This window comes from Capsicum annuum, chromosome 1 (genome assembly GCF_002878395.1).
Source record: "Capsicum annuum cultivar UCD-10X-F1 chromosome 1, UCD10Xv1.1, whole genome shotgun sequence".
NCBI lineage: Eukaryota > Viridiplantae > Streptophyta > Magnoliopsida > Solanales > Solanaceae > Capsicum > Capsicum annuum.
In genome coordinates this window covers 19,435,835-19,507,923 of record NC_061111.1, presented here as the reverse complement: position 1 = coordinate 19,507,923, position 72,089 = coordinate 19,435,835, and the positions used below count along the sequence as shown (strand labels likewise).

The 72,089-nt window shown below is 36.0% G+C and overlaps 3 protein-coding genes across 22 annotated transcripts; 2 read left to right on the top strand and 1 right to left on the bottom strand.

Annotated features, from left to right (window-relative positions):
- The first annotated feature begins 36,075 nt into the window (after window positions 1–36,075).
- On the top strand, window positions 36,076–41,430 carry LOC107870982 (probable inactive shikimate kinase like 2, chloroplastic). Its single transcript, XM_016717721.2, has 8 exons — window positions 36,076–36,434; window positions 38,553–38,740; window positions 38,816–39,010; window positions 39,492–39,553; window positions 39,811–39,877; window positions 39,958–40,076; window positions 40,636–40,812; window positions 40,955–41,430. The coding sequence occupies exons 1-8, from the start codon at window positions 36,204–36,206 to the stop codon at window positions 41,062–41,064; spliced, it is 1,149 nt and encodes a 382-aa protein (XP_016573207.1). The 5' UTR covers window positions 36,076–36,203; the 3' UTR covers window positions 41,065–41,430.
- A 762-nt stretch (window positions 41,431–42,192) lies between these two features.
- Window positions 42,193–50,828, bottom strand: LOC107870989 (inactive poly [ADP-ribose] polymerase RCD1). 10 transcript variants are annotated; one of them, XM_047394898.1, is made up of 8 exons: window positions 50,693–50,828; window positions 48,214–48,332; window positions 46,616–47,853; window positions 46,090–46,331; window positions 44,718–44,815; window positions 43,477–43,656; window positions 43,294–43,389; window positions 42,193–42,847 (listed from the first exon to the last, which is right to left on the bottom strand). In XM_047394898.1, exons 3-8 carry the CDS (start codon window positions 47,728–47,730, stop codon window positions 42,806–42,808), a joined length of 1,773 nt encoding a protein of 590 aa, XP_047250854.1. In that variant the 5' UTR covers window positions 47,731–47,853; window positions 48,214–48,332; window positions 50,693–50,828; the 3' UTR covers window positions 42,193–42,805. The 10 variants fall into 10 exon arrangements, with proteins under 10 accessions (XP_047250854.1, XP_047250863.1, XP_047250843.1 ...); XM_047394907.1 differs by having other exon boundaries at window positions 42,193–42,540; window positions 50,693–50,821; XM_047394887.1 differs by having other exon boundaries at window positions 42,193–42,477; window positions 50,693–50,820.
- Window positions 50,829–56,021: 5,193 nt separating this feature from the next.
- Window positions 56,022–66,023, top strand: LOC107871018. 11 transcript variants are annotated; one of them, XR_001674577.2, is made up of 5 exons: window positions 56,022–56,411; window positions 62,806–62,888; window positions 62,998–63,593; window positions 64,878–64,991; window positions 65,768–66,023. XR_001674577.2 is itself a non-coding variant. In XM_016717787.2 (5 exons), exons 3-5 carry the CDS (start codon window positions 63,515–63,517, stop codon window positions 65,802–65,804), a joined length of 225 nt encoding a protein of 74 aa, XP_016573273.1. In that variant the 5' UTR covers window positions 56,043–56,411; window positions 62,806–62,888; window positions 62,998–63,514; the 3' UTR covers window positions 65,805–66,023. The 11 variants fall into 11 exon arrangements, 2 of the variants coding, with proteins under 2 accessions (XP_016573273.1, XP_016573280.1); XR_007043662.1 differs by having other exon boundaries at window positions 56,025–56,418; window positions 63,004–63,593; window positions 64,883–64,991; XR_007043659.1 differs by having other exon boundaries at window positions 56,028–56,411; window positions 63,004–63,593; window positions 64,883–64,991.
- Window positions 66,024–72,089: the final 6,066 nt, after the last annotated feature.

The following is a 72,089-nucleotide window of genomic DNA, read 5'->3' as shown; positions in this document are numbered from 1 at the left end:
AGGAAAACCCTACGTACCTTAGATTACTTAATTATAGAGTAGAACTTGAATTCTTGATTTGTTCCTTGAAAATCTTGGACTTAAAGATTGATTTCTTGCTTTTTTGTTCTTGAAAGAAACCCTAGTTTGATCTTGATTTTGATAGTGAAGAAGGAAGTTTTAGATGATAAAATTGATGTAAATCGATTAATAACGTGTTAGGGTGTAAATAAATCCATTGGGGAGGTTTTCTGAAGTGGAAAAGTACCAAAATAACCCATTACAAAAATCATGTTTTTTAGCTTTGAGATTGCCAACGGATGGCCCGACGGATCGTCACAGGCCTGATGAACCATCCGTAGAACCGTCGCTACATATCTAGTGACTGAACCACTATTTTTGGGGCAACGGGCCCCATGATGGACCGTCAAGGGCCTAACGGACAGTCAGCCCGGCCATCGCTCCTTTGGCAGCCTATTACCTTACTGTAAAATAGGAATAACTTTTTATCCCAATATCATATTAAGAAGAAACTAGTGGCTTTGGAAAGTGGATTCAAAGAACTTCTATTTGATACATAGTAGGCCCTCTAATTCGTTATATACAAAAGGTTATAGTCGATTTAAGTTGACCCAAGTTTAAACGCTCACCAAAACTCAATCGATAGGAAGACTTTAAACTCATCCTTGAGTTAAGGGACCTTTATGATCTCAATTTATGTTCAACTAGATTCCTACTGTTAAAGTGCATGCCCTACTAATTTTAATATTTTACTCTACTGTTTTCCTATCTGTGGAACAAGTAAGCTAACGTGGTTCACAGAAGTAAAATTTGAACACAGTATTTTTTCGTGGAAAACATCCAGCTCAAGAAAGGTGTAAAAACCACGACCTACACCTCTACAAGATTTAACCCCAACTTTACTATAACTCTTGAACCTCAATAATCAACAAATTACAAAATTTCTTATACAAAAGGAATTAAAACTTCTAACTCCTACTTCTACAAAACACTAATCTTCCCAATATAAGTGTTTCCAAGTCTTCGAGTTCCCCAACTTGAAGACGTTAATCCTAAATCAGTTTATAATACACTGATACTAGAGATTACAACTCAACGTGACTCAATGACCAACCTATTACATATAGTTTATGACTCATAGTAAAGTACCAGGTTGCTCCAATAGCTTCTTCAAGTTGTAGAACTGATTTGAGGATTGTTGACTATCTTTTTAGTGCATGAGTGAAACACTTGAATGTCGTTTATTGTATTTAAGCCAACTCCTGATGGATTACTTTAGTTGATGTACTCTTCTATCTTTAATAGGACTCCCAAGTAATTTCACTCCCTCTTTGCTATCGTCTCTCTCTCATTGATTGAATAGGGCACTTCTCTTTTATCTCTTAGTCTTGCATGACTCCTTGATTAACTCAACTTCTAGATATTTATCCTCTTCTTTGCATCTACCCAGCAAATATGATAAGTGTTGAGAGCATATTACTTATCCACTCATGTTTTAACGCAGTGTTATCTTATCAGAAGTCTTGTCTATGACTTTTCTTTCTTCACTTGTGTGGAACAGCTTGCACAAAATGTTTCATTCATATGTCCATCATCAAAATTTCATATTTCCTAACAAATTTCACCTTTTTGATGATGAAAAACTTAGCAACACAGCATCCATTTGTTTAAAATCCTGACATACTCAATAAAGGATTAAAATAGAAGATCACAGAATGAAACAGGTTAGTCATTGAGTTATAAGCATTGTATAATATATTCTTCCCACTTTAGACATCATAGAAAAGTTGATCCATCAAGTGAAAATAATTTAATAATTCATAGCCACTGGGTATATTACTAAAACAATCAAAATTCAGAGCAAGAGAACAATTATACGTTAAATAAAACAGAAGCAGATCACATTAAGAATGAAGGTCTATTTCATTCATAAAATAGGATACAATTATCATTACCTAGAACCAGCAAAAATAGTAACAACATGGACCCAGAAAAATAGGGAAACTTTTCTTAAGGTACTAAGAGGGGGCTTAAGTGGATGAGAAAGAGGGGATAAGAGAGGTCAGCTTCCTAACAACATCAGCATTCTCAGCTCTTTCTTTTTATAAAGTGGTTGTGAGGGAAGCAAATTGAGTTTGAAGGACCCTTTTATCATCCTCATGAGCAACCTCTAATTCAGCCTAAATAACCTCTACCTCAGCCTGTTTTGCAGCAAGTGCATTCCTCAATCTTTGCACTGGGTTGTTATCACTCCTCATAACAGCAGGTAACATTGTATAGTTCACAGACCCTATAACATCCTTTGTGGTCTGCAGAGACCATACTTTAACTGGTATATGAAAATCCTCAAAAACAGATGCAAGCCAGAATTCATATGGCAAAGTATAACTATTTGTATCTTAGACTGAGACCCTTTGCATGTGCTTAATCATGAGTCGTGGAAGATATATTAGAATTTCAGCATCTAACAGTCCCATCAGAGTAAGATCAAGGAAATTGACAATTGTTCTTCTCTCTTGTCTTAGAAGGATTATTTTGTGAACCACATCAAAATAAAATTGATAAATAGGTGTCATCTCACATTTTAAGACCCTACGATTAGTGACAAGATGAGGATTTCTAGAGAACTTTCTGGATATTGCAAGTGCAGAAGAAAGATTATCGAGAGGAGGCCAGGTTACCTTGTCATAATAACCCCAGCCCCCAAAAAAAATGCTCAAGATTCAAGCAAGGTCAGCAGTATAGAGATTAATGGTAACCCCATGAACAGTAGTTGAGAACATCTCCCTAATGCAACTCTATTTTTGTAAAACTCATATACTTTATCCCTTCCAAACTTATGTTGATGTTCACCTTGAAGAAACAAGTGTGACCACCCCTGAGCTCTCAATTTAGAACCCAATGTATCCATTTTAGGGCCCCCAAAACTAGTGACAACTCAACCCCTAGCCAACTTATATTTTTTAAAGTGAAGAATATGGGCTAACTGAGAAGCCTTATCAGCAGGAGTATCAACATCAAGATCAAAATCAATCTCAGTAGAAGATGCAGGGGGTATCAGGGAGAAACTCAGAGTCTGAGTTAGACGAGTTAGAAGGAACAGGTTTGTTTACCTATTTTTTTGGACAAGAATTGGATTTTAGAGGAGAAACTTTGAAGAATGGGGAGGCTTTGACAGTAGGGGTGGATTTAGAAGAAGAGGAAGCCTTTGAAGTAGGTTGATATGATGATTTACAAAAAAAAAGAGGATTTTAGGACTTTAGCAATGATTGTCTTCTTCTTTCTTTTTGATCGAAGAAGAATATCAGGAGAGGAATCATGATGAGGTAGAGAAGAAAAAGTAGCTACACATTTCCTTTTACTGGCTTTAAGTACCTCTTCCAAGGAAGCATCTTTTCGTTGCTTTTTACCCCGAGTATGAGGAGTACGAGGAGTAGGAAAAACAGGAAAAGATTTCACTAGAGCATTGTCATCAACATCGATAGTGATGGAAGAGGGTTTTTATTTAGGCTTAGATATGACCCTTCTAAGGATAAGGTCAGCAATAGGAATGTCATATCGATCAAGAATCTGAAGAGAAATTGGAGGTGGTAGTGAGGGTTCAGATGATAGTGATGGATTTGAAGAAAATTTGGCAAAGGGGTTTTGTAAGTTCTTAAACATTCCAAAATTGGATAGTTTAATGGTAATTGGGGGTGAAATAAGTAGGGGCAAGGAAATGTTTGGATGAAGTATAATGATTGTGGAGGGACTGGTAGCAGATTCTGAAAAGGAAGAGAATAAGGAAGATGTCATTGAATAAAAAGATTTTTTTAAGATTGTGCAGAGGTTGAAGAAAGAATGAAGAGTAAGGAAAGGGAAGAAACGTATTTAAGAAGGAAAGAAAAAAGATAAAATGTGAATGAAGTGTATGTGGTGGAAGAAACGTAATGATTAAGGGGTTCCTTTCTGATGGAAAAGGTTTGGAAGCCTTTTTGAAGGAGTACTTTTGGGTTTTGACAGTTTAAGTGTAACGGAAAGAAATATGTAGATAACCTATTTCTCTTTATGCTATTATGGGCAAGCAATAATCATACCTGAGTTCTGAATAATCAATGGACAAAATTGTCTTGATGTTCCAGCCTTTCTACAAAATCAACACATAGCTGAGTCAATTTACCCTAAAATCTTGAAATTAGGATACACAACTAAATGTGTAAGACTGGATTAATCAACAATCACTTAAGAGCAGCTTATTCTAGTCAATTATTGAGGAAGATTTATACAATTTTAATCATCTCCAAGGCTAAACTATTTTTTCAAAGTGTTCTCTACTCAAAGCCTTAGTGAATATGTCGGCAATTTATTCCTCAGTACAACAAAACATAATTGATAGATGACCTTTTTCAACATTATCTCTAAGAAAGTGATGCCTGATATCAATATGCTTAGTTTTTTTATGTTGAACAGGATTTTTGGATATGTTGATGGCACTTGTATTATCACAAAAATAGGAACACATCCAACATCTATACCAAAATCAATAAGTTGTTGCTTAATCCATAATAATTGAGCACAACAAGATCCTGAAGCAACATATTCAGCTTTAGCAGTAGACAAGGCTACTGAATTTTACTTCTTAGTGGACCAGGTAATTAAACATGATCCAAGGAAGTGTACCATGCCTGTAGTTCTCTTCTTTTCAACCAAATATCCTGCATAGTCAACATCAGAATATCCAACCAAGTTGAAATTACTACCTTTTGGGGACTATAAACTAAGATCACTGGTTCCTTTGAGATATCTAAAGATCCTTTTTACAGATTTTAGATAAGACTCCTTAGGATTTGCTTTAAATCTAGCACATAAGATTACACTAAACACAATATCAGGCCTGCTTACTGTAAGATATAGTAATGATCCTATCATCCCTCTGTACATCTTTTGCTCTATATCAAGACCTGTTTCATCCAAATCAAGCTTTGTAGCAGTGGTAATTAAAATGCTGATTTGCCTCTTCCAAGGAGAATCTCTTGAGAAATTCTTTAACATACTTCTGCGGATGAATTATTGTTCCATATGTTGTTTGTTTTATTTTCAATCCCAAGAAGTAGTTTATCCCCCCCATCATTCTCATCTCAAATTCACAACTCATGAGTTTGGCAAAATCATGAGTCATGTTCATATTTGTAGAGCCAAAGATAATGTCATCTACATACACCTACACAACCAACAAATCTTTTCCATTCGTTTTTAAGAAAAGGGTGTTGTCAATTTTACCTCTAGTATATCCACGCTCTAGTAGAAACTTTAACAATCTCTCATACTAAGCTCTTGGAGCTTGTTTCAATCCATACAAGGCCTTATTCATTCTATACACGTGATCAGCAAAATCCTTACTTTCAAACCCTAGAGGTTGTTTAAGATAGAACTCCTCTTTGAGAATGCTATTTAAGAATACACTCTTAATATCTATTTTATATAGAATGAACTCCATGTAGGCAGTAAATGAAACAAGTAATCTAATAGCTTCAATTCTGGCTACAGGAGCAAAGGTATCATCAAAATCTATGCCTTCTTCTTGATTGTATCCTTGGACCACCAATATTGCCTTGTTCCTTGTAACTTTTCCATGCTCATCAACTTTATTTTTGTACACCCACTTAGTCCCAATTACTATTCTATCTTTTGGAAGAGGAACTAAGTGTCATACTTTGCTTCTCTCAAACTGATTTAGTTCTTCCTACATGGCTATGATCCAATCAGCATCAAGCAATACCTCAGTTACCTTCTTTGGCTCAATATCCAATAGGAATGTCTTGAAGTCACACATACTTCTTAATCCAGACTTTTTAGTGATCCCAGAAGTGAGATCAGTAAGAAAATTCTTAATAGGATGTGATCGTTGATACTTGTAACCTTTTGGAACCAAGCCTAGTGACCTACTAGGATCACTGCTGATGTTCTGAGCTAGAGTAGTTGGTGGCTCAGTTCCCCCTGTCACTGTGCCTCCAGACTCAGTTCCTCCTGTTGAGGTGCCTCCATGTTTGGTAGCTCTACTCGATGAACTGGGCTATGTAACCCGGTCCTCAGAGTCACTTCCTTCCTATAGGTTAGTCTTAACATAGTATTCATCAAAAACTACATGCATGCTTTCTTCAAAATAATTTGTTCTGATGTTTAGAACCCTATAAGCCTTACTATGTAGTGAATATCCAAAGAAGATTCCCTCATCACTTTTAGCATCAAATTTTCCCAAATTATCCTTTCCATTATTATTGCGTGTGTTCAGGAGACCAAGTGGGTAGGGTCTAAGGCTAGGGATGTGGATGGTTACAAGCTGTGGTACTCTGGGAGTGAGAGGCGTAGGAATGGAGTTGGCATCTTAGTGGATAAAGAGCTTAGAGATTGATTAGTAGAGGTGAAGAGGATCAACGATAGGTTGATGACTATTAAGTTGGTCATTCGGGGGTTTACCCTGAACGTATGTAGTGCCTATGCGCCACAAGTGGGATCGGAGGGGGAGGAGAAGATGTGATTTTGGGAGGCTTTGGAGGAGGTGGTGAGAGGCGTGCCTAGCTCAGAGAAGATTGTTGTAGCAGGAGATTTCAATGGGCACATCGGGGCGCTATCGGGAGGCTTTGGTGATGTGCATGGTGGTTTTGGTTTTGGGGAGAGAAATGAAGAGGGGGCTACCCTATTGGAGTTTGCGAGGTCCTTTGGGCTGGTGGTGGTGAACTCGGGCTTCCCGAAGAAGGACGAGCACCTGATCACCTTTCGAAGCGCGATAGCCAAGACCCAGATTGACTTTTTGTTGCTTAGGAAAGGGGATAGGGCGTGGTGTAAGGACTGTAAGGTCATCCCGAGTGAGAATCTTTCGACCCAACATAGGCTCTTGGTTATGGATTTGGGTATAAAGAAGAATAGAAAGAGGAGGAGTAGGGAGTGTAGACCTAGAATTAAGTAGGGCGGCTTGATGCCAGTGAATGCGTGGGAGATAGGGGAGAAGTTGGTGGGAATGGGGGTGTGGGAGTGTAGGGGAGACGTGGATAGTATGTGGGATAGGGAGCTAGGTGTATCAGGGAGAAGGCAAGTGAGGTGTTGGGGGTTTCTAGGGGCCGGGCCGGGCACCATCAGGGGGATAGGTAGTGGAATGAAGAGGTGGAGAAGAAAGTGGGGACCAAGAAAGGAGCGTATACCAAGTTGGTAGAGAGTAAGGACGAAGAGGAGAAGCGGGTAAACAGGAAAGAGTACAAGCTAGCGAGGAAGGAGGCTAAGTCAGCAGTCACGGCAGCTAAGACGGCCGCCTTTGAGAGCTTGTATGCAGGGTTATAGGGGAAGGGAGGGGAGAAAAAGTTGTTTAGACTCTCTAAGGCTAGGGAGAGGAAGGGTCGTGACCTCGATCAGGTGAGGTGCATTAAGGGAGAGGACGGTAGAGTGTTGGTGGAGGACGGCCACATTAAGAATAGATGGCATTCGTACTTTCATAGGCTCTTGAATGACGAAGGGGATAGAGCTATTGTGTTAGGGGAACTGGAGCACTCAAAGGAGTGTCAGGATTTTAGCTATTGTAGATGTTTTAAGGTAGAAGAGGTTAGACAGGCTGTTCGCAGAATGCGAAGGGGTAAGGCGACGGGGCCGGATGAGATACCGGTGGAGTTTTGGAAGTTCGTTGGAGAGGCTGGTGTTAGGTGTTTGACTGGATTGTTTAATGAAATCTTCAAGACGGCAAAGATGCCCGAGGCTTGGAGGTAGAGCACCATGATACCTCTCTATAAGAATAAGGGGGACATCCAGAGTTGCAATAACTATAGGGGAATTAAGTTATTGAGTCACTCTATGAAGATCTGGGAGAGAGTGGTTGAGATGAGGCTGAGACGGATAGTGTCTATTTCAGAAAACCAGTTTGGATTTATGCCTGGCCGCTCGACAACGGAGGCAATTCACCTGGTACGGAGGTTGGTGGAATAGTATAGGGAGAGGAAGAAGGACCTGCACATGGTGTTTATCGACCTGGAGAAGGCCTACGACAAAGTCCCCAGGGAGGTGCTTTGGAGATGCTTGGAGGTGAGAGGAGTACCGCTGGCATATATCAGAGCAATCAAGGATATGTATGATGGAGCGAAAACTAAGGTGAGGACAGCGGGAGGAGACTCAGAGCATTTCACGGTCCGGACAGGGTTGCATCAGGGATCTACTCTTAGTCCCTTTTTGTTTGCATTGGTGATGGATGTGTTGACGCGGCGTATTCAAGGGGAGGTGCCGTGGTGTATGCTTTTTGCAGATGATGTAGTTCTGATAGATGAGACTCGAGGGGGTGTGAGTGACAAATTAGAGGAGTGGAGGCAAACCCTTGAGTCTAAAGGGTTCAGGGTGAGTAGAAGCAAGACAGAGTATGTGGAATGCAAGTTTAATGGCGTGAGACGGGAGAATGAGGTAGTAGTGAAGCTGGAATCATAGGAGGTAGGTAAGAGGGAGAGTTTCAAGTATCTCGGGTCCGTGATCCAGAGTAACGGTGAGATTGACGAGGATGTCTCGCACCGTATTGGGGCGGGATAGATGAAGTGGAAGCTCGCGTCGGGGGTGCTGTGTGATAAGAAGGTGCCGCCTAAGCTTGAAGGCAAATTCTACAGGGCGGTAGTCCGTCCGGCCATGTTGTATGGAGCGGAGTGTTGACCAGTTAAGAACTCCCACATCCAAAAGATGAGGGTGGCAGAAATGCGGATGTTGCACTGGATGTGTGGGTTGACTAGAGGGGATAGAGTTCAGAATGAGACCATCCGGGAGAAGGTTGGTGTGACCCCAGTGGAGTGCAAGATGCGGGAAGCCCGATTGAGATGGTTCGGACACGTGAAGAGGAGGGGCATGGATGCCCCGGTCCGTAGGTATGAGAGGCTAGCGTTGGATGGTTTTAGGCGGGGTAGGGGTAGGCCGAAGAAGTACTGTGGTGAGGTGATTAGGCGAGACATGGAGCAGTTACAGTTCACCGAGGACATGACCCTAGATAGGAAGGTCTGGAGGACGCGAATTAGGGTAGAGGACTAGGGCCAGTTTGAGTCGCTAGTGTAGGAAGTTACTTGGTGGGGGTTTTTTTCCTGTTAGGAGTCCGTGTTCCATGTTGTATTATGAATCTGTGTGCTTTCCTCTGTTTTATATTACTTATGGGCGTCGTATTTATGCTATGTAATCTTGTAACCTTGTGTTGTGCTTTACTATGTGTTTGTGTGGTATCTCGTGTCTTGAGCCGAGGGTCTATCGAAAACAGCCTTTCTACTTCGTCAGAGATAGAGGTATGGACTGCGTACATCTTACCCCCCCCAGACCCCACTAGGTGGGAATACACTGGGTTTGTTGTTGTTGTTGTATCCTTTCCATTATTGTGTATGAAACATTTGCAACCAAAGGTTCTAAAATGAGAAATGTTTGGCTTTTTTCCATTCAGTAATTCATAGGGAGTCTTCTCTAACATAGGTTTGATCATGCACCTATTTATGATATATGTTGCAATACTGATTGCCTCAGCACAAAGGTTTTTAGCAATATTTGTTGCAAGCATCATTGTTCTAGCCATATCTTCCAAGGTTCTATTCTTTCTTTCCACCACTTTATTTTGTTGTGGTGTTCTAGGAGCATAGAAGTTATGATCTATACCATTTGCTGAAGAAAATTCTAAGAACTTGACATTCTCAAATTTTGTACCATGGTCATATCTTATGGAAACTAAGGAATGCCCAGTTTCTTTTCAATTTTCTTGATAAAAATTGTAAAGACATCAAAGGCATCTTCTTTAGAGGCTAGAAACAAAGTCTAAGTGAACCTGGAATTATCATCAACAATTACAAAAACATACCTTTTTCCATCTCTTCTTTGAAGTCTCATTGGTACACACAAATCCATATGAACCAGGTCAAAGCACTTGGTAGTGCTAACATAGTTCTTTGACTTAAAAGATGATCTTACTTGCTTTCCCCTTATACAATCATTACATAAATTTTCCTCTTTAAACCTGATCTTGGGTAATCCCAATACCATATCTTTGGAGGAAAGTATGTTTAGTTATTTCAGACTTGTATGTCCAAGTCTCTTGTGCCAAAGGAGGGGATCATTTTCTATTGCACTTAGACAAGTCAACTCTGGCTCAGGTATTGCCATTATGTCAGCTTAGTATATATTTTTGTATCTTCTAGTAGTGAGCACAATCTTCTTGGTGTCCATTCTCCTAACTTTGACACCTACAAAAGTGAAAATAACTTTATTACTTTTATCACACAGTTGTGAAATGCTCAGCAGGTTGTTCTTCAATCATTCTACAAGATAGACATCTTCCAATGTTCTTGACTCAGATGAGCCAATTTTTCCAACTACAGTAATGATTCTCTTTTTTCCATCACCAAAAAAAACTCCTCCTCTATTGATTTTTGAGAGTGAAAGGAACTTTTCTTATCATCAGTCATGTGTCTTGAACAAACACCGTCCAAGTACCAATGCCTTTTGCTTCCTTTCACTTTCTCCTGCAAAATAAATCAATGGTTAGACTTAGGAACCCATACAAGCTTGGGTCCTGTTTTATGAGTAAAAGGATAAATCAAATTTCTTCTAGTCCATGTTGGCAACATGTAGTGCAACTTTTTTCTCTGACCCGAACCAGTTCTTTTCTTTTTGGTATGAGAGAATTTATTTGTTAGTTTTTGACTGTTTGATTTACTTTTAGTAGCTACAGGACATCCAGTGGTTGGATGTCCAAGGTTGCTACAAATATAACACAAATCTTTAGGATCAACACTATATTTGTGGAATCCCAATCTTGCCTTTTCATTGTGAATTCTTTCACTCAATTTGTGAACAATTCTTGATGAATTTGTCCACCTATTAGCTCTTTCAAGATCAAGTTTCAGTTTAGAGACTTCTTGACTCAATTTGTTTATCATGTTAGTTGCATTACTATACTCTAGTTTGCACTTGTCTAATTCAAGTTCAGCACTTTCTTGTTCTTTACTCATGGCCTTTTTCCCATTTTAAGTGAGAGTCAATTTAAGGATTTCATACTTAAGATCATTATTAGAAGAATCAAGTTCTGCAACTTGTTTCTTAAGAGTGCAGTTTTCCTTGTCAACTATAACTTTACAATCCTTTAATTTAATGAGATCAAATTTAAGACTAGCAAAACTGTTGAACAACTCATTCCTATCAGAAGTTAATTTTTGGAAATCATCAATTAGTGCACTCATCAAGGAAACAAGTTTTGATTTAGAAAACAAATGCAATTTTTCTTTAAGTTCAAGTATGCTTACCTCAGTAGTATTATCTTCTTCATCTAAGTCTGAATCTCCAAGTACTATGAATGCAGTTTCATCAGCTTCATCATCATCTGAGTCAGACCCCCAAGCTGTTATCATTGCATGTTCCTCCTTTCTTTTTGGCTTTTCTTTCAGTTATTTTTCAGCCCTATTCTTTTTCCACTCTATTTTCCAGACTGGAAAGTCACTAATCTGATGATCAGTCTTACCATACTTCTAGCATCCATTTGGATTGTCATTTGAATGCTTCTTGCTACTTGTTCCCTTCCTTTTTTTAAAGAATTTGTTGAAGTTCTTGGTTATGAAAGCAACTTGTTCCTTATCAATTTCAAATTCATCATCACTGTCAGAAGCCTTCAATGCTTAGATTTTCTCAAGAACTGCTTGTTCTTTGGTTCCATCAACTTCCATTTCATAAGTTCTCAAGTTTCCAACTAGTTCATCCAGGGTCATACCTTTAGGATCCTTATTAGCCTTCCTAATTGCAATTACCTAACATTCCATTTTGATTTTGGCAGTACCCTTAGTACCTTTTCAACTTGTTCCTCCGCAGTGATGACTTTTCCCAAAGAAGTTAGCTCATTTGTTAAGGCAGTAAGCCTTGTCATCATCTCATGCAAGAATTTATTTTCCTTCATCTTAAATGCCTCATACTCAGTGAAAAGAAGTGAAATTCTGAATTTTCTTACCTGAGAGATACCATCATGTGCATTTACCAATGCATCCCAAATTTGCTTAGCAGTGGTGCAAGTTGACACCCTATTGTATTCATCGAGTCCTAATCCACAGACTAGGATGTTCTTAGCTTTTACATTTTTCCTTAATGCCACCAAGTCATCAGCAGTAAATTCACTCCTTATCTTTTTGACTTGTTCACCATTAACCATCTTCATTGGAATGGTAGGACCATCAGTAATACTATCCCAAAATTCATAGTCTTCACCTTGGATGAACATCTCCATCCTTTCTTTCCACCAGATAAAGTGAAAACCATCAAAGAGTGAAGGTCTAGTGGTTGACTAACCTTCACTATGACTAGTAGGAGGTGCGGAATTATCATTGTGATTTTTTCTTAGGTGCTAGACTTATTTAAGACAACCTCTCTCTGATACCACTTATTAAAGTGTGTGCCCTACTAATTTTAATATTTTAGTGTACTGGTTGCCTATCTACGGAACAAGTAAGCTAAAGTGGTTCATAGAAGTAAAACTTGAACACAGTATTTTTATGTGGAAAACACCCAGCTCAAGAAAGGTGTAAAAAACCACGACCTATACCTCTACAGTATTTAACCCCAACTTCACTATAACTCTTGAGCCTCAACAATCAATAATCTTCCCAAGATAAGTATTCTCATATCTTCGAGTTCCCCAACTTGAAGACGTTAATCCTAACTCAGTTTATACTTCACTGAGACTAGAGATTACAACTCAAAATTACTCAACGTCCAACCTATTACATCTAGTCTATGAATCTAAGTAAAGGACCAGGTTGTTCCAATAGCTTCTTCAAGTTGTAGAACTGATTTGCTAATTGTTGACTATCTTTTTAGTGCATGAGTGAAACACTTGAATGTCATTTTTTGTATTTAATCCAACTCCTAATGGAGTCCTTTAGTTGATGTACTCTTCTATCTTCAATAGGACTCCCAGGTAGTTTCACTCCTTTTTTGCTGCCATCTCTCTCTCCTTGATTGAATAGGACTCTTCTCTCCTATCTCTTAGTCTTGCAGGACTCCTTGATCAACTCAACTTCTAGATACTTATCCTCTCCTTTGCATCTACCCAGCTGATGTGATAAGTGTTAAAAGTATGTTACTTATCTACTCCTATTTTTATGCAGTGTTTCTTATCAGAAGTCTTGCCTATGACTTTTTTTTCTTCACTTGTGTGGAACAGCTTACACAACATATTTCATTTATATGTCCATCATCAAAACTTCACATTCCCTAACACCCACACTATATAATTGATTAACACAGTAAATTCACATTGGATCTATGGCTTTTGGAACCTTTACGTGTAAAAGTAACGGTTTATGTTCTAGCCCGAAATGCAGGGTGTTACATTATCCCCCCTTAGGATCATTCGTCCCCGAATGATGATTTGGGATACATCAAGTATGATTTTCAAGAGCTATATAAAATAAAAGGAGTAGTATGGGATTTGTACCTTCTAAATCATCATCCATGGTCTCAAAAAGAGTTGGGTACCTCACACGCATATCTTTTTTTGACTACCAATAGCCTCCTCGGCTTTTCGATTTCTCCATATCACCTTGACGAAAGCTATTTTCTTACTCCTAAACTTTAAAACTTAGTGATTCAAGATTGCAATGGGTTCTTCCTCGTATGACATGGAGTCTTTCACATTGATTTCCTCTATAGGCAACACTATGTAATGATCTCCAATGCACTTCTTCAATATGGACACATGAAATACGGGAAGAATGGAAGCCAAACTCATGGGAAAATCCAATTCCTAGGCCACCCCACCTATTCTTCTTAAAATCCAGTATGGTCCTATATAACGGGGACTACGCTTACCTTTCCTCCCAAATCGCATGACCCCCTTCATAGGAGAGACCTTTAGGAACACCAAATCGTCCACCTCAAATTCTAAATCTCTTCTCCAAACGTCGGTATAGGATTTTTGACAGCTTTGGGTGGTGTTAAATCATTCTCTAATAATATTCACTTTTTTCATTACTTGAATAACAAGGTCAGTACTAAACAACCGGGTTTCACCTACTTCATACCACCCAATTGGTGATCTACATCTCCTCCCATAAAGTATTTCAAAATGAGCCATTTGAATATTGGCATGGTAGCTATTATTGTAGGCGAACTCTATCAATGGCAAATGATCTACCCAACTACCTTTAAAGTCAATTACACAAGCCCTCAACATATCCTCAAGGGTATGAATGGTGCGTTCAGCTTGCCCATCCGTCAGGGGGTGGAAGGCAGTACTCAGGTTCACTTGGGTACCTAAACCCCTCTAAAAAGACTGCCGAAACTATGAAGAGAACTATGTACCTCAATCGGATATAATGGATATCGCTGCCCCATGCAAACGAACTATTTACTTCATGTACAACTTGGTATAATCGTCTCCCGAGTAGTTAGTCCTCATAGGCAAAAAGTGAGCTAACTTGCTCATTCGGTCTATGATCACCCACAAGGAATCATATTGGTTTCGGGACCTTGGAAGCCCCGTGATGAAATCTATATTGATCATCTCCCACTTCCACTTAGGCAAGGCTATCATTTGAGAAGTACCACTTGGCCTCAAGTGTTCCACTTTAACTTGTTGACAATTAAGACACTTAGAAACAAAATCAGCAACATTACGCTTCATATTACTCCACCAATAAATTGCCTTAAGGTCATGATACATTTTAGTAGAGCCTGGATGAACAACATACCTCAAAGTGTGAGCCTCATTAAGAATTCTTTCCCGCAATCCATCCACATTTGGCACACACAGCTTACCCTGCTATCGTAAAATCCCATCACCTTCAATTTTAAAAGCCATCACCTTCTGTTGACCAACATCTTTCCTGATCTGTATCAATATGGGGTCTTCGACCTATTTTTCCTTAACTTCAGTACATAGGGAAGATTTAGCCATCTCATGAACAATTACCCTTCCATCTTCGAAATCTAGAAGTCGAACCCTTAGATTTGTAAGCCGGTGAATGTCTTTCACCATCTCTCTTTTTCCTTCCTCAACATGAGAAAGACTGCCCATAGATAATCTACTGAGGGCTTTGGTCACCATATTTGCCTTGCATAGATGATAGTGTAGGCTCATATCACAATCCTTCAATAGTTCTAACCAACGCCTTTGCCTGAGATTCAGTTTTTTCTATGAGAAAACATTCTGTAAAATTTTGTGGTGAGTGAAAATATCAACTTACACCCCATAAAGAAAATACTGCCAAATTTTAAGATCAAACACTATAGCTGCTAACTCCAACTCATGGGTGGGGTAATTTCATTCGTGCACCTTTAACTGCCTAGATGCATAAGATACCACCTTGCCGTGCAGCATAAGTACACACTCAACTCACACCCGAGACACATCACAGTACACAACAAAACCCTTTGTACCTTTGAGAAGGGTCAAAACAAGTGCAATAGTCAACTTGTCTTTCAACTTCTCAAAACTATTCTCACAGAAGTCAGACCACACGAATTTCAATTTTTTCTGTGTCAACCTGGTAAGTGGAGCAGCTATGGAAGAAAAGCTTTCTACGAACCTTCTATAACACCCTACCAAACCTAAGAAGCTCTGAATATCAATTGCAGTCGTGGGTCTAGGCAATTTTTTCACTGCCTCAATCTTTTGGCGATCAACCTTAATTCCCTCACTAGACACAATATGCCCCAAGAAAGTAATAGCGCTAAGCCAGAATTAACACTTTGAAAATTTTGCGTACAATTTATGATCCTTGAGGGTTTGAAGGAGATTCGAAGGTGGCTTCCATAATCTTCCTCATTCTTGGAGTAAACTAAGATGTCATCGATAAAAACTATGATGAAGAGGTCTAAAAACTGATGGAACACCCTATTCATAAGGTCCATGAAGGCAGCAGGGGAATTAGTCAGTCCGAAGGACATAACTAAGAACTTATAATGGCCATAGCAGTTTCAAAAAGCTATTTTGGGAAAATCAGCCTCCCTAACCTTCAACTGATGATACCCCAAATGAAGATCTATCTTAGAGAAATATTTTGCACCTTGGAGTTGATCAAACAAATCATTGATTCTGGGAAAAGGGTATTTATTTTTAACAGTGACCTTATTTAGCTGACAGTAGTCTATACACATACGGAGGTAACCATATTTCTTACGCACAAAGAGTACAAGTGTATGCTAGGGAGAAACATTAGGATGGATAAAGCCCTTCTCAAGAAGATCTTTTAACTATTCTTTCAGCTTTTTCAATTCTGTGGGAGCCATTCTATAGGGCGGGATAGAAATAGGATGAGTGTCTGGCAACAAATCAATGCCAAAATCTATCTCTCTATTAGTTGGTGTCCCTAGGAGATCATCAGGAAAAACTTTTGAAAATTCATTAACCATGGGGACAGACTGGAGAGAAGGACTTTCAGTATTAGAATCTTTTACCCGACTCAGATGATAAAAATAGCCCTTAGATATAAGTTTATTGCTCTAAGATAAGAGATAAATTTCCCCTTAGGTGCTAAAGAATACCCCTCCCACTCTACCACTGGTTCATTCAAAATGCAGAAAGTGACTTTTTGGGTTCTAAAATCAAGTGTGGCATAGCACGAATGGAGCCAATCCATCCCTAAAATAGCATCAAAATCAACCATATCAATCTCTACAAGGTCTACCATAGTATTACGATTATAGATAGACACAACACAATTTTTGTACACCCTCTGATACCAAACGGTATCTACAATAGCAGAAAATAGTATACAAACTCACACAACAGTTCATACATACAAGACATCAAACAGAAACATCAAACACACAAACTTGAAAGATAAGGAGATAGATAACATGACACAAAGAGAATATAAAATATAGAATCTAAAGAGTGTATCAAACTCTAAAACATCTACAAATAACATTAACAAGCACCAAGTTCTTACGGGAACACAAGAGGAACTCCTTTCACTCAATCACTCTCGATTCTAGCCATCTCACAATACAAGTGGAACCATTCACTGGTGAAGCTTAAAATGTTTGGTGGTCTACTCTCTTCTTGAGAGAAAATATGGTGTTCAATGTTACAAAGTGATTTTAAAATGAGCTATCTAAGGAGAACAATACTAAAGAAATACCTTAAATAGTCTTTACAAAAAAGGATGGTAAAAAAACCCTTTTGCCCTTAATGAAGGGGTGGCGGGTGTGGAGTGTTTGGGAAATCCTTGGGGTGTATTTTTGGCCCCTAAGGTCAGCCACAATATGTAAAGATGTACACCCCTTTGGGAAAGTTCGCAACAAGCTCAACCGCATCCATTTTCATAAACGCGCCTTAAAGCCTTTGTAGTTCCCGAGCTTGACTTCTAGTAAATGGTCTCAAGCCCCTGACACCCGTATCATTCTCTCCATCTTGAGAGGAGTTTGACCTCAAACTCATGGATTATTCATCTTCAATGGTATCAACCCATGAGAGATCACACACGTTGAACATGTTATGCACTTGGTATTCCGGTGGCAAGTCGATCTTGTAAGCATTATCGTTAATTCTTTCAAGAACTTGGAATGGACCATCACCTCTTGGCAGAAACTTTCCCTTTATTTGGATGGGAAACCGGTCCTTATGTAGGTGTACCCACACCCAATCTCCCGGCTCAAGTACAAAACGTCTTCTCCCTTTGTTGACTCATTTCGCCACATTCTTTTTCTTATTCTCAAGCCGCATCCTCACCTTTTCATGCAATATTTTCATGGATTCGGCCCTCTTGTTTCCATCAAAGATAATAACAACATCACTTGGAAAAGGAGTTAGATCCAAGAGGGTTAGGGGATTGAAGTCGTAGACACATGGGTGTAATGCCCGTACTCGAATGGATCACCCAATTGTAAGCAAATTCTATGAAAGGTAGGTGATCTTACTAAGATGTGAACTTAACTTTAACCATGGAACGTATCATGGAACCCAAGGTTAGATTTACTACTTTCATTTCGCCATCAGTTTGTGGGTGGCAAGATGTAGAAAACAATAATTTAGTGTCGAGCCTACCCCACATTGACTTCCAAAAGTGACTAAGAAACTTAGAATCCCTATCACTTACAATGGTTCTTGGGATTCCATGTAACTTAACAATGTTTTCAATAAACAAAGAAGCTACACTAGCCGCATCTTCACTATTTTTGCAAGGAATAAAGTGTGTCATTTTAGAGAAACAAACAACGACAACAAAAATGCTATCGCGACCCCTTTGAGTCTGTGGCATCCCCAACACAACATCCATAGAAATATCAAACCATGGGCGTGATGGAGTGGGAAGTAGGGTGTATAACCTGTGAGAAAGAAGCCTCGACTTAGCACTCCTACAATCCATGTATTGGTCGTAAATTTTGACAACATCTTTGCGCATCCTTGGCCAATAGAATTGCTCCTCCAATATTCCGAGGGTATTATCAATTCCAAAGCGACCCATGAGACCGCCGTCGTGTGCCTCCCTCACAAACAACTCTCTCTAAGAGCAAGAAGGTACACACAATTATCTCTCCCGAAATAAGAACCCATCAAATACGGCATAAGGATTAGAATCTGAGGGCCTCTTTTCCCTAGCCATGGCTTCATCTTCCCTAAATATAGGAGAAAAGTAAGGGTCCTCAGGATACAAAGACTTGAGGTTCTCAAACCCCATTAACTTGGAAGACAAAATGGACATAAGAACATACTTCTTAGACAATGCATCGGCTACCACATTATCCTTCCCCTTTTTGAATTGAATCGCATAGGGAAAGGTTTCAAGAAATTCAATCCATTTGTTAAGCCGTTTGTTAAGTTTATCTTGAGCCCGAAGGTGCTTTAAGGATTCATGATCCATTCGGATTACAAACTCCTTGGACCAAAGATAGTGTTACTAATTTCCTAGCGCTCTAACCAAGGTATACAACTCCAAATCATACGTAGAGTAGTTTAGAGTTGCTCCTTTGAGTTTTTCACTAAAATAAGCAATGGGCTTTAAATGTTGCATCAAAACAACCCCAATGCATACCTTAATAGCATCGCATTCAACTTCAAACATCTTATCAAAGTTAGGCAATTGCAACAATGGTACCGAAATAAGCATATCTTTCAAGGTCTTAAAGGCCTTAGATTGCTCTTCACCCTACTAGAAAGGTTGGTCCTTTCGGTAAATTTTGGTCAAAGGGGAGGAAATGGTACTAAATCCTTTGACGAACCTCCTATAAAAACTTGCCAACCCATGGAAGCTCTGAACTTTACCCACGGTTTTTGGGGTTGGCCAATCTTTAATAGCGGTTATCTTGGATTCCTCTACCTCCGCTCCCTTCGAGCTCACAACAAATCCCAAAAATACAACATTATCCACACCAAAGAAGCATTTTTCAATATTAGCATACAACGTTTCTTTCCTAAGAACATCAAACACACTCCTTAGATGCAAGACATGTTCATTATGAGACTTACTGTAAACTAAAACATCATCAAAGTACATTACCACAAATTTTCCTATAAACGGCCTCATTACATGATTCATTAGCCACATAAAGGTACTAGGAGTGTTGGTAAGACCAAATGTCATGACCATCTACTCATATAGACCAAATTTGGTCTTGAATGCGGTCTTTCATTCATCACCTGGTTGCATATGGATTTGATGATATCCGCTCCTAAGATCAACCTTAGAAAACACACAAGAGCTATTTAGTTCATCAACTATATCATCTAGAATAGGAATAGGGTGATGATACTTTATCGTAATTTTATTTATGGCTCGGCAGTCCATGCACATTCACCATGTGCCATCCTTCTTTGGCACAAGCAACACTGGGACCGCACACGGACTCATGCTTTCCTTAATGTATCCTTTGTTGAGGAGGTCCTCAACTTGCCGTTGGAGTTCCTTCGTATCCATGGGGTTGCTCTTATAAGCTGGCTTGTTCGGTAATTGCAACCCCGGAACAAAGTTGATTTGATGCTCAATTCCTCGAAGTGGAGGAAGTCCTTGCGGCAACTCCCTTGGAAATACATCATCAAATTCCTGCAAAACATTAGAAATAAAATACGGGATAGGAGAAGTAGATGGGTTAGCATTCAAAACATGAACCAAAAGTAGCATGGGAGTAGTATCATCATACTCTTTGAAAATGTCGCCCTTACGATCCAACATTACCATCAAATTCCTACCCCTCAATGCCAAAACTCACTCTTCACCCTCACTCCTCCCACTCTTGGGTTCCTCCCCCTACCCATTGGTTCTTTCTCTTTTTTTCCCTTTCCTTGCAAACTCTTCATTTGTCGATGTGCCTCACACACTTGTGATGGTGATAGTGGTTTGAGGTTGTACTTACGACCCTTGAACTCAAAGAAATAACAGTTGATTTGGCCATCATGCTTGGTCGATCTATCATATTTCTATGGTCGACCCAACAAAAGATTACAAGCATGCATAAAAATGATGTCGCAAAGCACCTCGCCTTCATAATTTCCAACTTTGAACCAAATCACCACTTGATGAGTCACCTTCAACTCTCCACAATCATTCAACCATTGGAGCCTATATGGACTCGCATGTGGAGTAGTTGGCAATTTCAAGTGATCCACCATCGAGGCACTAGCTACATTAGCACAACCCCCGCTATCAATAATCAAGGAGCCCACACTCCCCTTAATGAGGCACTTGGTGGGAAAGAGGTTTTCCCATTGGCTAAGATCATACAATGTTTTGCTAATCATAACTCTCTGTACCTCATAGTTAGGTACTTTAAGTTTGCCTTCTTAAGGCCAAACCTCCTCTTCATCATCATCATTATACCTCTCGGCCTCCCCTCCCTCTCTATCTTGCGAGATTTCTTCATTTTCAACTGTTTCAAGCCCCAATTCTTCCCTTAAGAAATACAATTTTCCTTTTCTTAATATCACATTTCTCCAATTAGGATACTCACTAGCCTTGTGTCCCCATCAGTGCCATTTGAAGCATTGGAATCCCTTTATGTTGGAAGAGACATTTGGCCTGCCCTCAAACCGTGAAGGAAGTGTTTGATCACTCTTGCTCACGGGTGAGGTCTTGGCTGGTTTTTGCTTGAATTTGTTCCACCCAGAAGACGATGAAATAATCTCTTTCCTCTTGGTCCAACCCGAGGACCCTTAGTGGGATTTGGTTTTGTATACCGACCTTTCCTTGTTCTCTCGTTCAATCTCTAAAGCCACTTGAAAGATCCCTTTAATAGTTTTAAACTTATGAAGTGTCATGTACATAGAGATTTCCTTATTTAGGCCGACCTTGAACCGGATGATGTCATTGCTCACTTGCTCTCCTCTATGATCAAGTTTCAAGATGAGTTGTTGAAACTCGTCATAGTAAGCTAACACACTTTTGTTTCCTTGCTTCAAATTGTATAATTTTGTGAGGAGTTTATGTTGATATCTTTCGGGAAGGCACCTTTGCCTCATAAGATACCTTAATCGAAACCGAGAAGGGGGTTCCCCTCAATCAATACATTGCTAAAATATTTTACATACTCCCACCAGGTGGTGGCATATCCCTTAAAATGAGCAATGGAGTAGCAGCTCTTCTTCTCCTCCGTGAGATCATTCACTTGAAAGACTCTCTCGCATATGGATTCCCATGCGATAAACTCTTTGGGATTACTTTCTCCCTTAAAGATTAGAAGCCCCATTTTTATGGCGTTGAGGCCAACATCCCTTTCCCGAACAACTTGGCCTCCCCTACTTTCAAGCCCCCGGTTCTTCCTAAGTTCTACCCTTCTACCTCTCATTCCATCTTCCATTAAATAAGGATCATCATACATTCCATACCCTCCCCTTCGGTTCTCCCTCACAAATCACTCTTCTTGCATTAATGGGTTTTGTATATTTGGAATTTGGTATGACGGATTGGTATTTAGTGGTGGAGATATTTGGATTGGCTGATTTTGGTTTGGAGGAGTCAGATTTAAGGGTGGCATTTGGGTTCCAAGTCTGTCATATGGGACTAGGTGATGTAGAGAATGGCTAGGCCCTTCAAGGCCTCGGCCTTGGGAATAATAGTTGGCTTGAGGTATGGCATTTGGCGGGTGCATTCTTGGGTGTGTAGCTTCGGGGGTAATGGTTGGGGATGTGTTCTGAGGAGTTGAGGGTCGAGAACTCCATTGGCTTTCTACCCTTTCCATTCGACCACTAATAGAGGCCACTTCTACCCCTAAATTATCAAGACCCACATTCACTCTAGCTATATCCCAAGACAAGGATTTAAAATTAGCCACAAGAGTATTCAAAACATTTTGGTCCACGGTTTGTGCATTAGAAGTTTCGGGTTCCATGTGTAATGGTTCCATTTGCTAATGTGTGTATAAAATCAACAAATGTTAGTTCAAAATACGCTCACACAATCTTCACACTCGCTTCCCTCACTTGGTTCTTTAAGTGTTGTAAGACAGCTATCAACTTGTGAGAACTTGGGAATGAGTCGACTCCTGAGTTAGAGTGGATTTCGATTTGAAGACTCAAAAAAAATTTGTACGAACTTGAACCAAAAACAACTACAAATTTAAACAAGAAAAGCACCATAAAGAATGTTGACACGAAGACGTACTCAAAAACTAGTTCACAACTTAGTAGGTTCTTACTTAGTTGCCAACTAGTGTAGGAGTCACTAGAAAGGAAACTAGTAGTGACAAGAAAAGAAACTTGGATGGTCCTACGACTTGAGTTTTGTTGTTGATGTGGCCCTCACTTCTTTTTCTTTTTGGCCATTTGAATTTGTTGTTAAAGTGGAGTATGATTTTTTTTCAAGACTTTAGGGGTTCAATCTTGTGTGTTGATGAGGATTTTCAGTTTTGGAGTACCAAGACAAGGCCTTGGACACTTTTTCCAAAGGTCAAAAAGGTGTCAATAAACTTTTCACCAACTTGCACCAAAATGGCAAAGCACCTTTTTGTTTTGGCTTTGTCCCTTTCCTCTTTTGGTCCTTCTTAAAAAAGGTTTTGACAATCTTTTGGTAAGGGAGCTTTTGGGGGTCTTTGGCTGATTTGTCTCTTTGGTGTTTTCTTGATACTATTTCCAAGACAAACATAATACCTAACCTCTCTCTTCCTCTTTTCAAATCAAATACCCCTTTTGTTAAACATTCACCTCAAGAACATTATGAAGAACAATAAGAACACTTATGAAGAACAACAACATTCACACTGTCCAACCCTTCAACAACACTAAACAAAGCTTCAAATCTTGGACCTTAGACTCAAGTGTGCTAGGGGGACAACAATATAACACAATAAACTACTAAGACAAGTAAAAATAACACCTAAATCTAGACACTTCTCGACCAACACAAGTCACCAGATAACACTTTTTTTTGCCTTTTCTTTTTTTATGGACTTTTTCAACTAGAAGAGCCCAAGATTGGTGGTGTAAGAACACGACCAGCCTTCGATCTGATACCAAATAATACCAAACATTATCTACAAGAGCACAAAATAGTTCAAAAACTCACACAACAGTCCACACGTACAAGAAATCAAACGGAAACAACAAACACACAAACTTGAAAGATAAGGAAATAGATAACTTGACACAAAGAGAACATAAAATATAGCAACTAAAGAGTGTATCAAACTCTAAAACCTCTACAAATCATGTTAACAAGCACCAAGTTCTTATGGAAACAAAAGAGGAACTACGTTCACTCAAGCACTCTCGTTTCTAGCCATCTCACAACACAAGTGGCACCGTTCACTTGTGAAGCTTAAAATATTTGGTGGTCTACTCTCTTCTTGAGAGGAAATATGGTGTTCAATGTTACAAAGTGATTTTAAAATGAGCTAGATAAGGAGAACAAGACTAAAGAAACGCCTTAAATAGTCTTTACAAAAAAGGATCGTAAAAAAACCCTTTTGCCCTTAATAAAGGGGTGGCGGGTATGGAGTGTTTGGGGAAGCCTTGGGGTGTCTTTTGGGCCCCTAAGGTCATCCCCCACATGTCAAGATGTACACCCCCTTGGGCGAGTTCATAACAAGCTCAACTGTGTCCATTTTCATAAACGTACCTTGAAGCCTTTGTAGTTCACGGGCTTAACTTCTAGTAAATGGTCTCAAGCCCGTGACACCAGTATCACCCTCCTAGCCACAATAGAGTCACCAAAAGGAGTAGAAATAGATAAGTGTTTTGAAATAAATTCTGGCTCAAACCCAAAACTAACTGCCACATACGAGGTCACATAAGACAAGGTAGACCCGAAATCAAGTAACACACACACATCACGGGAGAAAATTTGTAACATACCCATGACCATATCTGGTGAAGCCTCTGCATCCTGGCAGTTGGAAAAGGCATACAATCAGTTGCGACCGCCTCCGGTAGCGGAAGTAGCGCGCTTGGGAGGTGGTGGTGGTGTGGAGGAATATACTTGAGACTTAGCACCTCCAGCACTCCCTCTAACAGATGAACAAACTCTCTGAATGTGATCCGGCTGGCTACAAGCATAACACACTAACTTTCCAAACTGGCACTTACTTAGATGGTACTTTCCACATGTGTCACATCGAGGGTATGACCTAGTAGGTTGTGCCACACTTTCTTGTGACTGCGTACCCAGTACTCTCAGTCCATGGCTAGGCTAAAAATTTTAGAACTGCCGATCAGCTAGAGGTCTGGGCGCTGAAGCACTAGCTGCAAACTAAGAATTACTCCAAAACTTTTTCTTCAGCCACCTATTACCCCAATTACCATCTTGGTGCTGACTATGGGTTTGGTCTGTCCGTCTGGCTCTCTTGGCCTGTCTGTCTTTCTCTCTTGCTTCAGCAACCCTCTTTACTGTTCTAATTTGGAGAAGTCCATATCTCTGTTCAACATCGCCTCTTTGAACTCCAACACTAAGTCATTCGAAAGACCGGATGAAAACTTCCTTATATCGGCCCTTATGTTTCCCGCCAATTTTGGGGCATAACAAGATAGTTGATTGAATTTCAGGGTGTACTCCTTGATGCTTATTTTCCTCTGTTTCAAGTTCATAAACTCTTCAGCCTTGGACTCCCTCAACTCCTAGGGAAAGAATCGGTCCAGGAAGGCTTTCACAAATTTGCCCCACACAAAAGGCTCAGCATTATCTCCCCTTGAATCTTCCCACTAAATGTACCACTAATTTGCTACCTCCTTCAACTGATAGGCCTCTAGTTAAACCCCTTCCACTTCATCCATATGCACCACTCAAAAAAATTACTCCATCTTGTCTACAAACTCTTGTGGATCCTCCTCCACCTTTGTACCCGTAAACTTAGGTGGGTTCAGTCTCATGAACTGGCCCACCCGTATGGTCTCGGATACACCAAAAGCAAACCCAACATCCTCTGATCGTCGGTCCTGGAAAGCCACCAACTATTCAATAATATGCATCGACTGTCTGAACTCATCATTTGATATCTCTCTCTGGGAAGTTGGGTGTGGTTAGTCCCAGATCAGGGAGCCCTAGGTGTCCTGGGTGGACTATCTGAATGGGAGGGACTCCCGGAGCAGCAACAAATTTAAGAGTGTGAGCCCTATTACGTGTCCTCATCCCATGGGTAGGACAGACTTCTTCAGTTTGGGCATTCTATTTATTAGAGTGACGAGGAGGAATGATGACTTTCTGAAACACATAAAATCATTGATTAGGGGATATTTATACTCTACAGCACGAATAAAATCACAAAAAAAAATTCCTAAATGCCTTGTAACCCCCTACTTATAAATGTGGCGTGCTACACACCCATAAACAAGACTATACCCGACACAATTTAGCAGACACCCCAGGACCATGAACCATTCTCTGGTACTAATTTGTCATGACCCAAGTTGGGACCCTGGCCGTAACGAGCATTGCAAACTATGGAGGCTCGGACGCTCTTCTATATTTGGTAATCATGCACAATATTCATATAATAAAGAAACGATATGAAAATATAAATCATTATGGAATCATGGTCATGTCCTGAGTTAAGTATATCAATACTAAAGGCAATCCATCAACATCTAGATAATATTTATTTCAGTCTGTGAAATCTCTATTACATACAAAATTAACAAGCTGTCTGAAACTGGGACAAGGGCCCCAGTGGACCTAAACCAAAGTGAATAAGAAGTTTCTGGAAAGAAATAGGCCTTCCAAAATAAAGAAAGCTCACCAACTGCACACTTCTATCTGAAATCTCTAAGGCTTAGCAGGACCTCTAGACTGAACCTCAGATCCTGAAATATAGGGGGTCAATACAATCGTACTGGTAGGTAGAGCAATCCAAAATAATGAATTTATACATATATAACATAGGTGAGAGCAAGTCATAAAACTTTATGCATGAAATAGTTTAAAATACATAGGTAATCTCAAATGATCTTAAAACAATCTTGTCAATATAGTTCTATACTTTCTATTACTTCTAAGCTAAGTGGTAAACCCTACACATCTGAAAGTTTCCCACGGGCTATATGGGATCCTCCATTAACTCCATGGCCAAGCCCCTAACCTAAGTTTGCCGCAAGGGTTGAAGTATCTGAATTTGATACGCCACATGGCACTAGGCCAGCGTATAATCCCTCTTGGGGAAATAATAAACCCGTATTGTCAAAATATAGTTTCGGACAATGAATCGTATGACCCATGACTACTTTGGGTAACTACCTAACTCTCTTAGTGCCCATTTTTAACCTATTCTAAACATGCATTTGTCTAAATTCTAAATCTAAAATCTGAACTGAAATTTGTATTCTGTTCTGAGTTTATCATGGTCTTATCTGATTTGGTATCATCATACCAAGACTTGCAAGTCATATTTCTGAGCCATAATTGTCATATTAAAATCACTTCTTTCAAAACATAAAGCTTGTACCACCATACTTCAAACAATTCAAAAGATTCATACTTCAAACATTTATCAAATCATGTAAAAGTCATTCTTTTTAGCATTTCAACAAATATGTAGTGGTCATGAAACTTTTGACGAAAACATGCAATCTTCTTAATAAACATCTTTAACCTTTAACACCAAGTAAGACACCCCCTCTTAAATTTAAAACCAGAATCAAGACATTTATATCATGCTTCCAACAATGCATTTCGACTAAATCATAACTTACGAAAATAAGAAAGCTTGTAAACAAGAGAGGGATTGCTAATAGTTCATGCTCTCAGTTCATAATTCAAACTCATCAAACACCTACATATATATACGTATACAAGGTTGTAGATCAAATTTAGGTGAAAGGCCTCAAGACCAAAATAATAATGTCATTAAAGAATTTGTAATGCAAAATTGTAACGTAAGTTCCAAAACCCCTTCGAGAATTCATGATTTCACAATATTTAAAATATTGTTGAAATAATTTCCTTATGCCCTTGTAGTTTTAGGAACACCCATGTACCTTAGATTACTTAATTAAAAAGTAGAACTTTAATTCTTGTTTTGTTCCTTGAAAATCTGGACTTAAAGATTGATTTTTTGCTTTCTTGTTCTTGAAAGAAACCTTAGTTTGATCTTGATTATGAGAGTGAAGAAGGAAGTTTTTGATGTTGCAACTGATGGGAATTAATTAATAACATGTTAGGGTGTAATTAAATCCATTGGGGAGGTTTTATGAAGAGGAAAAGTACCAAAACAACTCTTTAAAAAAATCACGTTTTTGAGCTTCGAGATGGATGACGAATGGCCCGACAGACTGTCACGAGCCCAAAAAACCATCCCCAAAACCATCGCTACATTTCCAGTGACTGAGTCACTATTTTTGTAGCGACGGGTCCCACGACGGGCCCGACGGACCGTCGGCCCAGCCGTCGCTCCTTAGGCAGCCTGATACTTTACTGTATAATAGGTATAACTCTTTACCTCAATATCAGATTAAGGTAAAACTGGTGGAGTTGGAAAGAGGATTCAAAAGCCTTTCATTTGATATATAGTAGACCCTCTAATTCTTTATATAAAAAAAGTTAGAGTTGATTGAAGTTGACCTAAGTTTAAACGCTCACCAAAACTCAATCGATAGGAAGACTTTTAACTCATGATCTCAATTTATGCTCAACTAGATTCCCACACTATATAATTGATTAACACACTAAATTCACATTGGATCTATGGATTTTGGAACCTTTACGCGTAGAAATAATGATTTACGTTCTAGCCCAAATGAGGGGTATTACACCCTGGCCCAAATTTATATGGTTGGGTTGCTCGGGGTGATGATTATATGCCAAAAGGTTTGATAGGAAAATTCCTTCAAGGAAAAATGGGTGATTGATGAAATACTATATCATCTGAGAGTTAATTGAAGAAGAGACATAGGGTAGAAAGTAACTTCTAGCGAATCTGGCCGATGAAATTATCTTAAACATGAGAAATCTGTATCAAGTGTAAATATAAAAGTGTATCCAGTAATAAAAAATCCGTTTGTTGTTTCTCTAAGAGAAAAATAGTGCAGATGGCCACTTTGCTAGGGAGCTGTGACTAGGTAGCATGGTCAGGATTGTCACCTAGATAGAAAATAACAGAAGACCGAGAAAGCCGCTTTAAGGGAATCGAGGGTTGAAATATTGTACAATAAGTCTAGAAAACTTCCGCCAACAGTAAATGCAATTAAAATAAGGAACCTAAGCGAAGACGATAATTTTTGAATTTTAAATTGCATCCCATGCCTATTTGTTTGTGGTTCTGATTAAGTCCACTGTTATTGACCTGATTGGAACCATAAAAAAAATTGAAAGGCAAATTGAGTATCATTACTTCCTTAGAAATATGGTTATAATTGATTGTGTTTTATAACCTTAGCATGCTTTCAACATATCTTGGAGAAGATCAGAGGCTTGCTCTAGTATGTGAATTTTGACAATTTTCAAGCTTGCCTCTAGCTTGCTGATTCTGTATTCAAGCTGGTTTTTGTCATCTTTGAATTTGGTATAGAGTTCTTAATCTTTTGTGAGCCTGATCAGGAACATCATCTTTAAAGTTGTGGTATTCTAGAAGCCCCTCAGAACACTTTCTTCAAAAGCCTTAAAGGATACATGTAGGGTCATTGTGTATGTTTTTAGGTCATAATATGTTGGTGCACAGTCAAGATGTGGCCCCAAACATTGAACAGCTCACTTTTATCGAGCGTTACTCAATGTATCTTACTCAACCAACCTTCAAGGAATTTGATAAATTAATAAGCAAGGAGTTACGTAACGTTTGATCTAAACCGACTCTACTAAGCCTATCAAACATTACGTAACTCCAGGCTCATTACCATATCAAAAAACTTTACCCGAGTTAGTGCACAAATCAAACGAGCTCAATCTCTCAACCTTTCTATTGATCGCTTTTCTCTAATATAGATGACAGGATATCCGCCATGCAAAAGTATACACCATCAGTAGAAATGCTTGCCACAACGAAAGGTCTTCTGAAGGCATCAACAGTAATCTCTCAATATCAAGTGATATTGAGATATTCCTAGTCATGCCTTCCCAAGACTTTCGCTACGGCAAATTTTGATTGATAAGAAGATCTCTGCCATTCAAAAGTCTACATCGTCAGCAGAAATCCTTAGCAGAGCGAAAGTCTTCAGAAGGCATTATTAGTAATCTCTCAATATCAAGGAAGTCATGTACGAAAGTCTTTAGAAGAGATTCAAAAATAAGGAAGTTTTCAGCAATGACTGCACATAATTATAATCAACAGCCTCACCAGATTCACTCCTAGTTTAAAACAAAAGGCAGAAATATTTACATTTGCATTCGAACTAGGAATGCAAATGAAAATATTTCCACCTTTTCTTTTGAACTAGGAGTGAATCTGGTGAGTTTTTTGATGCCATAATTATGTGTAGCCATTGCTGAAAACTTTCTTATTTTCAAATGTCTTCTGAAAACTTTCGTAAAAGACTTCCTTGGTATTGAGAGATTATTAGTCATGACTTCTGAAGACTTTCGCTATGGCAAGCATTTCTGCTGACGGTGTAAACTTTTGCATGGCGAATATCTAGTTATCGCAAGATTCTTGCCAGAGTAAAAGTCTTGAGAAGGCATGACTAGTAATCTCTCAATATCACTTGGTATTGAGAGATTACTATTGATGCCTTCAGAAGACCTTTCATTGTGGCAAGCATTTCTACTGACGGTGTAAACTTTTGCATGGCGGATATCTTGTCATTTATAATTGGAGAAGAGTGATCAGAAGAAAGGCTAAGAGATTGAGCTCGTTTGATTTGTGCACTAAATCGGGCAAAGTTTTTTGATAGGGTATTGAGCCTGGAGTTACGTAACGTTTGATAGGCTTGGTAGAGTCGGTTTATATCAAACGTTACGTAACTCCTTGCTTATTTATTTATCAAATCCTTTGAAGGATGTTTGAGAAAGCTGCATTGAGCAACAGTGATCTATTCAACGGTTGGGACTACATCTTGACTGTGCATCAATACATTTTGACCTAAAACAAACACAGCAGCCCTCCACGTATCCTTTAAAGCTTCTGAAGAAAGTGTTCTGAAGGCCTTCTTCAATGCCACAACTTTGAAGGTAGTGTTCCTGATCGAGCTCACAAGAGACCAAGAACTTTATACCAAATTTAAAGATGACAACGACCAACTTGAATACAGAATCAGCAAGCTGGAGGCAAGCTTGAAAATTATCGAGATTCACATACTACAGCAAGCCTCTGATCTTCTCCAAGAAATGTTGAAAGCATGTTAAGGCAAGAAAACACAATCAATTAATACATATTGCTAAGTAAGTAATGATACTCAATCTGTCTTTCAATCTCGTTTATGGTTTCGATCAGGACAATAGCAGTGGATCTAATCGGAACCACAAATAAGAAGGCATGGGATATAATTTAAAATTCAAAAATTACCACCTTCACTTAGATTCCTTACTCTAACTGTTGTTGTTGTTTTTCTAGACTTACTGTACATCATTCAACCCTCGATGCCCAAAAGGCGGCTTTCTTGGTCTTCTGCTATTTTTTATCTAGGTGATAATCCCGACCCCGATGCCTAGTCACAGCACCCTAGCAAAGTTTCCATCTGCATATTTTTCTTTCAGAGAAACAACCAACGAATTTACATTACCAGATACACTTTCATATTTGCACTTGATTCAGATTTCTCATGTTTTAAGATAATTTCATTAGCCAGATTCGCTAGAAGTTACTTTTTGCCCTATGTATCTTCTTCAATTATCTCTCAGACGATATAGTCTTTCATCAACCACCCATTTTTCCTCGAAGGCAATCTCCTACCGCACCTTCTGGCATATAACCACCACCTCGATCAACCCAACCATACAAATTTGGGCCAGGGGAATTTCTATTTGTTTTTTATTCTTTTTTATGCAGTGTGAGGATACGAAGGCATTCTTGAAGTCCAATGCACACTTAAAGTTAAGTCCAATCACTATTGGTTCTCCGCAATGACATCAAATATTGATCCCTTCTCAAAACTTGACACACATAAACACGAGCAACAACCGTCAGTAATTCATAACAGGGTATCTGCACCATCTTCATGGGGCCTCATCCTTATCAATTCGAACCCATCAAACTTAATTGTATAATGCAGGATCTTGTTTGAATAATCAGTGCCTAATCGGTTAAAAACTACATTCACAAAAACATTGTACTTTGTGTGTGTTGTTGCGATAACCTTATCAGTAATACTTACTTAACTCCCACACATATGATAGTGGATCCATCTGCATGCACCTTATTCTTCCTATCCCATCTACGGATTAAATTAAATAAATAGATGACTAGCAAGTTGCAACAGACGCCACATCTATTGGAAAAGCAAATAGATATATCCATCTGTTGCAATAGGATGTCAATATGTTGTAAGTTATCTGACGGATGGAATATATTTTGTAATAGATTACCCATCTATTAGATTTATTTTAAAGCAATTTTCTTTTCTTTTCGAAATACAATAAAAGATAAAATGTTGTATATAGATTTATTTTTTAAAAACATATTTGAAAAAGCACCAGTTTTATTTAATCAAGGGATATGAACAGTCATGATTTTTTGTTTGACTAACCCCTTCCAATTCAATCATTTATTAAATAGGTTCCTCCGGCCTCCTTCCTTACTCACCACTCACTCTCACTCACTCGTTCATTCTACTACACTTACAATACAAATATGGATGATCCAGATTCGTACAAGAAGATTCATATCGAGTCCTTGCGGGAATTTCAAAGGTAGTTTGATGAACTCCAAAGGGATTTGGCCAACTCCGGAGCAAGGCTGAGGTGGGTCTTGCTGCTGTCGGATGAAAATTATCTAGTTGACAATAATAATAGTAATAATAATGACAATAGTAATGATAATAATAATAATAATAATTAGGTTATATGTTTTCTTTCTTTTAGCGTATGTATTTTCCTTTTTTATATCAGTCTACCTATAAGGGATTCAAAAATCTATGTATATGTATGTTTGATTTGGTTTGATCAATTTTGAATTTTTAATTCTTATTTAATATTTAATTATCATTTTATTTATTCTTTCTTCTCAACATGTCGATGGTTGGAGGTAGGGATTGAGCATTTGTGGCAGCAGTGTTTAATCTGATGCGACAGAAAGATCATATGTTGCAACAGGCGGTTATTAATAAAAAAAGAGTTATTGTTGAGAGGGTGGTGAAAAGTCATGATTCTCCTAAAAGCGGTTCGTAAATAAATAATAAGGAACTAAATGATATGCACAATTTATAACCGTAAAAGAAAGATTATTTAATTTTAAAAAAAGTTACAACATTGGATTAGTTAAGTTATATTATGATTGTTTGTTAAGAAAAAGGTGAACAGCCGTGACTGTGACTTTTTGTCTAAACATATTAAACAAACAAACAATGTTGCTAATGCATCAAATTCTCCATCTGCTGCGATTGATGAATCAACTGTTAGAAAAATCAAAAAAGCTCCTAAAATAGATGGTCGATTTGTTGCAACAAATGATATATCTGTTGCAACATATGTGTTATTTTATGCAACGGATATACAATTTGTTGCCATAACTCAATAAAATGGTTATTATTTTATTAAAGAAATAGTTATTAAAAAGGTGTCTTCGATTTTAAATTGAGAAAAAGGTTATTTAAATTTAAGAACTAATTAATAATAATAAGCTGAAAAAGTCATGACTTGTCACAATAATAAAAAACTCACCAGCTTGATTTAATTAAGTCATTTCTTTTCACAGAAAATAATAAGGAAATAAATGATAAACATAATTTAAACCGTAAAAAACTCACCAAAAATATTTTCGACCATAAAAAACTCACCAAAAATATTTTCGTTTTTAAATTTGTTTTATTAATTTATATAATAAAAAAGTCAACAAATTTGAATAAATGATATGATGATAATTTAAAAAAAAAAAAAAAGATAGATTATATGTTGCAACAGATAGATTATCTGATGCAACAGGTTATCTATTTGTTGAAACAGATGATATATTTGTTGTCACAAATGAGTTATTTGATGCAACAGATATAGAATATGTTGTCACAACTCAATATAAAAACAGTTCCTGAAAAGAACTAATTATTAATAATAATAAGCTAAAAAGTCATGACTTATCACAATATTGCTTAATTTAATTAAGTCATAACTTTTTACACTAATCAAGAATATCATTAATAAATGGAGGTGAACAGTTACACCTTAAATCTGTTTTATTAATTTATATAATAAAAAAGTTAGAAAATTTGGATTTCATGATGATAATTTTTTAAAAAAAATATATATAGATTATATGTTGCAACAGATATATGATATGATACAACAGGTTATCTATTTGTTGCAACAGATGATATATATGTTGTCACATATGAGTTATCTGATTCAAAAGATATAGAATCTGTTGTCACAACTCTATAAAAACGGTTCCTGGAAAGAACTAATTATTAATAATAATAAGCTGAAAAGTCATGACTTATCACAATATTGCTTAATTTAATTAAGTCATAACTTTTCACGGCAAGCAAGAATGTCATTAATAAATGGAGGTGAACAGTTGCGACTTTTTGCCTAACACATTCAAGTTCAATCCTCTATAAATAGGTCCCTCCTTACTCAATCGTTCATTCTACTACCTATTTATTCCTTGTTCTTATTACACCTTCAACTACTTCTCTTCAAAGACTTGATAGCTTTTTTCTGTCTCTGGTAAGTTTTTTTTTTGCATTCTGTGTAAGTATACGTTGTATTACATTCGAATTCTTTCTTTCTTTATTTTTGTTTTACGTGTTTTGTCAATTTATGTGTTTTCTAGATATGGCTGATCTAGTGTGGGATATTGGTATTTTATGAGACGCCATGCGGGAACTGCAGAAGGAGATTCATGACCTGCAGTGGGAGTTGACCATCGTTAGAGTAAGGATGCTGCGGAAGATCCGTAGGCTGGGGAGGGTGTTGCTGCTGCCGGTTAAAGATTGTCCGGCTGGCCATACAAATAATAATGATAATAATAATTAAGCTTTTTCTTTTCTTTTATATATGTATTTTTTTCTTTGTTTAATAAAAAAATTATGTTTGATCCATTTGACGTTTTAATTCTTATTTAATTTTTATGCTATCTATTTCTTTTTTTTCAACAAATGACATGCCTACAATTAAGGAATAATTTGAATCTAGTATCAATAGCAAGAGATCAACATATGAGTTGAGTTATCTGTTGGGTTTGTGACAGGAGTTGTATTTTATTGTTCAAAACAAATTATTCATCTGTTCCAACAGAATAATTATCTGTTGTAACAGATAAATATTCTTTTGCAATAGATATATATTCTGTTGCAACAAATATATATTCAATTGCAACAGATTACTTGTCTGTTGGAACAGATAACTAATCTGGTGCAACAGAATACCCATCTATTCGATTCATATTACGGGCACCTAGAACCATAAACATGAATCCAGCATGAGTCTACTGTTGCAACAAAATATTTATTTGGTGCCACAAATGATGAATCTGTTTAAACAGATTGCTCTTATGTTGCATTCATGTTCGCGTGCTAGCTATTGTTGAAAAAATAGCATACTATCAGTTACTCAAATGACAAATTCAATTAAAAAGTATAATTTGACTTACCAAAGTCTTCTCTCAAGTAAATGTCAAAGTTGAAAGTGATGTACGAAATAAAATTTGACATAAAAAATTGATCAAAGAGCAGCAGTTGTTGTAACAACAATAAGAAGAATATGAAGATGATAATGAAGTATAAGATGATGATAATGAATCAGAAGATGGTGAATAAAGCAGCAGCAATAATGAACAACAAATATTGCGAAGAGAGAGAAAATAACGGATGAGAAGAGAGAAAAATGCACCTTTTTTCCCTTCGTTTCTCGTTATATTAACTAATATTTGGATCAAAATATAAATTTAAAAACTTGTGGGTTATTTTGAAATTTTCCAAACTTTCTTAATCCATAATTAAGTAATTATCACTTCCACTCAATTATTAAGATTTGTGTCACCTACACCTCATTTTAAAAAAATTTTGTCACCTACAGCCCAAAGCCGCATCAAACATGGTAATGAATCAAGAATAGTAGCCGCTACATAATGACCCTTGATTTTAGGCTTCTTCCAAGGAGAACAAGTTGTACAAAAATTAGTAAAGTTATATATATGTACTTTTAGAGAGAGTAATTGAAAAAGTAGAATTCTTGTAAGATGTTTTGAGAGCTGGGATTTTATGTAATAAGTAATACTTAAGTTGTGGCTTTGTGTAATTTTTAGTATGACAAACTGAAATCATAAATTAGTAAACTTAACTAGTCTCCCTAATATTGTCGCAATTGAATTTATGTTTACAGAAGTAAAGCAAAACTAATATACCAAAGTAACACCATATAAATTGAGACAGATTTTTCATCGCTATTTTAAGTTATTAATTATTGTAGTTTACAATATTTTTTATGCAGTTTTCAAATGTATAAAGTTTATTTCAAGAAACTTACGTTTCTGTGTCCGAATTTATATCACGGTTTTGAAGCTTGAATTTTAAAATTTCAATTGTACCATATAAATTGGGAAAGAGAATGTTAAATTAATGTAATTATATTTATGTTTAAACTTTAATAAACCCTAAAATTGAGATAAATTTGAAGATATACTGTTATATGGTCCAATATGTAACTAGATCCAACTAAGGGAGCTATCTGTATATTTTCCTTTTAAAAAAAAAAAAAAAAAAACATTTTCTTATCTGCTCCAATCTTCAGTAAGAACCAGAAGCAAACATGGCTTCTTCTTCTTCTTCAGTGGGTCTCAGTTTCCTCACCAGAAATACCATTAAAGTTCCACTCTCAATTCCAAAGAGTTTTTCTCCTTTTCCAAAGCTCACATTTCCTTCTATTACGTGCTTTTATTCAGCAACTCCCCGTTTGGATTACAACAGTTTCAAGAAAATCAATCCCATTCACTACTGTAGTAATCTTCCTACTGCTTCCACCAATAACACTCACTACGAGGTACTCCCTTCTTCACTTTTACTGCTCATCTTTCACTTTTCGAGAGTCAAATTACATCAACTTTGATTTAAATGTCTCATATTAGTTGATCACTTGATAGAATTACTTCATCCTTTTGTTTTTACTTTTCACTATTTAACTTGACACTCCAATAAGAAAAATAATTAATAACGTGACTATTTTATCATATTAAATAGTAGTAAAAATAACATAAATCTCAATCTTATTAGAATTATTTACACTCTCTCCCACTTCCTTAATTGTTTTACTCTCTCTCCCGATTCATATACATGACAAGGCCGACATATACATATATGGCAAGGTCAACATATACATAACAAGGCCGATATATGCATAACAAGGCCGATTCATATACATAATAAAGTTGACATATTACATAGAAAGCTATGTATATGTATTAACTTAAAAATGAGATTTTTGTAATATGTTTAGAGAGATGGATTTTTTGTAATAAGTGAAACTTAAATTGTAGGTCTTTGTAATTTTTAGTATTAAATAATGTTTATATTATGTGTTGAAATTAATTTGGAGAAAAAATAATTAATACGAAAGGTAAAATAGGAAACATAAGTTGTATTTTCTAGTTATGTCAAAAATGACTAGTAAAAATAGAAATACAATTAGAAAATTTGTGACAAGAAAAAGCAAACGGAAAGAGTAATTATTTTTTTTATTTTTACTCTTACAATTAATATACATTAAATATAAACACTTACCATTTAAATGTACATTCATATGCCAAATGAATATTATTTATATGGGTAAAGGATAAAATAGTAAAATTCGTCGTTCAATTTATGATTTCTTAATTATCGTGTAAAATAAAAAGTGCCCAACTTAAATGAGATGGAGGGAATATAGCATTTTGGTATAGTTTTCGAACATCAAACTTTTACATTTGAAATATTAGATTAATCTACTTCACTTTAACTTTGAAATTTAGTCAAATTGACTTTACTAAAACTAAATGTGACAAGTAAATGAATGGATGGAGTAATTTTTTGTGTTCATTAAGTACATGAACTTGTTCACTTACCTTTTGCTACTGCCATGTGCAACTTACCATTATGTTCAATCAAATAGTACCAGATATTGATTTAGTATACTCCTGCAGTTTCAATTTGATTGTCTAGTTTTGATTTGGCACGAAATTTAAGGAAATAGCAATAGACTTTTGAATGAAGAGTCTTAAACAAGAACAACAACAGCATACCCAAGTAAATCCCACAAGTGGGGTCTGTGAAGGGTAGTGTGTACGCAAACCTTACTCCCACCTTGGAAGGTAGAGAGGTTGTTTCCGATAGACCCTCAGCTCAACAAAAGCATAACAAAACAGGTTAAGAAAAAGGAAGAAGCCATAGTAGAATACTAAGACCGTGACAACATTCTGAAAAGGAACAATAACTACAACAAAATAGGAGAATAATCGAACTACAAATAAACAATAAATCGAATAAAAGAAACTACGAGAGTACTACTACCACTACTAGTATGACCGAATAAGCTACACAATACTCAACTACCCACTAAGAGTCTATCCTAATCCATATCCTCCATATTTTCTCGAGCGAAGGTCATGACCCCGATAAGCTGCATCTGGATCATATCCTGTCTAATTACCTCTCTCCTATACTTACTCAGTGTACCTCTACCTCACCTGAAATCATCCATGGCCAAACTCTCACACCTCCACACTAGGGCTCTATGCACCTTCCCTTCACATGCTCAAACTATCTCAGTTTCACCTCCCACATTTTGTCCTCTATCGAAGTCACTCTCTTCTTGTCCCGCATAGCTTCAATTATAATCTTATATCTCCTAATATGGCCACACATCCATCTCTGCACCCTCTATTTCAGCTATGCAAACTCAAGCCACCCCAAAAGAGTGCATATTATATGTGAAAAATACTTTTGCTGATTTGATAAGGTGATCTGTAAAGCATGCAATATATCCAAAAACATAATAGTGACTGTGATTTTGTTCTTTGTACTTTTGTAGTAAACTCTTAAGATAGTATCAGATCCCTGTAAACTTTACTATTATTCAGAATGAGTTTGCTTTTCTTTACCAACCAAATTGTGAAACTTATTTCAGTTTTCAGATGGCTCCTCTGAGGTGGAGTTGAGATTAGAACTTGGGCAGGGAGAAATAACTCCTACGGACATACATGTAGATGCAAATGAGAGCTCATTAGCAGTTAGGATACAGCAATCTGGAATCGTTCGGGCTCTCATGGATACCAGTACTCTGTATGAGAAAATAAAGCCTGCAGAAACAATATGGTAAACATAAATTCCTTATTTTACTGAACTTGTTAGTCTTGTTCAGTGTTTGTTGAAATAAGTTGTGTCGTGTAGGTACATAGATGAAGATCAATTAGTTATTAGCTTGAAGAAGCAAAATTCCGAGTTGAAATGGCCTGACATTGTGGAATCTTGGGAGTCCCTAAGTGCTGGAATTACACAACTCCTTAGAGGAACATCAATATATTTAGTTGGTGAATCGACTGAAATCAACCAGAGGATTGCTCGAGAACTGGCTGTTGGACTAGGGTACGTTTCTCACTCTTCATCAGGAAAAGATAGTGCTGCATATAGTGCTAGAGGGTGTAGGTGCTAGCATCCACTGCCTAGCATTTCTTTTGTTAGTATTTTCCCCTCAAATTTTCAAAAACTTGTAAACCCCCAATCCCCGAAAATAAAAGAGATTTAGCTTTTCGAAAGGTAAGTAAAAGAATTTCACTACAAGACCAGCAGTAAGGATGTGCACTGAAATAAATAGAGATTTTTGCACATTTCCATTTTCCAAGTACGTTGCACCGGCTTTGCTCTTTGCCGCACTTTGTGGATGCAGTATTCATATATGTCTCTTGACAAAAGAGATGGATTAGTTACCATTTCCTTCTTCGACATTCACAGTCGTCCTTCTACCTTAAATTACGTCATACCTCTTTCCCCTGCACCCTCGGAGTTCTTGCTTGCTCCTTTAGTCGAAAGATCTTCTAAAAATTCTGTTCAACTCTATGGTGGTTAGGTACACTCCACTTAGTACAGAGGAGCTGCTAGAAGCGTATGCCAAGCAATCAATGGAATCATGTGAGTTACATCCATTTTTCGTTTCACAGAAGATAATTATCGTTCAATGATAATTTACAAGGAATAACGATAGAAAAAGAGGTGGTTACAAGGAAGAACAGAATTGTCGTAACTGCACAATGATAAAGCAAATATTGGGACATTCCTATTTATTTTTAACATTGTTTGTATGAATGATGCTTACTGGAACATTTTATTAACTTTTTCATAAAAAATTTCTTCTTTCCTTTATTCAATTGTTCTCTAACCGGTTCCAGGGGTTAATGAGGAGGGGTCTGATGCTGTAGCAGAAGCAGAAAATGCCATACTAGAGAGTCTCAGTAGGTATTCACTCTGCTGTATACGCCGTACTCGTTTCATTTGGTTGAGAAGCATAAACATATTACATGTAACTCTTGCTTTAGCTATGCTCGTGCTGTAATTGCAACCTTGGGAGGAGAGAAAGGTGCCGCTGGAAGAGCAAATCAATGGAGGCATCTTTTTGCTGGATTCACAGTCTGGCTTTCCCTCTCTGAAGCCACAGGTTAGGAAACTAAATTATATCTATCCTTCATTTGGATGTATATTATATTTACAAATTACAATCCATCTGTTACACATATTGTTCTTTTTTGTCCTCCCTTGCGTTTCCATTTCCTCTATTTAGATATTCGTAGGAGTTACACAGTGCATATTCTACAACATATATTACTTCGGGTTGTGGAAGGTGGGGGTGGGGAGCACGAGAGCTTAATGGTACATCACGAGAGCTTAATGGTACATCATTATTCAACTGACTCAACTGTTATAGGAGTAAGAAAGGAGGACGAGGAGGACGAGGAAGTTATCCCAAAAAAAATCCATATTGAAATTGTAGGAGCATGGCATCTCCTCTATTGCGAGGGTGGGTAAGCAAACAGAATCCTTTTGATGCCTGCCACCAGGACTAATAGGGAAAGAAGTCATACATGCTGCACAAACCATGAAGAATACCTTTGTTGTCCTGAAACAGTTTACAATTACCAAATGCACCACCAAATTGTCATGGAAGTTTTGTTATGTTCTTTAAGCTTGTCGTTGTCTTTGGCTGATGTCAATTTCAGATGAAGAAACTGCAAAAGAAGAAGCGAAAAGGAACATGCAAGATAGTGGTCAAGGTTACTCTAATGCGGAAGTGGTAGTCAAGCTCGGAGGTTGGGATCCTAACTATTCAAAGGCAGTAGCTCAGGCCGTGCTTAGTGCCCTTAAGCGCTTAATATTGGCAGATAAAGACCTTCCAGGTACACTAAGTTTCATGATCATGCTTTGTCCTATGCTTAGTTATTCACAAATGAACTTTGAGGCCCCTTTGCCTTGACATGAACCAGAAGTCTACACAAGCTTGCCATGTGTTTTTTATTGTAATCTTTTTCTGTTCTGAAGGGAAAAAGAGTTTATACATAAGGTTGGGCTGTCGAGGTGATTGGCCAGAGATCAAACCTCCGGGTTGGGATCCATCAACTAGCCCTGATACATCTTCTATGTCGTCATAGCAGAGTTACAGTTTATGCATTTAACTGTAACTATTCATCTACCTTTTGGCCCTTGTATCCAATATATCATCATTAGAAAGTTTCTTCTCGACTCGAGGACACCAGGTTGTATATTCTCAACATGCTCTATATTAACGGGAAAATGAAGAAGGTTTTGGCCAGCGTAGACGAGACTGATTGATTGTACACAAAGTTTAAATTGAGCCCCAAAGGCCATCCAGTTGGACAGATTATATGGAAAATAGTGAATTTGTATGTTGTGAATGTGACAAAATAGTGAATTTGTATGTTGTGAATATTGTCACAAATGTTGCTTGTATTCATTCTTTATTCTATTATCTTTGTTGTAGTAATGCCTTTCTGATATCTCGTTTGTTCGTTTGCTCATCTTTGATATCTAAGGGACTATAGGGATAACATACAGGGTGCATTAAGAGGAATTGACACCCATAAGTTGGTATGCACACCCACAAATTCTGGAACCACAACAGAGCGATTTTGACTGTTGCATAGTAATTCTCTTGATAAAACTTTATTACAGTGTATCTGCTTATAACAACTATATATAGATGAAAGAAACTGAGCACACTCTCAAACAAAGTTAAAGGATCATTCCTCTCATTCTTGCATTTCAGTTCATACATGTTAGTTCAAACTACTTAGACCCCTATTTAGGATGTTCCCCGTTATTTCAATTCAAGAGACAAAAATTACACACATCAAGGCCCGTAAGGCCATGGTTAGTCTAGTGGAAAACCTTATATCGAGTTCAGCCTCCATCTGTCACTCAAGTCATACAAGTTACTACAAAGTGCTCACCCCCAGGGTAGCCTGGAGATTCCCAAAAAATACACACATCATGTAGTTCAAAATTTAAGAACTTTGAGGGAAGTGAATTGTCCAAACATGACAATGCAAGTAAAATAACCGCATTGAGGGAAGCTCAGATTGCATCACAAATACAAACTTCACCCCTCAGCTTCAAAGCGATTACAATACAACCACCATGTTCTGTTTAAACTACAATGCCTCTGTTTGCTACAATTTTGTTCTCTCCAGGGATAGGGGTAGGGTGAGGAACCGATTTGGCCGCATGCCCCAACCTAAAACTAACTTTGCTCCTGTAACTTCTGCCATGCACAAATTATTTCCATTACAGATAAAAGAGAATGAAAGTCTCACATATAGAACGAAAGGGACGAGTCTTGACATACTGTATCTAATCACAAAATATTCAAAGAAATGCAACCTACATAACCCAGAAAATAAAAAGAGAAGCTAGCGAGACGAAGATGACGATTGTTAAAAAGTAACACTCTTGGCCACCAAGCAGAAAACCACCTTTCTGGTACAGCCTCAGCAATTACTCTCCCCACTCGGCACATTCAAAAAACATGGAGATGTAGACGGCGGCTGCAAACACAAGGACAGAATCTTAAAACCGCAAGAACCATTTTATACAATTCATTCAGTAGCCTGCATATCCATATAGTAGTATTTACCACGAGTAGGTTACATAAATCACACCACATAAAGAAGCCAAAAGAGACCACAGAGAAGATGACAACAAAGAGAAGACCAAAAAATGTGTACCATAATAAGACGTCTATGTAATCTAGCATTTAGATTCTAAACTATCTCAAGGTCATTGAAATGACCACTCTTGTTCTTATGTTCGCATAATCTCATCCATTGACATTTAGTGGATGAGTACCAATACAAGGAATGATTTCCAATTCCATCATGCCTTCACTGTAATCCGCCGCCGAACTTGTAAGCATTCCTATTATGATGATATAACATCACTATAAAATTCACTTCCTGAAAGGAAAGTCCAACACAATAGAAGATAATATAATAATGCCTCAACAACAAGGGTATTTTAATTTATTTATTTTTTTAGACAGGCAACAAGGGTATTTTAAATTTAGCAACCACCACCAACATAAACAATCCAATCAATTATATAGTGCCAACAACGAAGTCTCACTATGGCTTTAAAACTAGAGGATAGATTCTTGGACCAAAAAAGAAGTATAAAACACACACATATGCTACCTACACTTTCTGAGATACATGCCACTCAAACTAAGAGCAAACCATTTTCTCCTACTTCTCTTGGACCAAAATCAATATATCAATTCGAGACAAGTTCAGTTGTCAACAAACACTCCATCAAAAGTACAAAACTACTAAATTAATATGGATCAGAGAACATTCCTGGCATACCTTGCATTGGAGATTGGTTATGGTAGACTTCAATAACTGATCACCCACTATCACCCTCAGCTTTTTAATGAAATCAGTTCGGGAAATTTTCTTGCTCTAAGCAAATAACAAAGGAGAGAATTTCAGGGAGAAGGAAGGAGGTCAATAAGGAAATCTTTACAACTAACTGTCAACACAACATACCCTGAACAAGTCATAGTGTGCATGAACCAATTTCAGATCTTTTGGAGACACTTTAGCTGAAATAGCTCCAAATAACATAGAGAAAGGCATCCAGGGGGATTTGGGGGCTTTATTTGTACCCACACCAACACTGTGGGATTGCGGAACGTCTCCTACAAATTGATATTGCTGACGATTCCCCTAATCACATAAAACGGGAAATATTAAAACAAGGGTATCAGAAGATCAGGCTAAAAATCCCGGAAATTTCCGTTCTTTGCATGTGAACAATAAAATTATTAAATTAAAGAAAAAAACTGAGCAAAAATGGAATAATTTTTCCCCAAAATTTTCTAACACTAGGAGGAGGAGGAGACTGAAAATAGAAAACATCATTTGACTTGGTTATTCTTTTACTAACAAAACAGTTCAAATTAGAAAACAAACAAAACTGCCTTGCCACCTAATAGTTTCTGCGCGTAGATGTGCTACATAAAGCAGTAAAGCAATTGCATTGACAATCTCATTAACTTGTCCGTAAGTCGCAAGCCAAAAGAAAGGAATTTATCACCCAGTTTGCTTCGTATGGTGCAAAGATATCTTCATTATGAATGCTCCTTTAGCTAAAACTTGAGAACAGTCCCTCACTGGAAACTACACCCTTCGCTTATTAATCTCGACTCGAAAGAATCAACTAAAATAAGGGAACACGAGACTAGATCATTCTCTTTCATCCAATAGTAAGATTACCGTAAGTGGAGAGATCAAGTGCAACCATGCTGGACATCCAAACATTTTTGCTCACAAAATGATTAAATTTTAAAATTCATACATTCTCTGAGAAGCCAACTTTAATCCACCTCTTACAAGTTCTCGCCAAGGTCTGTCAGTGTATGAACATTCATATATAGGCAAAAATCTGCGCTGCTGCAAGGCCTTGAAACCTCATATTGCAAGTTCTTTTGAGGACGCGGCCAAAAATACAATCTCAAGTTAAAGCTCAGTTTCTGAAGAGGAGAGCGCAGAAGGTACCCACTGAAGCAATCAACGTGTGCCAAGACAAGCACTTCATGTTGCTCCATATTGATGTAGTAAGGAAAATAGGACTCACATTAGTTATCTTTCCCTCAAAATAATTCACCTTATTAATTAGAAAAATAAAAAAGAAAATTATGCTGCTGTTCTTTCTCCTTTTTTTTTTTTGGTGGGGGGGGGGGGGATGGGATTCGGGTGAAATGGAAGCAAGTCTATTGAAGTATTACCAATTCTATAGGCAATTTATTCAAGTCCAACTGTTCCTCAGATCCCTGGGTAGTAACTCCGGAGACATCAAACCTACTTTCTTCCTTTATTGGAACCCCTGGGGAAATAAGATGCAAACTCAGAGATGCTTCTGAAAATAGATTGGCTAAACAAACACCACCAAAAAAAATGTATTTGAACATGAAAATTACTAAATCAGTACACCAACCATCGGTGAGAGTGGTAATAAAGTAATTTCAAAAGCATAATTACTGATTGGCAAATTAAAGCGGCATAAATTGTTCCGTGACTTCTCTTACTCTTTTCTTTTTCGCCTTTGGATAAATAAATCAAAATGTTATGCTGTAAAAGAGGCAAAAAACTTCTCGAGTAGCAGTGTATAATATGATCGTAAAATATCAATGATATAAAAGTTTCAATGTATTAAAAAATGCATCACGGAACTAATTAGCTAGTGCCATCATGTTTAACGTCCTGAAGAGCCCATAAAACATCATTGACGGACGAAAAAGCCCCACAAACTTAGCACCCTGGACCATCACAGCCCAGTTATCTAAAAAGACAACAACCAAATTAATCTGTGGTTCCCAAGCAATGGTTGGTCCATTAAATGCTGCCTTCAGCAGTTACAAATACATTTTTTAACATCCATAAAATAAAATAAAAATAAAAATACAAAGAAGAATCAACCTAAATATCACAAGTATGACCTCAGAGCATAAGTAGTTCAGAATCAAGAACTAATGTGAGGCGCTAGAAATAGAACAATCACATAACAAGGCTTAAGAAACATGTCATTGTCATAGTGACCCAAATCCTTCAACATTAAATGTGCAGAAAGAAGTAACTTGTTAAGAAAGTTGCAGTCATTTACTTCAGAAATAACAAAATAATAGAGTTGCACGTCACAATAATCAATAAAGTATCCAAAGCCAGAGCAAAGTTAAGCGTCTAAAACATTTCTCACGGAGAACATCTCTCAAAATCCTATCTTTAAATAGTAGGTAAAGTAAGAGCAACCCATAACATGATCACCAAATCAGTGTAAAACCAATTTTATTATGTCAGCTGGTCAAGCATAGTAATTGCATTCATAAAGAAATTTTTTAAAAGAAAAGTATGTCCCACCGATGTAGAATTAACAGATAATTTTTTGAGTTAATTCACAGATAAATGCTAACTGAAAAATCTGTTACTTTGAAGTCTGAAGTACTGCAATATTCAATATAACAAACAGGAAATGGTGTAATTTCTCTTCAAGGGAAAGTGTGACATACCCAGAGTAATCAACAAGCAATACAATTTTTAATTTCATACTAATTATGATATTCTGACATTTAAATGCAAGGAAAATGAGATTAAAATAGACACCTTCAGCTCCTGAAGACATCTTGAAGCTCACAACATACTCTGGATATATGTGTGTGTTCATATTCATATTCCAAATGGTATAATAAGTAGGAATCTCCAGATCATCAACACCACTATCATATTTCTCGCTGCTCGGATAAGATTGCTGAGAGCCAAAATGCAAAAGTTCTTCATTGCCCAAAATGACACGACAAAGAACCATGTAACGAACGCCATTTTCGTCAATATCACAGCTAGCGGCACTGGATAAAGAAACAGAAACAAAAGTGAAACAGAAGTTAAAATAACAACACCAGTGAATACAGAGGCCAATTATATTATTATTCCTTTTTTTTTTAGGGAGGGTGTTTCGTTCAATATCCGGAGATGATATGGAATACCCCCGTGGTTATAGGTGGAATGCAGGGGCAGAAAAATCAGAACTGCATAATCACAAAGATCAATGAACTGCACTAAGCTACTGAAACTCCAAACAATAATTAAATCATCAACAAAAATGATTTCTCATTACAAAGTATTGTCCAACCTTTTAGAGGCATAGTCCAGGGCAATGAGGTGCACTCCTACTCCAAGATTAGCCTTCAGTCCCCGCACCCCATGCATAAGGCCGTAGTTCATAATTGTAGATACTACCTCTTTAGAAGCGGCAAGCCAAGCATACCGAACATTGGATTTCCCACGGTACTTTTGGGTTATCTCAACCTGCTTCTCGAACAGTTCCAAGCGATTTCTCATATATTTACTTGAGCATTGACTAACATTGACCATATCCACCATAGATATGGTATTCATTCCCCTAGCAAACATAGTTTTAACAGATTCTTCATCCACCAACTTAAGTGTATCTTCTAATTTAGGAGACAGACTTTCCTGATTCTGTTGATTTTCTTCAACTACATCCATTTTAGGATCTGAGTTTTGATCAACAGCAAATTCTTGATTATCTTTAAAAGAATGGATTTTAATCCTTTTAAAACCGACATTTGACTCTTCCACACATTCTTCCAAATTGCAATTATTAGGTCTATTAATGTCTATTTCAAGATGCAACTTGATTTTAGTTGCCCTATCTGGCTCAGCAGCACTTTCAGTTCTCTGTGAGCAGATTTCAAAGTAATCATGCGTTTTGGAACTGATGAGACCTAAATCGGGGAAGAAACAGCCACCTGCTTCGTCTATCCAGGCGATAGGTTTCTCTAAACCAGTTACCAGATTTACCTGAACCATATAGAGAATATCAAGTATTACGTGAAAGCCACCGAAGTTCACCTCAATCACAGCCTTCTTTGAGCGGAAGTCCTCTTTGACTATGCGAACAATATCTTGAGGGAAATCATTCCATTCACCATTCTGATGGAATAGAACACGTTGTGGCAGTCCACTTCTCATGAAGTTTGAGTAGTTCTTAAGAGTCGATTTCCTGAGATGTGATCTGCAATTAGACTCACCGTCTAGTGTCCTTTTCCTCTTACCAAGCTTGCTATAAAATGAGCTACAGTTTGGTTGAAATGATAGCTCCTCCGGATTCTCAGTGCCAGCTCCAACTATACGTGCCACATACTGAGATGCTACTTTACTTTTTGAGTCGACTGCAGCTGTCCTACGGCCATTATCTAACACTTCAACCCAGTTTGACTCCATTTATCTACAGGCAGCTACTATTTACAAGTACTTAACAGAGAGACTAAATCCTAGACTAGAATCGCACGGGTCTGTCATAATGAAATTCTGAGAAGCCATATCATGGAGAATGAACTGCAAAACCTGGCAGGAAAAAGGGGTAATTAGAAAATCATCATAAGATGGACGAGAGATCTCTTCATATGAGCAATACGATACTCAGTATAAAAAAATATATCATAGTTCACAAAGTACATAGCTACAGTAATCTACACCAACTGAACAACTGAAATCTGACTCTGGCAATAGAAGTAAATTTCATGTTCTTTTTGTAAAATAGAAGTATATTTCACACCTTTGTGAAATAAAAGTACATTTCATACTTTAATGCACATAACTAAGTTCCAAATTTATTTACTTCCTTGAGTGTCAACATGTCTCCCTAAAATCAGTAAATTATTTATTCTAATGCTTATGAAATGTATCTAACTTTAAGAAGCCTACCAAATTCCTCGATGAGTGGCCATTTTGGCAGAAGCATGTTGTCTCCATAATGTTGATGTCGAGTCAACAAATTTCCCCTTGAACAAAGGTAACTTAAAAGCTAATCTAATTCACCTCCTCTGGAAACATAAATTTTGTTAGTATTGAAAGATAAAAGATGCACAAAGAAATGTTGAAATTCAAATTTCCCGACACGTGGAAATAAATAAAACAAACAGAATTAAGGTCTATCATGATTTTTCTAACAAGAAAATCAAGATTAGCATTAACATTACTCTTAAATCTCTGACTTGCACTTAGAACTTCAGCTATACTAAAATGTGAACAAACACCCAGAGAAACAACTACATGACCTTTTCGTGTTTTTCACCTTTTCATTTCCAAAACCTTCTTGATTTGACTTTCAATTCACCAAAACATGCAACCATCACACACACACACACACACACATACATATATATGTGTGTGTACACATACATATACATATGTACACATACATATATATATGTGCGTGTGTGTGTTACGTTTTTGCGCTTCTCAGAAAATACTGTTTGTTTTAGTATTCTATCGGTACTCAATGTTGGGCAATTTAAAGCCTTGATATTCTTAAATCTTGAGCTCAGGTTCTTCTACATCTATATATGAACGTTGGTTTATCAAGAATACGCAGGAAAAGCACTTCATTGCTGAATAACTGGAGCTTTACACCCATGAATTCCAGATAACGCTTGTATCCCCTGTATTCAGAGGCGGTTGGCACAGAATTAGCAACGTGTATATATATGTATGTGTGTACACACATACACACATATGTATGTGTATACATATATATATGTATCTGTATCTGTATATGTACACACACGTGTGTGTGTTGCGTTTTTGAGCTTCTCAGCAAATACTGTTTGTTTAGTATTCTATCGGTACTCAATGTTGGGCAATTGAAAGCCTTGATTTTCTTAAATCTTGAGCTCAGGTTCTTCGACATCTATATATGAACGTTGGTTTATCAAGAATAAACAGGAAAAGCACTTCATTGCTGAATAACGTGAGCTTTACGCCCAATAATTCCAGATTCTCTGTATTCAGAGGCAGTTAGCACAGAATTAGCAACGTATATACATAGGTGTCCCCTATATGTCGTAACACCATGAGAGACTGAGCAGAAAACTCTGAGGAACAAAAGTTCTAATCCAAAGGGCTAGGTAATTTCTTCACATGCAACCTCCTGACACAACAGTTACTAGAGGATGTCCAGCACTGTGTCTGTGTGGAATGGTCTAGGTGCACAGATGTCGACTGTATACACAATCTTTTGAGAACTTACGACACGGCTATACTAAGTTAGCATTGATCTTACATTTCAATTCATAAAAATAAGCATGCCCGCACATTAACAATATAGTCAAATGCCCCTTAAATTAGTCAAATGCATCTCAATAAAAAAGCTGACACATCTTTTCTAAATCCCCCTTCCTTTTGTACTGTATAACTCCCTTGGTGCACCTGAGCTTGAGCTTTCGCGTTGCTGCTGAGGATTTGATTGTCCAATCTTCTAATCCCCTTTCCCATATATATAACTTCCTAATTTACTCAACTACAGGGACACAGTCTTAAAATAGTAACTATTTGGCTCAAATGTACAAATATAACCCTGATTTAATTATTTTTTTCTCTTAGCAAATAACCCTCAATTAACTTGGCTTGAAACGGATAAAAAATGCTTACTTTCTAAGCTCACTAATTTGTCAAGCCGAAAACAAAAATCCGAAGCATTTTTTCATGATTTATGCAACAAATAAAAAAAATTAAAAATAAATACTTTTCTCTTAGCATACAATCCTCAGTTACCTTAACTGAAAAATGGGGGGAAAAAATGCTAACTTGCTACTTCAATAATTCATCTTACACAAACAAAAATCCAACAAAAATTCAAATCAACTTTTAACGATTTATCTAACAAGGGGAAAAACTTTAAAAATTCCTCATAATTAAAAACAAAATCGAAAAAAATATTTTATTATAAATTAATTCCATAAAAAAACAATTCCGAACCGATCTACACCGGAAATCCTCGAAGCAAAGCAAATAAAAACAAATCAGTCCAGATCCAACCATTAAACCCCAAAAAAAAAAAAAAAAAACTTCGCCAATTTTCAATAAATACCTTTTCATAAATCAAACGCCGTCGTCTTTATCGCCGTCACGGAGGAAGAGGCAAAAAGTATACAGAGATAACGGAGGAGGAAAACGAAGAAGCGGAGATTACAAGACGACGGCGTTTAGACTGAGATAGAGGTGAAATTCATCAACTAAATTAATGAAAATATTTATAGTTTGTGAGAAATTCAACCCTTTGAATATCTAGAATTGTGGATTACTTGGGCGGAAAGGAAGAGAAAATAAATAAATTAATAATTATAATTTATTTATCTTTTTAAGGGGAAAAATGGAGGAAAGAGAGTAAGGTCGGCGACATTACCTTGTAGCTTCCATTATTGAAGGGACTAGATGTGTAAAGAGTTGTGTGATGCTGAACGGTGTCGTTTTGGTTCTTATGAGAACGACGTCGTTGTGGTGTGACGTCGTTTTTGCGTACTATTGACTTTCTGTCAGCGTGTAGCGAAAGATGTTTCCACTTGGGCCCGTTTAGTTTTTTTATATAATAGAAGCATTGGTTTTGACCAGCTAGTTTATTATTTATTATATTATTTTTAATTGTTTTATAATTTATTATATTATTTATATATTAAAAATAATAATATTTTTTATTATATTATTTTTAATTAATTATTATAAATAATTTATATATTAAAATTAATTATATTTAATTAAAAAATAGATATTTATGATGTTTGTTTTGGTTGTTTTAATTGTGATTTTATTATATCATTCCTAATTAAAAAAATAAAATAAACATAAAATGATAAATTAACTTTTGATGTATTAAATTAAGTTGATCTCCTTCAACCGTGATTTTATCGTATCACCCCTAATTAATTATTATAAGTCATTTATGTATTAAAAAATTCATAATATTTAATTAAAACATTGGTTTCGACATGGCTGCTTCAAGAGTTGCGCCATGATTTTACTATATCATCCTTAATTAATTATTATAAGTCATTTGTGTATCAGTATGTTAATAGTATTTAATTAAAATAAGAAAAATATGCATTTATGACATGTTTGTTGCAGCTGTTTCAACCATAATTTTACTAAATATCGCTCCTAATTAATTATGATGAGTCATCTAAGCATTAAAAAATTAATAATATTTAATAAAATGATAAAATCGACAAATAATAAATTAACTCTTGATGTTTTAAATCAAGTTGGCGTCCTTCAACCTTAATTTTATTGTATCACTCTTAATTAATTATTGTAGGTCATTTATGTATTAAAAAATAATAATATTTAATTAGAAAAAATAGACATTTATGACATGTCTATTTCAGCTGCTTCAATTGTAATTTTACTGAATACCGCTCTTAATTAATCATCTAAGTATTAAAAAATTAATGATATTCAATAAAAAGATAAAATAGACATAAAATGATAAGCAGGTAGCAGATCGATGTGTTTGTTTGTGTTGCCTACTTAGATACTTCCTTTTATATTTGTTTATTTTACTTTCAATTTTAATCTATTATATATTTGAGAATTACGTAAAAGTATTATAAATCATGATAATTAACAATTTAAAGTAATTAAAAAGACATAAAAAAAATTTGATTGACTCTTTAAATTTTATTATTGTCACGTAAATTGGAACAGAAGAAAAAATACTACAAATCACAACAATTAATAATTTAAAGTATTTTAGAAATATGTAAAAAATTTAGTTAACTCTCAAAAATTGTATCAATGCCACATAAATTGAGATAGAGGGTATAACATATATCATTTAAAAATTACATAAAAAGTATTATAAATCACAATAGTTAATCTTGAAAATGTTTTTCGCGTTGCGACCTCAATTCTAACCGTTGTTATATTTGGATATCTAGATCATTTCCCCCCCCCCCCTCCCTTCAACTTTAAATAATAAGCATTCTCCCCCCTTTTTCTTACTTACCTTTTTAAAATACTTATTTTACCCTTACACTATTAATCTTTATTTTTCTTTACCTCTTTAAAATCATTATATTTTTTATTTTATATATATATATAGTAAATTTTTTAAAATAAAAAGAAAAATATTTTCTAGACAAAAAAAAGTGAGAAACATATATTAAGTATATAAGTTAGTGTTGTTCTAATGAAATAAATGATCATGATATGAAAATTTATTTCAATATCTGTATTTATAAGTGTTTTGTCTTTGAGAAGATGATCTAAGACTTTTTTGTTAATTGAAGTATCTCTTGTTCGAGTTTTTGTATGAAATAATCCTATGAATATTAGTTCTACATCTTTTCTATATTTTGTAACAGGTTTCAATCCTATCATCAAACAATTCAAATAGCCCGACTACACGACATATCACACTTTTTTATCATGTGAAAAAAACTATCTTATAAAACTTCACTCCTTAGCGAGTACCGTCAAATAGTTATTATTTAAAAAGTTGTCATTTTAAATTAATGTACATTTATGTTTGTATCTCATCAATATCGAATTTTGGTGCTAAAAAATGTCTATAGTACTGGGCCCGTGCTGACACGGGCCATGCACCTCTAGTATGATTTCAAATCATAGTTCGAAAAATTAATATAAGAGCAATATAGTTTGGTGTATAATTTTATAAATGGATAATTATTTTAAATTATATTAATTTAAATTTATAATTTAATAATATATTCAGTGTATTTTACAAAGTGGAGTTTTGAAGAGTTAGAGTGTATTTAATCTGTACTTCTACCTTAGAGACGAGGTAGAAAGGTTGTTTTTTATAGCAGTTTAAGATAGAAACAGTCTGAAAAAGACGTAATACAAAAGCAAGAAAATAATTATCAAGAAATAACCAATAGTAACAAAAATAAGTGTGCCATAAAATAATATTAATCGACCTATATATTCGAAACAATAAACATTACCAAAAAATCTAAAAACAAGAAACTACAAGCATAACATTGTGATTACTAGTACGGACAACAAGACAAAGCACTCCTACGCTAATACCTACTAGCATGGGTCTACAACTTCCTGCTAACTTCTACTATTACGTGTTTTATAAACCTTCTTATCTAGGGTTATATTCTTGGCACGCTTTAATTGCATCATGTTCTGTCTAATAATATATCTCTAATATTTTTTTGGGCTGAATTCATCCATAATCAACCTTTCATGCCTTCGCAATAGAAAATTCGTGCATCTTCTCATTACACGTCCCAACTATTTGAACCTTTGTAATTTAGGTTTTTTTAAAAAAATCTCCTAAGTATAACCTCACAATTTATAAAAACTATTAAAAAAGAATCAACTCTTAAGGCACCACATTAATAAATTACATGTCTGTATATTAAATTTATAAATAAACACTTATAATTATATGCAGAAATACAATGAAAACAGATATACACAAATACTTTAGTACACTTGGCATTTGATATCAAATACAGAAGATGAAATCGATATTGAATATCCTCGATGAAATTGATAGTGGATACAGATATATTGATTGGTATATAATTGATAGTGAATACGTAGATACATTCATAAAAGTTGATACAAACTTATGTATATATAGTTACTAGCAGAGAAAAATCCGTGCTAGCATGGATCCAACATTATGAAAAGTGAATTTATATATATTTAACAAGAAGAAGAAGAAAACAATGAGGATGACGATGAAAAATTATATATTTAACTGAATATTCTAAAGATTATATTTGTATAAAATAGTGAATTATTACATGTTATTTAATAATAAACTATACACAACAACAACGAAAAAGAATTGTAGAAGTATATATTTAACCAAATACTCGAAAGATTCAATTTGTAAAAAAAAAAGAAGTGAATTATTACATGTTATTTAATAATAAATTATATTTACATCTTACAACAACAACAAAAAAAAAAAAACATCCAGTGTATTCCCACAAAGTGGGATTTGGGGAGGGTAAGATGTACGCAGACCATACCGCTACCTCCGAAGAAGTAGAGAGGCTGTTTATGACAGACCCCCGGCTCAAGTTAAGTGTTACATTAAATCATGACAATGAAAACCGGCTTCGCTGACTAGAAAAAATCACTACACAAATACCAAAGAAACAAAACTTGACTAAAGTAATTGGTAACTTTTTCTCACTACACAAATACCAAAGAAACAAAACTTGACTAAAGTAATTGGTAACTTTTTCTTTCTCTTAAGTAAGACTGAGAAAGATAATAAATGGCTCTCATGGTGTGACTTCAAAGAAAGGTTTCTCTTTAGAGGAAAGGAATACAATTTTTGCTTACAATTTCTCCTATCTGAGAAAGAAAATAAATGACTCTCATGGTGATGACTTCAAAGAAAGGTTTCTCTGTAGAGGAAGGAAAGGAAAATAATTTTTGCCTACAATTTCTCCTACGCACAATCATGTTCTACTCTCTAATAAAAAATACATGCAGTTCCCTTAATTCCCCAAAGTTGAAGAGAAATTGAATTGGTTACATGATGGCAAAAGGTAGGCAACTAGGAGGTCACGGGTCCAAGCCATGGAAACAGCCTCTTGCAGAAATGTAAGGTAAGGTTGCGTACAATAAATCGTTATAAACTGGCCCTTCCCTGGACCCTACGCATAGCAGGAGCTTTAATGCACCGAGTTGCCCTTTTTAAGATTATATATAGTATGACCCTAAGTTGAAGGGGAGCCTTAGAGTAGCTGGTAAAGTTGCTGCCATTTGACCAGGAGGTCACGGGTTCAAGCCTTGGAAACGGTCTCTGGCAGAAATGCAAGGTAAGACTGCGTACGATACACCCTTATGATGGAGCCCTTCCCCAGACACCTCGACTGCCCTTTTTATGACCCTAAGCAATTGTTGAACAACTATCGTCAACTTCAAGAGATACACGTGTTTACATCTTAGAAAGGTAAATTATTAAAAAGGTGTTTACATCAATTTAATAGCTTTCTTTTCATTTTTTTACTCGATCCTTGTTGACTTGGCATAAACTTAGAGAAAATATAAATAAGAAATTCATTTTATTAAATTAATTTTTTCAAGTATAATTTGAAAATTTAAATTTGATTATATTTTAAAAAGTTACATAATCATGAGATTAATATTAAAAGAAAATAACTAAAAAGAACAAAATAAAAATAAATCTAACAACTATTAATTTTAATATTTAATTAATATAAATTATTATTTTTAAAACTATTTAATTATATCAATTCAAGTAGAAAATAATGGAGGAGAATTATTAAACTAAAGAGGGAGGGGGGGGGGGGATGAAGAAAAGTTTGATAGCCCCACCACTATTGACATTTCATTCAATATAGGGCATTAGTTTGTAATTTATTGAGGAAGGGTGTATATTTTTTTAAGTCATTCTTTGAAGTTCAAATAGCAAAGGCAAAAGAATACATTATTGGTCAGTAAGTTTCAGTGACCAAATTATCCTTATTTTTAAATATTTCTACTCTAAACACTCATGTTGAAATAACTCTTTTAATATATAAATAATATATGCTTTCAAAATTGATATCTACAATCATAGAAATTAATATTAGATACACAAATTCATTAAATTTTGAAATATTTTGACATTAAACATGTATGTTGAAATCAACCCTTCTAATTAAAAAATATGTGCTTTCAAAAATGATATTTACCTCGTAGAAATTAATATTGAATACACAAATTCATTAAATTATGAACCATATATACATAGAAAAAACAGAACAAGAGAAGAAAGAGACGAACAAGAAACACAGCGTATATCATATACATTTATATAACACATCAAATACATAAATCTAAAATAATTCTTAGAGCTCTATTTAAGTTGCAATTAAAAAATTTCTAATCTAAGTTAAATTAAGAAAAATTTTTTGAAATGGAGCAAATAATATTTAACCAAGATTGCCATACCGCGCATACAAACGAGACAAAAGTTAAACCCTTGCAAAAACACAGTAGCTTAAACCCCGCAGCTCCAATTTATCTGCAACTCATCGAAGCAGAGAGTAGAAAGCAAAAATGGGAAAAGACGATCTATGGGATGATTCAGCTCTCATCAATGCATTCAACGACGCCGTATCCAAGTATATGGTTCTCCCTTCACTCCCACTACCTTTCTATTTCGTTTTTTTGTTTAATAGTCGTGCTGTGTGGATCAGCTTGCGCGCATTTCAGCTAATTTGATAACCTAGTACTAAGTATTTGTGTCTGTTTAAAATTGAACTTGATACCTCACCATGCACAATCCAACTTCATTAAACCACTGTCCGCACCTTGAGTGCAAACTACCTTTCAATATATCATACTTCAACATCTGCAAATGCATGTCACCTTCCAAGTAGAAGTTTCCTTTGTATTTTTTTTATTTATTTTTTTTGGGTACAAATGGAAAATACTAGAAAGTTCTAAGTTCATTCATAAGCTGCACTACTTAAATCTGTTAGGAACAAAATACTTGATTGCATTTTCTCATATTAGCAAATCTTCTGTATTTTTTATCTTTACTTTCAAGGCAGTTCTGCTGAACCCTAATCCTTCATAATTACTCCTCTTTATAGGTGTATTAGTGATCTAATCATTTGTATTCTTTCTTTACTTGGGCATAATTTTGGACTTTCTCGCTATATTTTTGGTAAATGAAATCCAAATGGAGCTGAACGGATAGTGGCTGAGCTGGGATTTTCACTGGGGGTCCGAAATATAAAATGTGAGCACATGAAGAAGTCGAAGGGGGTTTAACATCTACTATATATACATAAAAAGTAATTTTAATATGTGTAGATAGTGTAATTTTCTGCCAAAGGGGGTTTGGATGAACCCCTCGGCCTTACCTGGCTCCGCCTTTGGGAATGGATATAGATGGTTCGTTTGACCGTCCAGTTTTGGATTTGATGGTAACTATTATTTAAATGTTACATATGCAATTGCTTGCTTTCTCTTTTGACTTTTTCTTTCTATCCCAAGTATCTTATCATCACCATGAGAGAGCCCAATACATTCCTTTTTTTGTTTACGATAATTATGCTTCAATTCTAGGCATTCTGGAAGAACATTTAACAAAACCCCTTTTTGTTTTATCCATTAGTATCCACTACCAACAAGAAATTCACAAGGCTGGAGAGGTGATCCCATTGTATGTGGGTAAAAGGAATATGGTATGCGAAGCTGATGGAGGTTTAAATTATATAAGAGAGCCATTTGGTCTTGATAACAATTGTTTCTGGGTCATCTTGTAAGTGTCTAACATAGGCACCGGTAATGTAATGACCCAAAGTTGTTATGTCCGCATGTGGCAATAGAATAATCATGAAAAGGGAAATTGGGAATTAGTTTAAATAAACGGTGAAGATCGTAAGGAATCAACGGTGGGATTAATACATCAAATAGTCCAGCTCATCACCAACTCGGCTAAGTCAGCAAAATATATAAACAACATAACCGAAATTGGGAAAAACAGTTATTGAATTGCCAGTACTCTTTTCCTAAATTCTTCTTTCTATAGTTTTCTTTATCTTCTTTTCTTCTTCTTCATCTTTCCTATCTAACCTAGTCTTTCCTATCTCTTCTTCTTCGTCTTGAGTAGTTAGCTTTTAGTTGTATACTTGTAACTGTTGACTCTTCTATAAACAAAATTCCTTTTCATTACTGTGATTCGCAATTCATAGTTATCTTGTTTAGGACATTACAAGTGGTATCAAAGCAACGAACCTATCTCGACTGGGGGTAGTAATTCGAAGAAGATGTTTGTAGAATCATCAACGTTGGTTGAATTGGTTGAACGAAACAATGCAAAAAGAATGACCCATATGGATGGAATGTCAGATATAGTTGTAAATGTTAAACAATTGCAGAGGTGGTGTGAGGATTGCATATGTAGCATTGACTGCCAATGCGACTCTTGTGTCTATGGTTGCGTACGCATCATTGACTGTCATTGCTACATTTGTCATGATGATTGTTTGAGGGAAAAGAATGAAGAGGAAAACCGGGTTGAGATGATGGAATCGATGGGGGAAATTGCTGAACAAAAGGATAAATCTAGTGTGGGTGTATGTTTTACTGGGAAGTGCAATGAGTTGAACGAATGTGTCGAAATCGAGGCTATCATAACAACAATGGAAATTGACATAACAGGTAAAATATTTGTCTACTTTCTTACTAATGAGTTAAATTTGCAAACTATTGGGGCAATGTCTTTGTTTGGTGGACGAATCTTTAGACTGGTAGTAATAAAAAAGAATTGGACGGGAAAGAAACTAAGAGTTGCTTCCTACTTGTTTGATGAAAAGTCAAATAGGAATCATGTCCAAGCAATACATTTATTCATAAGAATTAAGGGCAAGTTCACCCTTGTATTAGTTGAGTAGGGACCGATTTCTCCTGTATCATATGTTGTGGAGATGTGCAGGCTTTAAGTTTGATTATCGAGAAATTTAACTTGAGCTTAGACGATCCTGATATGGCTAATATTATATCTTTATCTTATGCTTCCGAAAGGAAAAATGGTAAAACTAATACAGTTTGTGACTTGGATGGAATGGCATTCAATTGGTTGCATCAATTAAAGGAGATGCACGATAGAGCTGCAATTTGTTTTTGGTGCCTCACTTTCTTTATTTCTACAGTTTCTTCTTTTGTGCCTTTTCTGGATTATGGCCGAACATATAGTCTAAATGGCTCTGAGGTTGTGATGGAGTGGAATGAGAGGCAGTTTAATTGGATGCTTGATGTTTACTGTAGGAGCATCAAATCTAATGATAATGGATTGCAATATAAACTTTTAGTACGTTCCTTGATTGAGTGGGGTATCATTGTTGTTGTTGGGTTAAGCACTTCTCAAATTGATATAGTGCATAGAGATCTAGTCGCGGGTTCAGTTGAGGCAGTGCAGAATGAGGGTCTTACGAATATCATGGGACACAACCTTTCCTTCATTTCTTTCAAGTCATTTTTCAGGTTCATAGGTGCTCTTAAGGATTGGAAACTCCAGCTTTCAAATCCATTTAGTTTCGATTTTCACTTACTTATTTACTGTGACATGGATGATAGAAAGAGGATTGGCAAGCTAGTTCTAGTATTTGATCTAGGAGGATTGGACTATAACGTTACATGCCTTGACGTAGAAGTTTTCTCATGCTTTCCATTAGGACATGTAAGTTCTCATGCTAAAAACACAAAGTGTCTGGACACAGATTTTTGGAAATGGGGTGGTTGGCTAAGAGGTGGTGAAGTCTTGTATGTTAGATTCCTACACATACAGTGCCAACTAAAAATTGTTGCAAGTTTGTTTTTCAAGAAAAGTTCTCATCAAGTTGATCTTCTTAATTTTGCTGGTTTATATAACGGTTTTCTATGTTAAGAAATGAAGGGTGATGTCAACGGAATAACACAGATGGTTACTAATGATTTCTTAATGCTCTCTCTTTACTCTGTTGACTATACTTGTACTTGCTTAGTGAATGAAACCAAGAATTCAACGAAGAGAGGTAAGAGGCCATCGATGGATTTAATTGATGCCTACAAAGTCACTTTTCAGCCTGATGAACTAGTTGAGTTGCACTGTGGATTCCAAATTTTGTGTGTTGATATCGACAATTTTCTTTGTCGGTACCATAAAAGATATAACTTCATGGGACAATTACATTTTATTGGAAGTCTGCCTAAAGGTATAATTGTTAGCTTCACTGTTGGGTTGCTTATGATCAACATTATTAGTGTGTCTTGCTATTGTCCTGGTGTAGTTCGAAGACAAATGACAAGGAAATCTAGTGAGACTTTGAAGTGCAAAAGTTGTTCTTAGTTTATTAGTGACGACAAACATCAATGTAAGAATATTGTTATTGGCGTAGCCAAGGTTCCTTGTAGTGTAAGCAGAACCGACTTAAGGTTAGGCAATGAGACGGAACCAATTCCTTCGTCATTTTCTAGGTTGATGATGCATCTTAATAAGGTTTTTCACGTCAGCAGCTCGTTCACCTATTCTACTGTAGTTGGCACTGGCACTTTTGTGGGTGTTCAGTTCTCCTTGTTGCAGACTAGTAAGAACCAACCGTTATTACGGTCGAGTGCATCATCCTTGACCTTGAGGACAAGGTCAATTTCAAGCGGAAAGGATTGTAATGACCCAAAGTTGTTATGTCCGCATGTGGCAATTGAATAATCATGAAAAGGGAAATTGGGAATTAGTTTAAATAAACGGTGGAGATCGTAAGGAATCAACAGTGGGGATTAATACATCAAATAGTCCAGCTCATCACCAACTCGGCTAAGTCAGCAAAATTTATAAATAGCCTAAACGAAATTGGGAAATGCAGTAATTGAATTGCTAGTACTCTTTTCCTCAATTCTTCTTTCTATAGTCTTCTTTATCTTCTTCTCTTCTTCTTCAGCTTTCCTAGCTAACCTAGTCTTTCTTATCTCTTCTTCTTCATCTTAAGTAGTTATCTTTTAGTTGTATACTTGTAACTATTGACTCTTCTATAAACAAAATTCCTTTTCATTACTATGATTCGCAATTCGTAGTCATCGTGTTTAGGATATTACAAGTAACATCCAACCAAGGCTTAGGCAGAGTAGCAACGTAGTTAATCTCTTTTAGGTTTTTTTTTTGCTTGACTGCGTTTGCCGTTGACCTTTAGTCTTGAGCAAGGCTCAATGCAGTTAGATATTATGAAAAGATTAAATCATTAAGTTGGACACGAGAAAATGATATTTACAGGAGGACATATCTTTTCAAAGTTAATTGTGCTTTCATTTATTTGACAATGGGTTCTAGTATGTCAAGGGGATGAATTATGGTATTCTTTGCTGCCCTATGTATTTGAAATTATTGTTCTCAAGTGGTCGCCTGGTAAGAGATGAGGGCGTGGAAAAAAATAGAAGCAATGTGGATTCCATTATATTGTGTAGTATCAGTAGCATTAGAGAATTGTGTGTTGCTGGAATAAGGAAATAAAAGCGGGACAAGGAGGGAAAAAATGTTATTTTGTGTTACGAAAGTGAAGAAATCATTTCCTATAATATATATGTACCAGAGAGCAGTGCTTAGTGGTATAGTTCTTTTAAAGTAATTTTCGAGGAATAGTGAACTAATTTGACAAATAGTCCTGTTAAAAAAAACTATCAAGGATGTAGTTCATTCTATTTACTATCAAGGATGTGCTAAGCGGAGATGAGAATGTTGCGATGAATGTGTGGACTTACTAGGAAAGATAGGATTAGAAATGAGATTATTCGAGAGAATGTGGGAGTGACTTAGGACAAGATAGGGAAAGTGAGATTGAGATGGTTCGGACATATGATGAGGAGGTGCATGGATGCCCCAGTTTGGAGGTGCGAGAGGTTAGCTATGGATGGTTTCAGACGAGGTAGCGGCAGACCGAAGAAATATTGAAATAAGGTGATTAGACATGATATGGAGAAGCTATAGTTTACCGAGGACATGACCCTAGATAGGAAGGTATGGAGGTCACGAATTAGGGTAGAAGGTTAGTAGGTGGAAGTGTTTCCTTGCTAGTAGGTAGAAGTGTTTTTTTGTAGCCATGCCAGTGGTCGTAAGTGTTATACGTGTGTCTTTGAGTTTCCTGTTCATAGTTTCTCGAACTACCTTGTAGGTGTATTGTTTTTGTTATTATATATTGGTGTGTTATTCCAATTTGTTTTTGCTCTTATTATGTCTTTTTACTGTTTTGTGTCCTGAGGCCGGGGGTCTATCGAAATTTCTTTACCTCATTCGAGGTAGTGATATGGACTGTGTACACTTACCCTTCCCAGACCCCACTTTGTGGGAATATACTGGGTATGTTGTTGTTGTATATTATGAGAGATGATTTTTTGTCTTTATCTGGGCTCAAGCAAAAGTTTCCTAGTAGCTGAAGGTTTATCAAAAGCATCCTCTCTATCTCTACAATGTAGAGGTTAAGATCATCTACAATCTATCCTCCCGAATCTTGTGGGATTGCACTGTGTATGTCGTTGTTAAGTAAAACTTTCCTGGGTGCGTCTTCCATTTTGTTGGCTGTTTTCACATAGAAAGCTGGTCTAGTAATTTCTTTTCTGTTATTCTTACTAAAATTCTTGTTGAGCACAAATTTGATTTGTTTTTATCTCTGGGATGCTGGATGCCACTATTGAATAAAGTATCTTGGCTCCACTTTCTCCCCCTACAGTTGTTCCTTCTCCTTCTTGATCGTCATCATCGACATCATTTTGATTCCACTACTTTCTGCATTGGCCATAATCTTTCGATTCTTCCTAACTTCCCTAGCTTCCATACAATCTGTTTTCCTCTCAATCTCTCCAAATCAATCTTCATCCTGACCCCTTCCATAAAGAGAGTCAAATTTAAGCCACAACTATTATGGCACATAGCCTAGAAGCAAAGACGATACTTGTTTACCGACTGTTATCATTTCTTACTCCTTCATTTCTAAGGAAACTTTATATGTTTCTCTTGATGATCTTCTTTCTAATTTCCAGAGTATGCATAATAAAGGAGCTAAAGCTAGCAGCAATGAGGGGAACTTGACAGCTCCTGATGACGGAAGCAATGAGCTTAAAAGGTTCCTTTTATGATTTACAAGTCACATCAGGAAAAAAATCATTTAATTGTCTGGAGACTAACATTCTCCTTTATTCCTCTTTTTTTTGTTTTCACATGTGTGGATGAAGCAACAGGGAGGGAGATGATAGCAGCAAGGTTGCACCAGATACCATTACAAAAATGGGGGATTCAAGTAGCCTTCCATCAGTAAAAGAAAATTCCTCTTTTGAGGCAGTTCCTCCTGAAAATCATAATGGTCAACTGAATGAGCAAAACACTCAGGATAAGGTCATAGAGAGCGTCAGTTAACAGAGTTTAGAAGATTACAACCAGTTTCTCTACAAATATTATGAACTTGAGGATCAGAGACAAAAGATTTTGCAGAAACTTAACCAGTTTGGCATCTCGGGTGATCAAAATTCTGGTTCTACTTCACAAGAACATCAAGTTTATGTATCACAGAATTTGAATCCAATAGAATCTTCGTTCTACTGCCCATATGGATGCCAAAGTTGGGTGTCTCCATGCACTGCATCACCTTGTTGTTTGGGTGGAGATCAGGATGGCAACCTATGCAATACTTTTTTACAACGTGTTCAAGAAAAGAACTCGTCTCCTCAAAACCCTAATTTGGTTAACATAGTAATGGAAGCTGCAGAAAAAGCACTCTCCTCCTTAAAGCAAGCTTCTAACACGGCTTCACTGGATTCATTTGCAAAGGAAGGTGAGCAGCTCTCTTGATACTTGAGTGCATGACTGCTTTTTATGTCTAGGGTGTTATGTGGTAGTGACTGGAAGATCCTTCAATTTTCTATCACATAATAAGGTGAAATGAATACGGACAAGAAGAAGACAGAGTTGGAGAAAGAGAGAGGGGTTGGGGGTTTTGGAGGGGGGGGGGGGGGTGAAGCAAGTTTTGACTTCATTGATTATGGATTACATATGAAAAGATTTGCTTTAGGAAGTTTGCAATGAAAAATTTTCTTTCAATAAAAATCAGTATCTTAGGTAGCAGGCAATCAAGCAATCCAGTCCATTGATGATAGGTCGCTATACTATATACTAGTTTTCCTTATCCTGTTAGTTAGGTAGCATATCGATGACTTTGGAGAGAACAAAATAAATTGTGAGAATGTGAGATACACTAGAAGACATTGATTGGAGGTCAGCAATTTTATATGAGAGGAGATATTGTTGAGTTGTTTTACTGTGGGTATAGATGAATTGCCCTTATTACTTGTGATCAGAGCCTCCTTGTTGACTGACTATCTTTTACCTATCCAAAATCAAAAGCTAGTTACGAAAAGAGTTCTAAATGAGCTAGCCAAGCAGAGCTTCAGGTGTTTAGATTTGGATAGGATTTCTTTGGAGCAGCCATTGTTCTTTCTACCTTCAAGTAGAACCACCACATATTTTATGAGGTCAAAATCACTTATGCTTTTATGCAAATGGACAATAACTTTTCCACTGAACATAGTGAAATAGAAAATGACTTAGCTGGTGGCTTAGGTATCTGGAAGGAAAAAATACACTTGAACAAATATTCTTTAAGTTCTTTTCTTGTTCTGTTGATGTTCTTGTCCCTCTTTTCTATAATAAATAAGGAGTTTGATGATCTGGGCCATAATTAGCTGGTGTGACAGATTTCTTAGATTTGCTTACACTTGGTTTATTTAAAAACCACCTTGATCATCTGCATAGGAGATGCAAGTACGACATCTATCTATTCAAAAAACTTTTTGAATGAGTAAATAGTTTATTAATGACCAAAAAAAGAAAAGGGAACCCCCCCCCCCCCCCATATTTAAGAGATGTAAAAATGAAGAGATGTAGACAAAATTATGACTGCTGCTAGGAGCACCAGCATTATATAATCCAATGAGGATCTCAAATGTGCTACATAACTTCAGAGAACGAACAAAAAAGTCCAATATGATGTGTGAAAAAGAACTTCAATCTCTCAAATGTCCTTCTATTCCTTTAAGAACTTTGTTTTACTTTTTCTAAGTTCAGGAAAACAAATAGAGATGATGAACCCTGCTGCAGAGAAAACTGCAGGCTTTGATACAGATCTAAAGGAAGTGCTGAATGTGTGGTACTCTGCAGGCTTTTACACTGGAAAGTAAGTTTATGTGACATTCGATTCTTTCATGGATGATCTTATACGCTCCAAGTGTACCTTTCTGTGGGAACTATTGCTTAAACCTAAATTTTCTGGTTGAAGTTAAAATGTCTCATCTTCAGTTTAGTGACTTTACTCTAATAAAGGTTAGTTGTATGTTCACTTGCTGGCCATAGAGACAAAAAAAATGGTTGGTGATATCATTCTCATCATCTGCCTAAGATGTAGTGGGTTGAGTTACTGGGTACCTCTGTTGGATGGAGATAGCAGGTGCGGGTGAAATAGTTGAGGTGTGCCGAAGCTCACCCGAACAATTTTGTTATCAAAAGAAAGAAAGTGTTCATTATGATGGAACCTTTAAACGCATCAGCGTAAGAATTTGATGTGTAGGTCAAAGGTAGACGGCAGTGAAGTGATTTTAAAGGCATGTAATACTACTATATCTTCTGGTGTTATAATTTGAAGTGCTCTCATAGCAAGATTGGGTTAATATTCATTAGAGGATAACATATTCTAGGGGGTTTGTTTGGTATGCAGGATAGGGATAACAATCCCGGGGATAAAATAAGAAATTATTGTATCCCTCATTGTTTTAGGGTATTAACTAGTCTGGGATTATTTTATCCCACCATTTGTACTAAAACGGTGGATTAGCTATCCCATATGTAAAATGGTAGGATTAACTAGTCTATCCCATCCTGCACACCAAATGACTGTAGTGTTACCTTCTTTAATTAGATTTGGAGCTCAACCCTAAAATTTTGGATGTGATGCAGGTATCTTTCAAAGCAATCCAAGAAGCGAGATGGTTAACTTGGTACTTATTCAGCTGGAATTATTGTCAAATTGACAAAGAAAACAAAATCATGTATTAATGTTACCGAGTCAAAAATCATGTGTTAGTGTTACTGAGGCCTTTGTACACTAGAATTCGATGCTCTGATGTAAAATTGGATGTTGTACAACACTTCTGGTTGGTTGATTTTTCGAAATATATTGGCTAAGTAGTTCTTTTTGGCGAGTTAATTTCAATTGGTTATGAACTCCAATTTCTTTCTTTTCCTTTTTCACCACCCCGCTTCTATTAGACGTTAATTAAAATTGTATGTGAAAAATTAAAATTGTGCTTGAAATATGCATCTTACTTGAAAAATTGTTGTAGTTTTATGAGGGGGAAAAGTTGTTTACTCGAAAGGGTGGTTAGAACAAGTTTTTCAAACTTGAATAGCCCAGCTTCAAGTTGAAGTGAAAAATTAGACTGTAATGTATAACTAAACAAATTTTTGGAAAAAGAAGAGTAAAAAAAAGCAAAATGTTGTATCTGAATTTCCAATCGAGACAAACACTAGGTGATTTTTTTTCATCTGTTCTATCTTTGGTGGACAGAGTTATTTGTTGTACCTGTTGCTGATGGGAGGTGACAGTTATCTTGTGGAATCAGTCGAAGTGCGCACAGGCTGGCCCAGACATCACGGTTATAAAAAAAATGGAATTAGTCGAGGTGCGTGCAGGCTGGCTGGACATCAGGTTATCAAAAAAAAAAAACTTCGGAGTAGAAAATTTTGGGTGAATCTCAAAAATAGATCCAAATTGAGGTGACTTTCAAATTTTAACCCCAAATAAAAAGGTTTCCTTAAAAAAAAAAAAACTCTGTAATAGAAAATTTTGGGTGAATCTCAAAAAGAAATCCAAATTGAGGTGACTTTCAAATTTTAGTCCCAAATAAAAAGGTTTCCATAAAATAGTCTTTACCTGTTAACTAATATTTTTTTGGATGAAATTGTTCTTAATCAATGGAGTAAATTACATAACTAATCCTCATAATGGATAACAATTTCATATTTATATCTTTCAACTTTTATTTTTTTCTCTTTTTAATTTTACTTTGATTTTAATTTTTTATTTTTCTATTTCTTTTTTATTTTTCTCAACCCTTACTTTCTTCCTTTTTGCCTCTTAATTTTTTTTTATATTACTTTGATTTTTTATTTTTTCTTTCCTTTTTTTTTGTTCTTTTTAATTTTTCTTAATCCTTATTTTTTTTTCTTTACACCTCTCAACGTCTAATTTTATTAATTTTTTTTCTTTTTTTTTATTTTAAATTTTTTGACATCCACAATAAATACCCCCAACCTATAGTCGAAATCTCAACTACACACTCAACTTTTCAATTAGACCTATTACTCTCCTGATCTATTTTTTTCCTATATTTATTACCCCTAAATGCTGAGTTGGCAACATAAATCAAGTAAAAAGACTTTCGTGCATTTCACGCGCCTGGCCGGCCTGACCCACGCCTAAACAAAACAAAATATCTCTTTTATTTTTTCAATTTCATTTCCTCTCTCCTCTCTCTTCTCTCTAAACTTTTCATCTTTCTCTCTCCTTTATTCTCTACTTTCTAAACCGCGATTTCATCAGTTTTTTTGGGTGATTTTTGTTCTAATCAAAACATTTTGATTGTGGATTTTCAAACAATCATCTTGTTGCCGTATCAAGGTGTTTTTTTTCCTAAACTGAAAAAATTGAATTAGGGTTTTTACGTAATCTCTAATTTTACAAATTAATTGAGTGAAATTAACTGACTTTCTGTTATGACGTTGTCTAAGTGTTAGATTAATAGCATAATCCATTCATAAGTACATGATTTGTTGAGTGTTTAAGTGGGTTTATTAGAAATTAGGGCTTTTCTCCTAATATGAAAACTTAAAATTTCTGTTGTGTTTAATAGGACGTGCGTGTTAATATGTTGTTAGTTTGAGTGTTTTTTCTTAAAACTGAGTTAAAATTAATTAGGGTGTTATGCTAAATCCCGAAATTACGATTTTGTTGATTGTTTAAGTTGGTTTATTAGAAATTAGGGCTTTTCTCCGATTTGTTGTTAACATGACAAAATTTAAAAATCAATGGTGTTTAATAGCACGGCCATGTTAATATCTTGTTATTTTAGTGTTGAATTATGTAGCATGTTCATGAATTTTATTTTTCTTTTTTCAAAATGTTTCTGCTATGCTACAATGTCTTATTTGATTCTTTATTGTCGTCAAGTAAGACATGAATGATTTTACGTTGATAACTCTAAGATGGTACCATGGTGGAGTTTTACATTTTAGTGGGAGGAAAAGGTCAAAAGTAATGGGAATGGGTGTGTTCCAAGCTGAAAATGGATTCAAAGTCTTAAATGTAAGTATCTAGCTGTGTTGTATCTTATGTACATATGAGTCTTTGAATAAATTTTTTCCTTCACTGTAGCCTGGCATGCCTAACAGTAAGATCTGCTCTACTGGTCAAGCAAGGGTAACAAGATCAACTGATATAACTGGTAACATTGGTTATACACCAACTTCTACCAGTAAGCTGAAATGGAATGGCAAAGTAGCAATATCAACAAAAAAACTACAAGAGATTAAAGAGAAGAAAAGAAAAAAGAATGTGGGAAACAGTTCAAATAATCCAAGTCAAAAAAACACTTCTTCAAAGTCCAAGATGCCCTGAAAATTGTAGTGATGTTGATTATTTTAAGCACTGTTTTAAGATAGATCAGTTGACATGAAAACAATTTTATTTTGGTATTGGAAAACAATTAAAGAGCTATATATATATATATATATATATTTTTTTTTTTTGTTGATGAATGTTGCCTAATGGTTGGTATGAATGATTATGTTGTGTCTAATGGTTGGTATGAATGATGATGTTGTGTGAAGTTGGAATGTTTTGTTGATGAATGTTGTCATTACCCATTATTGTTGTGTTAAATGATTGTAAAGTTGATCTAATAGCAACACAACATTGTCATTACACAATTTCAGTGTAAACACATAGCAGCAGCACAGGGCTTTGCCTAACAATACACAAATTTGCAATTATAAACAATAACATACCAACAAGACAAGACACTGCAAGTGTAAACAATAACATAGCAACAATACATGATACAATTTTGTAAGTGTAAACAACAATGTAGCAGGAACACAACACAATTTTGAATGTGCAAATATTTAACATACCAGCAGCACAAGTGCAAACAATAACATAGCAACAGCACAATAAACATCTGAAGTAAGACTACGCAAAAGACATCATAATAGAACATAGTCTGATATATTTAGAGAGGTATAAAAAATTTACACTATAGTCGACCATATCTAGCAACTACTTTCAGTTCATTTGTTGCTGATGAACATAGCAGCAACACAAATCAAAATACATAAAAATGTGTTCCTATTCAACCTACACCGTCTCCATCTTTCATTGAGCTTCTTCTCCCGCATCAAGTTATCAATTTGGGCCTCTTTAAGCCTGAAGTCTTCTTCCAACTCATTGATTTTGTTCTCCAATCTTGGAATGATAAAATTTGATCTTGGATCCACTTTTTCTTTGTCCCTCCATAGAAAAAAAATTACATTTTGAGACTGAATTTTTTTTTTGAAATCAGGACATTATCATAATTTGAATATAAATTGACAACAAAATACAATGCAAAATACATACACCATAGTAGGGAAAATACTAAAATCTTCTTTTCGGATTTGTCTTCGACCATGAAGTTTGCAAATCAACCAAAATACCATGTTTGCATCTCACAACAATATTGACCATTGGATCTAATTCATCCATACAAAGCTTATTCAATTTTGAATTTGTCATTTCATAAATTCCAACTAAATCGTTCATCAAATTAAAACCCTAAATTAATAGTTGAACCAAATTACAAAATAAAATTCAAGAATCGAAGTACAAATTGGGATTAAAAGCTAAAAAGTAAGTTAAAGAAAGAGAAAAGAAAGAAAAAATACTGGAACATGAAGGGAAATGGTGGAGAAAGACGTGGGTCATATAAATAGGAAGAAGATGACCGTTGGAAGATAGAGAGTAATTTTTCATATTTATTTCATTAAATAAACAATAAATGACGTGTATAATACACGTGGAAGGCTGAACTTTTAATTTTGGACATGCTGGGACTAAACCAATGCGCCTAGAGGGGATGTTCTCACCTTCTTTGCCAGCTCAACATTTAGGGGGGTAATAAATATAGGAAAAAATAGACCAGGGGGGTAATAGGTCTAATTGAAAGGTTGAGTATGTAGTTGAGATTTCGACTATAGGTTGGGGGTATTTGACCATTCTCTCTAATTTTTTCTCAACCTTTATTTTATTTAATCTTTTTCTATTTTTATCAACCTTTATTTTTTTCCTATTCTCTCTCAACTTCTACATTTTCTTTGATTTTTATTTTTTAAATAATTTTCTTCATTTTCTTCTTTTTCTGCAATTTTTATAATTTTTATTCTTTTCTTCTATTTTTTCCATTCAAGTTATATCTCATTAACAAGAGTTCACACTATCACATTATAAAGGCAAGATTTATGACTTTCGAACAACAAGCTACGTTTCATAGGCAAGAGTTGACACTACTACATTGTAGAAGCAAGACTTATGACTTTCAAATAACATGTTTCATGGGCAAGAGTTGACACTACCACATTGTATTTTGATTTATGAGATGTTTTATAATTCTTACCTTAGATGCAAGACTTAGCTCAGGGACTTTCAAACAACAAATTATACCCCACAGGCAAGAGTTGACTCTACTACGTTATATTTTTATTTATGAAATGTTCTACAACCATTGCCTTAGAGGCAAAACCCTTAGCTCAAGGACTTTCAAACTACAAATTATGCCCCACGAGCAAGAGCTGACTGCCACGTTATGTTTTCATTTATGAGATATTCTACAACTATTGCCTTAGAGGCAAGACTTAACTCAAGGACTTTCAAACAACAAATTATGCCCCACTGACAAGAGTTGACTCTACCACGTTATATTTTTATTTATGAGATGTTTTACAACTATTGACTTAGAGGCAAGATTTAGCTCAAGGACTTTCAAACAATAAATTATGCCCCACGGACAAGAGTTGACTCTACCACATTATGTTTTCATTTATGAGATGTTCTAAAACTATTGCCTTAGAGACAAGACTTGGCTCAAGGACTTTCACACTACAAATTATGCCTCACTGACAAGAGTTGACTCTACCACGTTATATTTTCATTTATGAGATATTCTACAACTATTACCTTAGAGGCAAGACTTAGCTCAAGGACTTTCAAACTACAAATTATGTCCCACGGGCAAGAGTTAACTCTATCACGTTATGTTTTCATTTATGAGATGTTCTACAACTATTGCCTTAGAGGCAAAACTTGGCTCAAGGACTTTTAAACTACAAATTATGCCCTACGGGCAAGAGTTAACTCTATCACGTTATGTTTTCATTTATGAGATATTCTATAACTATTGCCTTAGAGGAAAAACTTGGCTCAAGAACTTTCAAACTACAAATTATGCCCTACGGGCAATAGTTAACTCTATCACGTTATATTTTCATTTATGAGATATTCTACAACTATTGTCTTAGAGGCAAAACTTGGCTTAAGGACTTTCAAACTACAAATTATGCCCCATGGGCAAGAGTTGACTTTTTCATGTTATGTTTTAATTTATGAAAATGTTCTACAACTACTGCCTTAGAGACAAAACTCAACTCAAGAATTTTCAAAAAATAAATTATGTCTCACGATCAAGAGTTGACTCTACCCGTTATGTTTTTATGTCTTTAAATTTGCTTTGATATAAAAAAAAGAAGATTTTTTTGCGGATTATTCAATTTTTTATTTATTAGCAAAATAAAATAGAAGTTGAGAAAAAAGAAAAAAGAAAGGAAGGCTAGTTTTTAAAATTTTTTCTTATTGGGGTCAAAAATTTAAAGCCACCCACATTTGGATCTATGAAATGTAATTTCCTGAAAAATTTTGAGGTTAATAGTCTACGTAAATCGTCTGTAAAAAAAAAAAAGGTCTACGCAAATCGTTCGATGACAACTGCGCCAATCATATAGGGCCTTTTAACATATTTGGCCGTTCGATTAAATAATAACATCCGTTAATCTAATATACAAAAAATATACGTTAATTATATACATATTACACCCTCCATTTATTTTTACTTGACAACAATATTTATCCAATTTGAAAAATTAATGTATAAGTTACCGGTTTCTTTCTATTTTACTTTTGTATTTCTGAAAG

Excerpts from the sequence above, each read along its gene's own strand:
- LOC107871018 (XM_016717787.2), top strand. The coding sequence starts at position 63,515 with ATGGAAGCTGCAGAAAAAGCACTCTCCTCCTTAAAGCAAGCTTCTAAC. Across the intron at positions 63,594-64,882 it reads GGATTCATTTGCAAAGGAAG|GAAAACAAATAGAGATGATG; the intron begins GTGAGCAGCTCT and ends TTCTAAGTTCAG. Across the intron at positions 64,992-65,767 it reads GCAGGCTTTTACACTGGAAA|GTATCTTTCAAAGCAATCCA; the intron begins GTAAGTTTATGT and ends GATGTGATGCAG.
- LOC107870982 (XM_016717721.2), top strand. The coding sequence starts at position 36,204 with ATGGCTTCTTCTTCTTCTTCAGTGGGTCTCAGTTTCCTCACCAGAAAT. Across the intron at positions 39,011-39,491 it reads GAACTGGCTGTTGGACTAGG|GTACACTCCACTTAGTACAG; the intron begins GTACGTTTCTCA and ends TATGGTGGTTAG. Across the intron at positions 39,878-39,957 it reads ATACTAGAGAGTCTCAGTAG|CTATGCTCGTGCTGTAATTG; the intron begins GTATTCACTCTG and ends CTCTTGCTTTAG.
- LOC107870989 (XM_016717739.2), bottom strand. The coding sequence starts at position 47,730 with ATGGAGTCAAACTGGGTTGAAGTGTTAGATAATGGCCGTAGGACAGCT. Across the intron at positions 44,816-46,089 it reads GATGTCTTCAGGAGCTGAAG|GGGTTCCAATAAAGGAAGAA; the intron begins GTGTCTATTTTA and ends TTATTTCCCCAG. Across the intron at positions 42,886-43,293 it reads TAACCAATCTCCAATGCAAG|GAAGTGAATTTTATAGTGAT; the intron begins GTATGCCAGGAA and ends CTTTCCTTTCAG.